Genomic DNA, 72,089 nt, shown 5'->3' on the forward strand with positions numbered 1-72,089 from the left:
CTGGTAAATTTTTATAAAACCACTAAGGAAATTTAGCTTCTACTCCTTTCATTGACTTTCTGTCCCAGCTCAGGGTAAATATATTCTACTTGTAGACCTTCAGTCTTTCTGACTCTATGTTTCCTTTTCTCCCCGCATCTTTTCTTTATTCAGTTCTGTTTGCATGTCAGTCTTCGCTAGTATCTTTTTTTCATATCACAGGTCATTTATTTTATAGATAGATAGATAGATAGATAGAGAGATAGATAGATAGATAGATAGATAGATAGATAGAGAGAGAGAGAGAGAGAGATACTATATCTAAGTATTAAGAGCAATGGGAGTACTTTTCTTATTTTTAAAGCTATCTCAATAATTGTGTAATATTTAATTAGTGCTGGCTGGTTTCAGTAGAACAGAAGGCATAGAGTGGCATAAACAAATGCATGTGCTGAACATCACAGTAGCAGAGACCAGGCTGAGCATCTGCAGAGAGGAATGAGTTATGGGCAATGAGAACTCTGCCGTTTATGAGAGGAGAAGATTTATTCAAACACAGAAGGAGTTTTATTTATGGCTTTTGAGAGACCTCCAGGCTGATTTCCAAAGTGGGGTGGCTGCACTGGTCCACAGGGCCACCGACAGTGTAAGAGGTTCCCCTCCCCCACACCCACACCAGCATTCATCACCATTGGTCCTGAGAAGAGCACCTTGGACTGGAGTGACGCGGACTCTCAAAGTGCCTTTAAACTGTGTTTCCATGATGCCTAAAGGTATTAAGCACCTCCCAAAGTGTTTACTTCCCATTTGTATTTCTCCTCTTGAGAACTATTTGGTTCTGTGATTTGATTTCAGTTGCGTTGTTTCCTAAATATTTCGTCATCTGGGTTCTTTGTGTTTTCTAGGCACCAATACTTTGCCAGGGGTGTAGCAGGCAAAGATTTCCCCATTTTGTAGACTGTCTCCTCACTGGACTGACAGGTTCCTTTGCTGAACAGAGAGTTTTTTGTTTCCTGCTGGAGGTTGTAGAACTTCTCTTTATTTTGGTTTTTGATTTTGGGTTTTTGGAGAATGTTTCCCTATATATCCTTAGCTGTTCTGAACTCACTTTGTAGACCAGGCTGTCCTCGAACTCAGAGATCCACCTGCCTGTGCCTCCCTAAGTGCTGAGATTGTAGGTATGAGATTACAGCCAAGCAGTAAAACATTTCCTTTTTAAAAATTTATTTATGTGTTCACTTGACATCCCAGCATTCATCACCACTGATTTCTCTCCCTCCCTCCGTACCTCCCTTCCTCCTTCCCTCCTCCCAGTCCCACCCTTCCTTCCCTGACTTCCTCTCCCTTCCTCTATTCCTCAGAAAAGTTGAGCCTCTCTACCCACCCACCCCAGCTCATCAGGTAGCATCAGGACTGAGTTCATCCTCTTCCCCTGTGACCTGGTAAGGTAGTCCAGTCAGGGGGAAGTGATAAAAAAGCAGGCAATCCATGTCAGAGACAGCCCTTAGCACAGGTCCCACATGAAGCCTGAGCTGCCCGTGAGCTACATCTTTGTAGAGGCCTTAGGTCCACTTCCTTGGTGCTTCAGATACCACAGGCCTTCTGTGCCATAGTTAGTGGTCTGTGTTGGTCTTCTTATGGACCTTTTGTCACCTCTAGGTTCTTTTATATGCCCCCAACACACACACTTTTCCACTAGACTCCCTGTGCTTTGCCCAAAGTTTAACTGTGAGTCACAGCATCTGTTTTGAAGCGCTGCTAGGTGGAGCCTCTCAGAAGACAACTGTGCTAGGCTCCTGTCTACAAGCATAGCAGAGTATCCTTAATAGTGTCAGGGGTTCCTGAAAGCCAGGAGACATAGTGATTGTGATAGAAAATGTAAGCAGAAATGGAGACAGGCTAGGCAGATAAAGGGGGCAGGGAGAGAGAAGTAGCCAAGATGAAGGTTGGATAAAAAGTCTTTTGAAAACCTAGTTAATATCTCCTAGCCCAATTAAAACTGAACAACGGCAACATCAATAGGCATCTTTACTGGAGAAGGGGTGGGGGAATCTCACCCGTTCCACTCTAATCAAAGAGCTACAAAGAACACATGACTTCTGAGCGATGGGGAGTTGGTCTCTCCCAGGAATGAGATCCCTAATTGCTTCTTCAAAAAAAATTACTCAGCTTAGACACCATATACAAGAAACAACAAAAGCAGACTCATAGGTGTGTGTGTCTGTTTGTGTCTGTGTGTGTGTGTGTGTGTGTGTCCCAACAATAATGAAAGGAAAAAAGGCCAGAGGCCATCCATCAATTTGAGAGAGAGTGAGAGGGCATGGGAGATATAGAAGGAAGGAAAGTGAAAAGATTAAGTATTATATTTCAGCTTAAAAATGTTTATTTTAATTTAAAAGCACAGAAGGCCCTGGTTCAACATAGCGGGTAACAAAACTCACAGACATGAAAGTGAGAAAGAAGCCTGTGAAGATGAGACATTGTATAGGGGTGAAGGGCGAAAGTGTTCATTAGAACGTGTTCTATTCCTGTGTGAAGCTGGCAGAAAACATACTTACTAATAAAGGAACGCAAGAAAGACACACATCATGTCTATTCCGCTGCTTTGATGCACCTGTGCACTCTGTGGTTTTGCATGTCGTCAGTCAAGGATGGCAGTCTGTGTTGCTTAATGTACTCTAAATGACCATAACCTTCAACACGTATTTACATGATGCTAATGATGAAAATGACAGTGTTTAATATGTTATTGTTATTTTTGTGAACTTGGATAGATTTGATTATAAAGGTTAGCATTCATTTGATCTATTTGGATAAGGCAGATGTTAAAATCCCTTTAAAGCTTATGAAAATCTGCAAAAATTTAAAATCCATTATCATTCACTGGAATGTCCATTCACACAAACATACGTCACATACATACATCACACACAAGCATACTCATCATAAAATATATACACACATCAAATAAATACACATATACCACACACACACAATTCACTTGCATTCACAAACACACATTACACAAAAACACATGTCACAAAAACACATCATATCCACATGAATACATAGAAGTTACTATCATATACAACATACACATCACACCAAAACATGTATGCCATACACAAATATGTTGTTGCCAGAGATGTCTCTATGTAAATTTGAACCCTGAAAAGTACTCAGATGCTCAGTATTTTTCGCAGCAAACCAGGCTGATACAGATGTGTGGACACATGGTCTCTGAGGTCATGGCACCCTAAACAGAAGTTCTGTTTCCATGTTGTTCAATAATTATCCAAAAAGTTATAGAAAAATAATAATAATCAAACAAGGAAGCCCTGCTAGTCCCTTGTCAAGCTGTAGATCTCAATGACAGACTCTTGCTAGATGTTACTCTGATGCCTGCGGAATCAGAGTGCAGCAAATGACCACAGCATCAGCAGACTCAAAGCCTCAGCTTAGATTTAAGCCTCGTTCAAGTGCAAATTTCACACCTGTTTCTCTTACAGAATGATGAAAAACACGTGAACACCATAACCTAGTTAGTAAGCGATGCCACAGGTTTTATCAGTAATTAGTAATCAATGTTAGCATTTATACACACGCATGTAACTGAATAATTAATTAAATAGATGGTTGAAGCCAGTTTCTCAATGCTGCACTAGCAATCTTCCTTTAAGTCAAGAGGAGGCTCATATTATTCCTGCTGTGATCGATTAGCGTGAGGTATTTATGTCAATGTAGAATCAGATAATTACAGTGTGTGTGTGTGTGTGTGTGTGTGTGTGTGTGTGTGTGTGTTCTGTCAACTCAGAAGGCCTAAGATAAATGCTAAGTAGTAATGACCACATGTTGCATTCTGAACCAAACTCTCATTTTGAATATTCACAATAGCAGTCATTTACTGAAATTTCATTTGTTTTTGCTAATGTTTACACACTATATATTTTCATCATGTTTTTCCCTTGTTCAACTCTTTCTTGAAACTTTCCACCTACCTACCCTCCCAAATATATATTTTCATTCTCACAAAAAGAAACATATGCAAACAAACAAGCACCAACTAAAAACAAACAAACAAACAAACAAAAAACCCAAGAAACAAAAATGAAAATAAGAACAAAGAGGCAAAAACAAAATGAAACAAAACAAAAAACTAGTAAGATAAAAAATACCCACAAAGCAAAAATGAAACAAAAAGTCCTCTAAAATATTACGGAGGTTTTTGCCAACTACGGCTAAGAATAAGGCCTGCCCTGGAGAGTGGCTGTTGATACACCCAATGACACTCCATTGGAGGAAACTGGGTTTCCCTTGTTAGTAGGAATCAATTACAGATAGCTTCATGGTTAGAGGTGGAGCCCAATGTCCATTTTCCCTCAGTGCCGGGACCCTGTCTGTCCTGAACCTGTGAAGATCTTGTGCTGCCATAATCTCATGAGACGAGTCATGTGATCATCAATCCTGTTGTTTCTAGAAGACAGTTTCTTTGGTGTCATCCACCGACCACCTCTGGCTCCCTCCAATGTCTCTTGTCTCTCTTTTTTTTCTAGTTCTGAGGTATCTGTGTAAGTGATAAGTGGGTGGATTTCCAGCACATGGCACCGACCATATGTTAAGGGCAACATAAGGGACAGTGTAGCATGGATCTAGTCTATACATAAGTTGTGAGAACTTTGCTGCACACACACTGCAATGATCTGGATATTCTCAGAACAACCTCAGCAAGGGCTTCCACACTGTGGACATAGTGGGTTCATTGCAGGAGGTTGTATTTACTGCTGTTACCAAGATACAAGCTGACAACTGTCTTACTTGAGAACACACTGAGGCACGTCTTTCCTAACTGTCTTCAGATGCGAACGAACATCTGCGCCTCAGAAAAGGACTCCAAATCTCACCCTAAAGGGAAAACTTCAAGTGTATAAACAAGCAATTTCTCTGGTAGACTTCTCAAGGCAAAGAGCTACAGAGTGTGCATTCACTGCGACCACTCCGCAGGCATCTTAAACACGAGTCCCTCCCACTCTAATCTGCAGATGACAACCTGTGGAATGTTGACTATGACCTCATTCTGCAGTTATTTCATGCCTTGATTCATTAAAAGAGAGGGCCAGGTTGACCTCTGATTTATCTGGAAAGTGTCCTGGGGCTTGGAGGTTTTGCTCTATTACAGGTCAAAGTTTAGGAACAGTCCTTTTTCCCAGAGTTCTCACCATGTAACTATCTCAGGCCACAAGTCCCTTGCTGTTGCTTGCTATCAACTCTAATTTCTGTTGTTTCATCCCTCATGTGCAGCACTGGCTCCCACTAGCTGATTTCCCTTCCACTTTGACCTTTTTTTTTTTTTTTAATGTTAGCACTTTGTTTGCTTGATACCCACAGGCTGAGCTCCCCGTGTTAACTGATACATTATTAACTCCATGGCTCCAGAGGAGGGATTAAACTCAAGATATTAGGTCTGTGAAGAAATGGGGCCAAGAATCCCTGATGTGTTTTGTTCCTCTGGAAAGGACAATGTGTAGACACGGCTCAAACTGCAGTTCTGCAAAAATATCAAAATAAGAGCATTAGTAGATATAAACTCTGCTTTTGAATCACCGTCATAAATATAAACAGCTTTACAATAAAAGTGGCCATGACCATACCAAACCCTGGAAAAGCTGCAGTACACATCAGAGTTTTAATGAAGCTGCTAGCTGAGGCTGGAGGAAAACTGACATCACCCTCCCCTCTCCATTCTCCTGCTGTCATCACCACAGCTGTTTCTCAAATATAATCTAGATTGCGAGAAGGGAAGTCCTCAGTGGCAGGTCTCTGGATGGTGGGCTCTGTGATGGAGTTTTGATTTAGCTCATCTGTCCTTCATGAGAGCCACATGAGCGTATTGATGGTCAAGAGGACAGTTAAGCAACTGCTGTGTCACACGGCAGGAGGATTATAGAACCTTGGGAATGGTGTAAAGGAAGGCTGGCCGTTAAAAGAAATATATAAGCTGGGGACGAGGCAACTCAAGCCATTGGCTTTAGCGAAGGGGGACACGGGAAGAAACTCTGGAAAGGTTCCGACCCACTCACACTGAAAACTCCTCCTGTAACAGAGCTAACGAGAGTGACCTCTGAGACGGGTGACCTGATGAGGTACCATGACACAATGTAGGAGAGACAACACCAGGCACTGTTTTAAATTGTGTGAAACAATGCAGTCATATCCCAAATCACATAAACATGTGCTATGTGAAAAATAGCTGTCTGTCCACCTCATCAGTATGGCTCCTGCCTAGCTTGACACTCAACAACCATCTTGTGAAGTGCTGTAGTTAGGATGTCTTCAGATGAGTGGCCTGATGACCAGTGCAGCCTATGACCGCCCTCAAGCCGTCACACAAACTGTCTACTGTAAAATCACTCCCTCTTATTGCTTTCTTCCTAATAATACTAACATATGTCCATGATATAAATTTGAAAGTCAAACACAAAATAATGCACTCACCAAGATAAAGATCTACTTTAACCTGTTTCCAGAAGTTTGCTTTAACTGTTCAGCTTCTAAGCCTTGAGTCATCTTTCCAGCCCTGAAATTATTATTTTTTAAAAAAATTAAAAGGAGGATTAGGTATGGCAATGTATTGTTATGAAAATAACTCTTACATTCAAAAGGAGCAGACCTTTTTTGCTGGACCTCACAACCAAGTTAACAATGTACCTTGAGGTCAGTTAACACTTAAGACTGCACCCTACTGTGACCTTGGCCTACTTGTTTAACATGCCTTTAAGAGAAAGATGTAACACCCAACTTTACTTGCCTTGTACTTCCCCTGAAATCAATATTTACAACCTAAGCAAATGCATAGCCATAACTTTAAGTTATGCACTATGCCATTCCCCTGATTCAAGAGTGATGCATATATTCACGTAAGCATGATGCAGGACTCATTTGTTTAAAGCAACAAACAGTTTGAAACGCAGCCTTATAAAACAAATACCCAACATGAATCTCAGAATTGGCAGGGATAGAGATTGATAAATATGTTTGCAGTGCTCTTTGTTACCTGCGTCAGTTTGAAGTCAGTTGGAGAAAATAAGTTTCAATCCCCTGTAAAACACTTCTCAATTTTTCTGTATTCAATTCCTTCCCCTGTGCTGTTCAATAAACACAGAGTAAAGGTATTGTTAGCAACACACACACACAGGGGAAGAGAGAGACAGAGAGAGACAGAGAGAACAAATTGACAAGACAGCATTCAGGCAGGAACAGATTCAGATTCATACAACAGAGAGGAGATAGTGAAAGATACAGGGAGAGAGAAAGAAAATTCAAATCTGGGCTTGCACTTCATAAAACTAATCCAAGGGGAAGCTGTTTGATTTTTTCCTTAATGTGATATGGGTTCATTATGGATGCTTTGAGATTATGCTAATATAATTTAGCTTACACAGTTGCAGAGTTAGCACAGTCATTGGGGGTTGGGGTTTGTTGGCTGGCCAGCCCACGTGAATCAGTGAAAGACCTTGTCTCAAAAGTCAATATAGACAGCTCATGATGAATGACATCTGAGGTTAGCCTCTGTCCTCCCTTTGCACAAATGCGTGCTGTGCCCATATGCATACACACACAAAAAAAACCCCAAATATTATTCATTATAATCTCTCTTTTTTGTTGTTGTTGTTGCAGAATTAGAGGCAGAGGTGTGAAGAGGAGACGGTGATTGATTGACACAGTTTCCAACTTGAGTTTCAGTATCTTCCCTTCACTCTACTCACAACCTACTAGGACAGAATGCCTCCCCCAGCAGCGCTTTAAGCTGGACAGATGTTCTCTGCACCTCCTCTGTGTGGCTGCTGTCATTCTTCTGCCTTAGTTTTGTTAAATTGGTTTAATCAGATCCAAATAATTGTGCAAAGGAAATGTCATGTTTAGCTTTAATGACGGTGCAAGAATGGTGTTTGTGTTACAGAATTCTCAGTGAAAAATGTTCATGTAAGCTGCCTTTGCTTAGGGCAAATATGTCAAAGGAGATCCTGGACAACACAACTGAGGGGGGGTGGAACACTTAGAACAAAGAAATATGAATATATGCAAATGTCTGGGCATGAAGCTTGTTGTAGGTGTTTTCATTTTGGAGGAATGAAAAAGCAGAGATAAAGGTAGTTGATTTAACTTGCAACTATACATTTCAACATTAATCTGCTTTCGTCTTAGACCTAAATTACTTCATGATAAATAATCTATCAGAGGCATCTACGAAAATGGTGCTCACTTATGGGAGGACAAGTATTTGAGTTTTATTAGTAAGAAAATTATCCATGAAGTATAGCTTTAACATGACTGAGTGTTACATGGGAAACACAGGATTGCCTTTCTGGATCCTCCAACCAGCATCGTAATTAAAGCAAGAGGAATGATGAAGCAAACACAGCTGATAGGGATTGCAATTCTCCTCAATAAAATCAACAAAACATTTGAAGCACTGTTTAAAAAAAATACTTGAACAAGATTAAGTTAGGAATTCCAAGTCATGGCTAGAAGTGATTGTCAATTAATGTAAAGTTAATTTCAGTTTAGGTAACATACCCTAGAGTGTGAATCACACATGAAGCACAGGCCTAACTTGAGTCATGGTACTGTGGAGCAGAGTGAAGCATATAGTGAAAGCTGTGTGCGTGAGAGCCTCTGCTGTGTAAGGATATGCAGACTTCTGTGTCTGGTCCGTGGGTTGAAGAATTAGGTGGTACCCATAGTTACAAGGGAAGCAGACGGCCCTTATATCAGTCTCCCGTTACTCTGACAAATACCTAAGATACCCAAAAAGCTCACAAAGGGAAGCAGTTTATTTGGGCTCACAGTTGTAAAGATTCTAGTCTGTGAATATGTGGATCATTGTCTTTAGGCTTCAGTTGGGGTGAGGGATGAAAATTGTGGAGAATGTATGGCAGCCATGTTTCTTATGATCTGTGAGAAAGAGAGAAAGAAGAGTAGCATGGGGTTGTACTTGTACCCCTTAAGGCCACAAACTCAATAGTCAATGACCCTCCCCTGCTAGGCACTCCCTCATAAGGGCTCCCCCACTTATGAACTGTGCCAACCTGGACATCAAGTCTTTCATATAAGAATCTGAGAGGCACTCCAGACTCAAGCGACAACTCCGTCTGCTACATCATCCAGTCTAATTCCGCACCTGTCCAGTCATTTACCCAAGCTGGTAGGATCAACTGGATTCATATTTCACTGACCTGCCTGTCTGCTAGCTTGCTTCAGAAATTAGCCTATGGCGAAAGGTTCAACAAGTATCACATGCCTTGGGAGTCCATAATTTCACTAGGAAGATAAACCTTGTAGTGAGATTCACTTTGGTATAAAGAAGTGACTGGAGACACACTATTAAACTCACTGTCACTCCCCAAATCAAGAGATACTATCATTGTCTTCCGAATGAATTTATATGATTTTTAAAACCTTCTCTTTTATTTTTAATATAATATGATATCATCCCCCCTTCCCCATCTCTAAATCCTCCCATATAACCCTCTGCCTCAATATCAAATTCTCAGATCTGTGGCCTATTGTTTTAGTTAATTGTTGTCTCATATATAACATATATATTCTGAAATTTTATAACTATAGCTTGTTCAGTGTGTATAATGTAACATGTATGTATGTTTTCTGGGCTGACTCTATGGTATTCAATAACCTATTGGTGTGAGCTTCCCTGGGGAAGAGAATTTCTCCTGCATTCCTTAGTTTTCTGTAGTTCTTTGTGTTGGGTTGGGGCCCTGTGGCCTTCCCCCAGTCTACTCTAGTATGTCTACTGCTGTTTTGTTTTGTTTTGTTTTGTTTTGTTTTGTTTTATTTAACTCACATTTGGGCAGTCATGTTGGTGAGACTTTATCTTCTAACATTTCTAGGAGGCACAGTCTCACAGAAAACTCCACTTTCTGGTGCATCATATGATCTTTCTGTGCCCTCTTCCAAAATGACTCCTGAGCCTAAGGTATGAGAGATGTTTTCTAGATGTAGCCGTGAGGGTTGGGCACCACAGAGAATTCCAGAGCAAAAGGAATAGCTAACAGTGTCGTGTGTTCTAAATTATGTTACTTATGCTTCCATGGGGAGCTTTGCTACACAGTGTGTGTTACACATGTATGTGTAGAAATGGTGTTTGTGTTCATGTGTATGTGTGTATGTGTGTATGTGTGTGTGTGTGTAAAGTGTTACTGACTTAGAGTGTTAATCCTTACATAGTGAAAATTATCACCATAGAAGAAATAAGCATCGTTGAGAATAGAGAATAACACTCTAACAGCAAAATCATTTTAAGCTTTCCTAAAATTATCTTAAATTGCAAGTGATTAAATGCAATTTGATTGACTCACAATTTTAATCTCACCTAGCTTTTTCTTAGAATAATTTTGAGACCATTATTGTAAAGTGAATTTATTGTTTCTAAATTAAAGAAATCATGCCTAAATACTGTGTGCTCTCCAAATTACTTTCCTCTTATTATCTCCTAATATGAAACAGTGTTGAAAATAACTGGATAAGAACTAATGAACCAGAGACCATGTTTAAAATGGCAGAGCAGCAGATGATGTAAGGCCTAGGACTTAGGTTCGCAACGAATAGAATGAATGTCTGTTTATAGTTTATGGATGTATGTTTTATTTAACAACACAAAATCTCTCTAAGACTCTGTCTTGAAAACACTTATAATGAGTTACAGAAAAAAACACTTCACAGAAACGCAGAAAACCCTATAAAACCATTGCATGGGTGGAAATTCCCTGGCAGTTTAAGAGCATCATGATATTTGCTGAAAACCTAAACAGTTTGGTGAGTACACAGCACACAGGTGTGCTACTAGAAACCACTCACGAATCTATACTAAGTGCGAACACCTGTCAATCACAGGACAACTTAAAATGGTGTAGTGGTTTCAATGAAACCAGCCCTGGTAGGCTCAGGTGTTTGAGCACTCAGCCTCCAGTTGGTGGCGCTGTTCGGGGAGCTTTAGAGATTCGCGCTTTGCTGGAAGAGGTATGTTACTAAGGGCTGGGTTTAAGATTTCAAAAGGCTCATGTGAACCCTGTTCACTCTCTGCTTTCTGCTTGAGGTTGAAGGTGTGAGCCCTCCGCTTCTGCTCCACCCATCGCGTCTGCGTCTGCTGCTTGCTGACACGATTCTGCACTGTGACAGACTCTCATCCCTCTGGACCTTTAAGACAAATACACAAATACACTCTTTGTTCCGTAGGTCTTTTTTTTTTTTTTTAATCACAACAACAGAGAGGTAACTAATACAGAGGGGAAACTATCAAACACGGAGAATCTAGAGTGCAGTGGTGTCTATCAAACTTGGAGAAGGTAGAGTGTGGTGGCCTCCATTAAAAATAGAGAAGCCAGAGTCAGGCAGCCTGCTGACTTCTACCTACAATGGCTGCAACCACTAACTCATAGCTCAGACTGAAAAGTGCTGCTGAAGACACTGAGAACTGATGTCACCCTCAACTCTTGCAAATGTGGCCTGCACTGGGGAAAGAGAACCCTTGCAAATTACTCCATGCAATTTTGCCTGAAGTTGGAAGAATTATTTTGTACAATGTGTTTTCTTGGCACAGAGAGAAACATAATATGGAAGAAATTTACTAAATATTTCAGAAATGTGTACATATTTCTATTTTGGGCTTGATGTTTTTAATCCTGCTCAAAAGCAAACCTTACTTGAACTGGAATTATTTAATGTACATTTCAAGCCATAAATAATTGAGACCCACTAGGTTTATATTACAATTATGAGAATAAAACTACATTGATTAAATGCTTAACTGAGTTTGGACCAAGTTTGATGAAAGCTTTCCAAACATTTGTGAAAGGCTTTACAATCGTCCTCATATGTGAGATTGGTAGTAAAATCTGATACCAGGGCAGGTTTTCAAATCGATTTCAAAAATAATAAGCCCCGTCACAGTTCCATTTGAACCATTAACTGTATATGGCCCCTTCCCATATTTACTACAGGAGAGAGAGCTGGTGGTTCCCAATCACCTTGTATGACTAAGTGCCTTTCCACTAAAAATATCTGTCTGCCTGTCATAAAATGTGGTAAGCATTCCTGAAAAACAAATTTAAAGGAAACAAAAGCCTGCTTTCTTTTCTTCCATTCTGTTCTTTCTGTCTGCCTTTTTCCACACAGCACCCAACCCTCTCTTTTTTCGTTCAACTTCTTTCTTTGTCTTCTACATTTGCTCACATGATTTTTCCCCCAAAACACTAGAACAGCAGGCACGCTGAGTGCAGAAGAGGAAAGCAGCGGGATTGACTGTAGATATCCCTTTCACTTGGAAAGAGCTGGTTAACGATCAAGTGCTTTCAGTACAGTGTTCTGTAAACAGAAAGACTGACTGGAAACCAAGTACAGTAAATAGGTTCTACCTGGAGGCTCAACTTCAACACAGTAGTACATGTTGATCCAGACCCTGGAGCCGAGTCTCGCGTGCTCATATGGATGAGTCCTGGAAAAATGGCTCATAGTATTTATATACCTGTTTCCCCTCAGTTCACAGTCACCCTCTCTGTTCCAGGATAAAGCGATATGTCGTTTCCAATCCTAAGCACCTGTGACTCACTTGGTCCTCTCTTGGAAATAAATCTATTCTTATTTTCACAGCTGGTGAAGTTACCATCAGAGTAAATTGTTGAAGTTATAAAAGCACTCTTCTTGCTCTTAAATGTGTTTTTAGCAATGATGTTTATACTCAAATACAGGAGTGCACAGGTTATAAAAAATAATAACAGAGATATAAAAGGCTTTTCCAAGCCATATGTTCAGGTACAGCTTCCAATTTCCATAGTAAAAAGTCAATTTCTTCTACACATCGGTTTAAACATGCCCTTGCTAACTAAAAATTCTCTCCGTTGCTAGAACAGGTAGCTTTGCATAAGAAAGGAAAGCCAGGTAAAATTATTCAGAATGGATCATCAGAGAAATAAAATCATTCTGGTTTTTACTGTGTTCTTTCTTATTTAATTAGTTTATTCAGATTACATCTCAATTGTTATCCCCTCACTTGTATCCTCCCATTCCTCCCTCCTTTCCTCTTTCATCCTATTCCCCTTCCCTAGGTCTGTGACAGAAGTGGACTTCCTCCTCCACCATATGGTCACAGCCTATCAAGTCTCCTCCTGGCAGCCTGCTTATCTTTTCTCTGATAGCCACCAGGCCTCCCCACCAAGGGGAAGTGGTCAAATATGGGGCACCAGAGTTTATGTCAGAGTCAACCCCACTACACTCTTTCATTGCTGGTGGGAGTGCAAACTTGTACAACCACTTTGGAAATCTATCTGGCATTTTCTCAGAAAATGGGGAATAGGGCTACCTCAAGACCCAGCTATTCCACTCCTTGGAATATACCCAGAAGATGCTCCACCACACAACAAAGACATATGCTCAACCATGTTCATAGCAGCCTAATTCGTAATAGCTAGAACCTGGAAACAACCTAAATGTCCCTCAGTCGAAGAATGGATAAAGAAACTGTGGTACATTTACACAATGGAATACTACTCAGTTATTAAAAACAAGGAAATCCTGTAGTTTGCGGGCAAATGGATAGAACTAGAAATGATCATAATGAGTGAGTTAACTCAGACTCAGAAAGACTCACATGGTATATACTCACTTAACCCAAAAGGGATGTCCCATGAAAGTCTTCACTTACCAGGAGATTGGGATAGAGGCAGGGACCTCCTATTGGAACTCTAGGTAAGAGAAGTATGGGAGAATGGGGAAATAAAAGGATCCAGAGGGTCCTAGAAACCTACAAGAAGAACATCATGAAGGGCAGATCTGGACCCAGGGTGGTCTACTCAAACTACTGTGCCAAGGACAATACAAGCAGTATTCGGTGCTCTTAAGGTCGGCTAGTTTGCAGACATTCGTGAATGGGCAAATATCTGTGTAGGCTCTTGATACTATACAATCTCAGGCCCTACCTAAGAAAGCATTGACATAAGAGCAAAGGTTACTCGGTGGAAATAAGTTAACCTTAAGAATAACACCAGCAAGATTCCCTGAGTTGGAGGAAGGATAGAGACCTGGCGGGGATGGATAAGAACTACACAAGAAGACCAACAGAGTCAACTAACCTAGGCCCCCGGGGGTCACAGAGACTGAACTACCAGCCAAAGAGCATGTGTGGTCTACACCTAGGCCCCCTACACATATGCAGCTGATGGGGAGCTTGGTTTTCATGTGTTTTCCTAGCTATTGGAGAGGGAGATGTCTCTGACACGGACGCAGTTGCCTGCTTTTGCATTCCTTTCCCCTAGCTGGGATATCTTCTCTGGCCTCAGAGGAAGAGGATGGGCTTAGTGCTGATGAAGTTGGATATGCTTGGTGGTTTGGTATGGCGGGGGTGCTTCCCTTTTCTGAGAAGAAGATGGAGGTGAGGAGTTGAAGAAGAGGGTGGAAGGGTTGGACAGGGAGGAGAGGAGGGAGGGTGCTGCAATCCGAATGTAAAGTGAATGAATTAAAATAGTCTATATCCAAAATGAACAATAAATTGAAAAGAAGAAGAATACTAGCGGCCATTCGCACCATTGTCAATATTAACTTTTCACTTCATGCTGTTCTGTTGGGAGGAGTGTAAGTGTGGGTTCACGTTAGCCTCACAAAAGCCTAGCAACACATTAGCATAATTTGAGTTAAGTGGGAAGTAATTTAATCTGTCAGCAACTTTTCCTGGTAGGTGAGTCCATGTTTCAAGTATTTTTAAGTTAACCATCACCTTACATTCCTGGAGTCCCAGCTCTGGGGAGGCTAAGGCTGGTGATTATGACATGGAACACAATCGGGTACTGAGTAGAGAACTCAAGGTTAGCCTGAGCTATAAAGCAAGTCCCTGGCACACGACAAGGAAGACCTTGGAATGGAACCAGAATGCTTGCCGCTCAGATGTCATATATCCTGGAGGAAGGATGCTCACAACCCACAGAAGCCTCTCCTTCATGACTAAGCAACCTTTCCCAGTTCCTTCTCACAGCACCAGCCTGGAGAGAAGCAACTAGGATTCCATTTACCATGGGAAAATTAAAAAGTCTGAGAGAGACAAAGACAGCAGGCTCATAGCCTGGGACAGCCACTCATGCCTCGTATTGTCCCCAGCAGGAAGTGGACTGAGTTCACAACCTTACATTTTGTCATAAATTTCAATGCAACCCTCTCACTGTGCTACAGGATACAGGTGTCATGGCTAAACACCTCTGGGTGGAGGTTTGCTATAGATACATAGTGAAATACATAGGCTGACTCTGTATACATGCCCACACGCACAGGCAGGCACATGCCCACATATCATTAAAATACAGGTATCAGTTATAAATGGCAGTTACTGAGGAAAAGAATAAGGGGTTTCAACCTTGCAGCTTAAATAGCACAGATTGGAGGTGATTAGCAGCTTTCTCTATAGAAAGTCTTGCTGTCTTAGCTGTAGCCTGTGGCACAAAAGCAACCTCAACAAGTGTTTGCTTTGACAACACTGCATCACTTACAGAAAGCTGAAATGCCCAGGGCATTTTTCAGGGTGATCTACAGACTTCACTAACAAGCACATCCTCACAAGGTAGACCTAGAATATGATGTGATTCAGTTACTCATTACACAAGGCTGTATCTTTCTCTTTGAAACAGATTTGAGCTGTAAAGTTATATGGTAAGCATTGTGAACAGATGGTTTTTGTGAACTACTAATTGGGCCAAAAAAAGAGGAAGGATAGCAGACTACCAAAAAGAGACTTGATACCCTATGAGGAGGTCCCCCTCAGTCACAGTCATAGGGGAGGGGAGTAAGGGGAAAATGGGATGGAGGGAGGAATGGGAGGATAAAAGGGAGGGGATAACAATTGAGATATAATATGAATAAATTAATAAAATTTTTAAAAATCAGTTTTCTTTTCAGCTCTTCATAATCACTTGTGACATGTCACTCGTGGGCACAGTGCTATTTTCCCGTATTAAGTGACCCCCAAACCACCCTTCCCTAAAAAAGTTTGGAAAACTGTATTTTTCTCACTTCTTGAGAATTTGGAGGTCAGCTGAAAGAATGCTTGAGCAGAAGAGAACTAACTCTGGCGGCCTAAGCCCCCGCAGCAATGGCATTACTCAAATAAAAAGAAGTCGAGGGGAACACACAGAACTATGCAGAAAGCATTCAAGCAGCAGCCCTGCACCCCAGGAACCGTGTTAGGAGCCACACTCTCATTACCTGTGGGTCCCAGGTGCATTGCCATCCTGACAGAGGACATAAGAGGCATCCAGACTGCATCGCGGGCACCCCAATAGCTAACTGGGGTACAGTGAGGATCTCTATGTCAGCCTCCAAAACGAGAGCATCCTCCAATCAGAGCTCTGGATCCCCAGCTGACCTAGTAGAAGAACAAGAGTAGAAACCAAGCTCCCGTGTGCTTAATTGCTTTCCTGACTGTCCTTTCCCACAGTGGATAAGCATTTTGCAGTCTAAGAGTCACACTATTTCAGGAACATAGTCCTGAAACACAGCCTTCCGCTCCTGCATTTGATCCTCGGAGTCACCACATGACAACCACTGCTGCTCTGTCTCTCCTGTGTGTGAGCAGCAAGTACTTCCATGTGAATCTGGTTGGGTTCCAGAAACACCAGGAGCTTCCCTATCATGAAGGTCAAAGCCGCAGCGAGCCTGTCACAAAGTTCTTTCTGAACATGCAGCCCCATCTATTCCAGGGTTCTGGCTACCCTAGCAATTATTCTTTCCAGAACCACTTTGCAGATTAAGCAAACACTAGTGCCTTGAATGCAGTCTGTTCACGCACTTCCTTTTTTATTTGTTCGACATGCAAAATTTTAAGACACATTGTAAGTGCGTTAGAGAAAACTGTTACCTTCAACACGTTCACTCTCCTCTGGTGCATCCGTCCATGTGCTGAGGCAAATAATGGTTTTAAGATGCTTTTATCAAGTTCCGTTTTTGGTAAATCTTTACAAATCTTTGTAACTGAGACAAGGAAGATGACTCTGATGATTTGGAGCACTGGGTGCTCTTCCAGAGGACCGAGGTTCATTCCCAGCACTCAAGTGACAACTCACAACTGTACTTCCAATTCCTCGGGATCAAATGACCTCTTCTGATCTCCCTGGGCAATAGGACCACGTATGGTGCACAGACATGCATGTAGAAGGAACACTAATACTATAATAATAATAAATATACATTTTAAGGAAAACATCTTTGTAACTCTAAAAAGTATTATAGAGGGCAGTAAGGTAATAATTTCATGTGACCTGTTACACACACACACACTTCTAGTTAAGTGTGTCCTTTTAGAATCACACACTGGCTGTAAGTGTTTGTGGAAATGGTGAACATAAACCCCTCAGCTGTCTATCAATAATTTCAACAGAACCTCGTGGGTCTCCCTTCCTTGACCTGGGATTGTCTCTAACCTGCCCATTGGACAAATTCAGACTCACTCACATTAACAGTTTCATTATTAAAGGCTAATTAGAATTTTATTTTTAAATGTTACCATAAGATTGTTAGGTCTTGAAATTAACATCTCTGAAGATAATGAGTTGGTCGGTTGGTTTCTTTCCAATTAGTTCTCTGAAATGAAAATAACCAAGAAAACACTTAGCTGGATTAAAATATAATTACCCTGCTGGGGGGTGGGTCATACGATACTGCATAAGTTCATCAGCATTTTCCCTGCATGACCTACTATTCACATGTGTGTATGAAATCTATAGATAGTGTGCATGTATATAGTACATTCATGTATCGATATAATATTAAAGGACACATATTTCTGTTAATTGTTTTGTAGTTTGATAAACATGTTCAAACCACCAGATACATTTGTGGTAAACATCTCAGTACATGTGTTTTATTATTTAATTATTCTTTTAATTGTTTAACACTTTCTTTTAGTTTAAACGTATAGGTACTATGTCTACTTATCTATCTGTGCACCACATACAACATGTGTGTTGGGTGTTGTAAAAGGCTGGAAGGGGCATTGGACCCACTGAAACTGGAGTCAGAGATGGTTATGAGCCTCCATGTGGGTGCTTGGAATCAACCCTGGGTCCTCTGGAAGAACAGCCAGTGCTCTTCCCTGCTGAGCCATCTCTCCAGGCCATGTTACATAACATCATAAGATTGTATTCACTTTGAAACAGCTTTATGATCCAAAGTGACACAAGCAGGGTGAAGGCCCTGCAGGGATGCTTAGTAGTCTCTCCTGACATCTCTGAACTTGCTCACTGCTGCTCTACTTAAAAATGTCTGTGTTGTGCCCATGCATTAAGAATGAGCTTGTCTAAATAGGACCAATAATAACTTTTAACTAACATCCATTGAAAATAACCCTCTATAGCCCAAAAAAAGCAATTTACCCATCCCCCCTTAAAGGAAATGGGGCATCGTTCTCTTAAGGTTTCTTCTGGCTGATTTGGGATGAATAATACCTTTAGAGAGAAAACAAGGTTGGACTCAGGGATGTCTCTCTTTTCCTTTATCTCCCATTCTTAGGTTTAGAGATAGGGGCTAAAAAAAAAGAAGAGGCATACAAAATATATAGGGAAGTTAGAACAAAAAGTAGATTAGTGAATCTACTCCTCAACTTAATGCCTCAATTGTCATTCACAGGGTTATTTTTAATTCACTGGTATAGAATCATGTATATAAGTGCAAAATAAGTTTAATTTTAGAAACAGTGGTATAGAATTCCAATGTAAGATTATTCTTTATACACATTAGATATATTTCTACTCTAATATGAGGTATTGTACTCATATAACTCATTTATAATACAATGTTTACTTCCAATATTTTGAAAGTGCTATAATAGGCTGTTTAGGATAAATAAGTTATACAAGTTAATTGTTAGTTGATTAAATCATAGTCATATCAATTACTAGTCTATTTTTATCACAAGAATATACATCTTGGGAGTAATAGATACATATGATTGTATAGAAAGGTAAGGTAAAATAGACAAAGTCTTCTCAAAAACCTCAGAGACATACAGAATATGGCATTTAAAATGTTTTTATTATTTTAAAGATTCACTGACAATGAGACAGGTTAACTCCTGGCAACACTCAGCCTACTTCAAAGAGGATGATGAGCATCAAAGAACCTCCTTATGGAGATGGCTTCAAATGTGGCAAACAATCCACTGGGCAAAATGTCCTCATTTCTACCACAGACAGAATTCTGCCTAGGGGAAAGGGGAAAGCATGGATGCAGGCAGAGTCGACAGCCAAACTCTGCCTAGACAGAGGAGGCAGGTCATCAATAGTTCCTGCCTCACAAATGTATTTGTCAGATATATTGGTCCAGAAGGCTGAAGATAATGCTCCAAAGTTATAGAGAGTTTTGGGTGACTATTCAGGTAGCAAACTGCCTCTGTCATCTTCTCATTTGGAAAGCTACTAACCTGCATTCCCAGTATACTCGGGTAATCAAGTTTACTCCTTCTCAAGTCTCTGATGGGGTTGAAGACCAGATAGTTTTACAATTAAGCTTCGTTGTTTAGGGGTTAAGATGTTTTTAGGTCTAGATAGGTGTTTTAAGTTGATAATGATGAGATGTGATAAATACTGATTTACCTTCAGAATTTTAGACACACCAAGACAGGAGAGATGTTTTCTTTAAGGCTGTCAAATAGAAAAAGCTAAAATACTAAGAATGTAACATTTATATAATTCCTGACTGTGTCATCATTCTTCTTGCTTTAGGTAATTTATTGTATATATGTGTTACAGTATAAATGTATGTGTAATTAAATGTTTAATTAAAAAAATGCGCTTATCCAAACATTAAAATGCAGGGTTAAATGATGGCTGGGCAGAGCCAGTAAGCTATAATTCATGACATTGCTTAATCACATACAAGATTTATCAAACATCTTTCATAGTTAACTTTTCACTTGTGCCCATGTGAACAGACTAAGTGTTTATGCCCCTCCAGATTCCTGTGCTGACATCTTAACCCCAGCAAGACAGTGTGAGAGGATGAGGCCATTGGCTCTCAGGGATGAGGCTGATCTGTCCTGGATGAGACCATTGGCAGATAACTGGCTCATGAAGATGGGCTCTGTGTGTGTGTGGGGGGGGGAGGCTGTTCTGTCCTTACAATGTTATAATGCTGAAACTGGGAAGATCACCCACACCCTGAGACTCTCCATGTGTCTATCCCCAAGCCAAATCTGATATCTTAATCTTGACTTTTGCCCCCTTAAGAGCCATGGCATATAGATGGTGGCCATTAAGTCTAGGCAGATTAGAATACCAATGTGCATTCTCATTTTCCACTGACACCCTCTACTTTGTTGGTAGTTTCTCAAGCACTGGAGCTTTTTGCAGCAGCACTTCTCCTAGTACTTTAGGAGTCAAAACATCAGCTCAGTCATCTTCTACGCTAAGGACCAGATACACTTACTGATATCAGCAAAGAGAAGGAGATACTGGGTAGTGCAGCCTGCTGATGCGTGGACTCAGTAACCCTCTTTATTGATGCTGGTGGAAAGGACCTCAGCAAAGGCTTACTCCACTTTCTGCTGGATGGAAAGATCAATGTGTCTCGGAAGTTAGAGCACACTGTTGGATGTGAGCCTTTTACTTTTCCAGAGCGCTACACAGCAGCAGGCCAGTGTGGGCAACTTGAAGATTGTTTACCTAGTCCATCTGTGAGTGTGGGGTTTGGGGTATAATGTCAAGGTAAACATTAGTTGTCCTCTTGAACAAGTATCAGCAAGGCACTGGGCAAGCCAATTGGCTTAATCAAATCTTTCTTAAAGCACACACACACACACACACACACACACACACACACTTGTTATAGTTGAGAAAAACCTTTCAGTTGTACATATCTGCATCCCAAATATCAGCTCCTGGTTATTTTCTGTAATATCCCCAGGGCTAGTCCTTGGTCCCATTTTCCCTTGTGGTAAGCAATGCTATTCTGTTCCCATGTGTAGATGTGAGAATCTAACTGATTGATTTCTTTATTGTTATTTCAAGTTTTCTCCCAAGTCAATGGTGTAACTCAAAATGCCCAAGTCAATTGTATTCCCTTTGGTTCACTCTTCCATTCTGTTTTAACATCAAGCTCCATGCTGTTCGTGTGTGGATGAGTGTGTCATTATCCTGAGATTTTCCTGTGGCCATAAGTGAAGAAACGGAATTTGACGGTTTCCTTGGTAAGAGCAGGCTGTTTAGGCAATCCTCATGGACCAGAACAGTCTCTGTATAAAGAGGCTTCAGAGACATATTTTTATTCTTTGGAAAATTCCAGAACCCATCCTTGTGCTAAAATGGCAGCCAGCATTTTTGGTTTGTTTTAATCATCAACAAAATATCATTTCATTTTTCCCATATGCATGGAAAATTATTCAGTGCAGATTTATGGTCACGGCTGAGTACTATATGATGAAAGGGGCTGCTCACCCGGCCTTAGGTCATTCCTTCTGGACTGATGACTAGAGAACTGACTGGGACCAACGCTGGAGCAGAGCTCAGAAAGGTGGGGTCGGGAGGCTTTGGGAGGATGCTCCTAACTCGGTTGTGGACTGGAAACTGTGCGGTTGTACCCACAGTAGTTCTTAATGAGATGCACAGAATAAATGGTTTTTCAGAGTCTTCCCTCCATCCTCCAGTCCTTGAACCAATTTCATGGTTTGCATCCTGTTCAGGGGTCCAGTTCCACGATTCCTATTTTTGATGCAGGTGGTTGCACACAGTGCTAACTGAATCCACAGCACCTCTCATCTTCAGATCTTCAGCTTCCAGGGCTGGATTTACTGTGTGACTTTTATCTCCTCTTTGCTGTCTCTATGGCTGTACACAGCAGCCTTAGCAGGACACAGGGGGCCCTGTACATTATTTTTCTATTTCTACTTTTATTTACTCTATTGTCCCTTTCTCTCTTCTCTCTCTATCTCTATGTATGTGTCTGTGTGTGTGTGTGTGTGTGTGTGTGTGTTTGCACATGCATGAGAGAGAGAGAGAGAGAGAGAGAGAGAGAGACAGAGAGACAGAGAGAGACAGAGACAGAGAGAGAGAGACAGAGAGAGACAGAGACAGAGACAGAGAGACAGAGACAGAGAGACAGAGACAGAGACAGAGACAGAGACAGAGAGGTGTTCCCATGCAGCCCAAATTGATCTCCAATTCACTCTGTAACCAAAGATGACTTTGAACTTCTGTTCCTCTTGCACCTACCACCTGAGTGTGAGAATTATGTGCTGGACCTTCTCTAATTCATTTCGGGCTTTGGTGGTTCAGGAGAAAATCAATATACAATGGATGCTGTGGAGATTTGTGCATTCTCAGGACCCTGATTTTGGCTTTTTGTTGAGTCTGTCTGTGAGGAACCTTACTGGTCTACTGCAGATGCTGACTGTTGCTCAAGAGCCTCTAAGGCTTGGACCAAATGCTCTTATGTGTTGGACAGCCTTTCACTGCAGGAAGCAATAGGGTTATCTAAGATTGGAAGCAAAGTGCAGGAAACCTAGTCAGTAAGCACTTGTAGAGCCACGAAAAATATGTAATTACTCTGTGCTTAATGACATTCTCAATACTATTTTGTACAGCAAGATTGTTTTATTTTTAATTTCTTTGTCTTTTTCCTAATGTATTATGTGCCCCATGTGTATGTAGTTCTCAAGAAATCCAGAATAAGGTATCAGATGCCCCAAAATGGGTTTACAGGCAGTTACAAGCTGCCCTGGGAGCTTGGAATTACACCTGGGTCTTACAAAATAATAGAAAACGTTCTTAACCTCTGAAACATCTTGTCAGCTTTGAAAGGTTCTCTTTAAAAACCCAATAGCCGTAATAAGGCATCTTTAAGAAAACCAAACTTATTCTTGAAATATTTGGAAGCCTATACGGTAGCTTTAAAAAGTAACCGATATAATGTAAGTAAACTTTATAACTCATTTAAACGTTCAACATTATTATCACTTCATTATTTTTTACTTTTTATTTCTGAGAGCCATACACTGTGAAGGGATCACGTAACAACCACTTTGAGGAAGAAAAGTGAAGAAAATTGTTATGTTTTAGTTAGACGTGGGGAGGGTAAATATTAAGCTTTGACATAGTTCAAGTCTCAGCCTTCCACACATTCAATGCTAATAACATGCTTGACTTTGGCAACAGTCTCTGTCATTCAATATGGTCTACGGCCGGCATGCTATTGAGCGTGCACTCCGTGTTGTTTTATGATGTTTGCATTGGACTCATACTTCTTGGGTGACTTGTACTTTTTCTGTTTCTTGTAAAAAGCTGGAAGAACCTCTTTTCAATTCCACAACTATGTATCACTAATCTAAAATGACAGCAGCCTTACCTACAGCCTTACCGGCAGACAGAAAGCTCCTAAAGTGAGATCCATTCAAGCTCACTCAGGAGCCAGGGTAAGTGCTTACACAGAAGAGGTCCAGAGCCTGGTGGGACCAGGGATGAGCAGGTGCTTGGCTATACAACACGGAAGCACACAATTCTCTTTAAGGAAAGAACAGGTCAAATGACAAGGATGCCATCAGCAGTGTTTGTTCACGGAGGATGTGCTGTCTCTTTAAATTGGTAGTACTCTTTTTAGAAGTTGCCCTAGCTGGAGTGTTCACTCATCAACAGACTCCCCACAAGGAAAGTCAAGTCACGGCTTTCCACTTGGGACAGTTCTAATCAGTCATAAAACATCCTTTTTCTTGGAAAACTTTCAGTATAGTTTGAAAATACTGAAATCATGACATCATTAAGGTGTGTGGTGTTTTCGGCTTATGTGACCAAAACCACAGGCACCACCGTGCTGCGGTGCACTCGTGCACAAAACCAGTCTGTGGTAACTTGGGGGATTCCTCTCGGTCAGCAGAAACAGGCATCCTCTCCCTGCTGTTTATAGTCCTTCAGCCATTCACAAAAGATGTGGTCCAAGGTTGTGTAAGAGATGCTATACTTAAGTAATTTTATTTTCTGGATTAATTGAATTATCTTGTGATGAAATTTATTTCAAATATTATCTTGCAAAGCCATTTTACCTTTATAGTCTTAGGATCTGACAGTAAGACACTTTAAAATTTTTATATTTCTAAACATAAATTTAGAAAGTTGGCTCTATAGAATGATCATCACATCAACAAGCTTATTCGGAAAAAGTTAAATTGAATTGTAGAAAATGGCTTCCAAATGTGGCCAAGTATACACTTATTAGAATACCAGGAAATTGGCAAATGTTAATGAAAATAACCAGACAAGAAAAATGTTTATGTCATAAGACAGTTGAAAATCTGTGTGACCCATTCTACTCTTTACGGTGGTAAACCTTTAAATCAACAATTTATAAGCAATGGATTTAGATGCTTTTTTGTGGCTAACTATTAGCCTGACAAAACAGTTCACTTACATAAAAGGATTCTGTGGAATTCTATTTTTCTTAAAGACCACGTGGTCAGCTATTACTTCGTATATTTTCTAAACTTTGGTCACATTAACCTTCTTTCAAAACTTCCTCCTGGCTTCCAAAGTTTCTTTCTGGCTCTTTTGTCTGCATGGAATGTTTTCTGTACTTCGGTTGACCTGACTGCCTTGACCAGTTGCCCTCTGATGACTTTCCAATATTCCTTACTGTTCCATGGTTCCAAAACCTCTGCTAATCCACCAAAGGAGGTCACCTCACTCTGGTTTACCTTTTCATGGACCTTTGAAGCTTATTTTTATTTCTCTTTTAATCGTTGAAATTAAATTTGGGGATCATTTATTCATTTATTTTTAGTTTTGTGATTATAATATAATTAAAATTTCTCTTTCCTGCACCTAAACTTTCCCATATATCCCTCCATTTTCTCTTTCAGATTTATGGCCTCCTTTTTTTTCATTAATTGTTGTTACACACATACACACACACACACATACACACACATACAAACACACACACACACATGCAAAATTATTGCCAAAAGTAATATCTCAAAGGGTTCAGGCTATTGCTCACATTCAATGTCAGGGTCTGGCATTGTAGAAAGGAGATCTTTAAGTTACCTAGTCTTCCACATGGCTGTGTTATATACACACTCCAAAGCACACAAACACACACACACACTTAATATATATATATTCCTGAATATAAGCTATTCAGTCTGTTTATGGTTATGTATGTATGTTTTTCTAGCTGATCATTTGATACTTGATAACCAATTGATGTGCTTTTCCCTAAAGAAGATTAGTTCTCTTTCTCTTAGCATTCCTTAATTGCCTGTAGTTCTTTGTTGAGGCTTCGTAGGATTTCCCCCTCCAGTTTGTCATTATTTAACTGACACTCTTCCACAGAAGAGTAGAGAGATGGAATGACTACTAGTTGATAGACAAATAGAGAGATGATAGATAGGTAGATAGATAGATATAGAAAGATAGATAGATAGATAGATAGATAGATAGATACATAGATAGATAGATAGATAGATAATAGGTAGGTATATAAGTAGATAATAGGTAGATGACAGATATATAGGTAGATGATATGTCAATAGATAGATAGATAGATAGATAGATAGATAGATAGATAAAAATAGCTGATAGATAGATATTCTGTAAAATCATCGAACATCTCTATTATACATTGTGGGAATATGTTATGCACAACATCTAGTCAATAATCATTTTGATTAAATAAAAATCCTTTCTTGTAGTGGTGAAGCATCTCATATAAGACCAAATTTCCTAGAGAAAACAATTAAAAGTATTAGACAGAAAACATTTACACAGACACACACACTCACACACACACACACACACACACACACACACACACACACACACACACACACCGCTCCTATACATTTTCAAGAAAATGAGATGAAGGTGGTTCATAGTGAGCTTGCTGGCACAGGAGCACAGTACTTGTCTGACTCCCATTCCTGTAGCCTCCCTCTTGTGGAATCAGGGAGTCTCCACAGTGAAGGCCATGTCCTTGAGAGAAACCCAAACTCATCCTGCCTGTAGGTACCAGAGAACATATAGCTGTATTTCTCACAGCAGCTGGAAAGGAAAAAAGAAAGTCCCAGGAGGAAACAATAGACGCTGAGCCCACATTCCTCACTGGCTGTGACCCCACCACATACACACACACACACACATACACACACACACACACACACACACACACACACACACACACACTTAGGATTGGCTGAAAGCAGGACCAGCCATAACTGAAGACCGGGACATCATTTAATTTTCACCACTGCAAAGGAGTACAATTTGGAGTTCAAAATCATTCAAGTTAAGTGCCTGCTGAAAGAGAATGCAGCACTGTTTTGCCTTGGGATTTATATTCTCCAAATTAAGAAATTTGCAAGGAAGCCGAAACTGTGCGTGCACACAAGAGACTATAGGCACTGTGAGCAGAGAAAAGAGTCTATTTCTTTTGCCAGAGAGGAGGAAATCACATGTGAATATCCAGTACTTGGACAACTTGGCACATTCTAAGAAACAACGAGGCCCATGATAAGCACCATGTGAAAGGGGGCGGGGTCAGGAGCAGAAAGTGGTGTGCTACCATCCTGGTGATACACAGAGGACAAAGCATGTGTGCCTATATGTCATGTTTCCCTTGAAACTGTGTTCTAAGCTCTCTCGGCGGCATCTGCAAGCAAGCGCTGAAGCTATTAGAGGCATCATCCAGTTTTTACAAAGGCCACTATGACTTCCGTATGAGGAGCACATTTCTAGAGGGCAAAAGTGGGTTACAAAAAATATTCCTTGCTGTTTTCGAACTCTACTTGGAAGTGAAATAAGTGTTGAGTAAGGCAAGGATGGAATGTGGAGGAAGACTTGCAGAGAGATCTGCCGTCAGATCTATAAGTGTGAATTACCAAGAGTCATTCAATTTGAGGTGGATTAAACATGGAAAAATGAAAATTTAAATATATAACACGTGAGTAATATCATGTGAACATATTGCTCCGGAGGCCACTCAATGGCTTTATAACATGAACTTGGAAGCCACCCACTTACACAAACAATATCTGGAGTCCTGAAAATGGAAGAGAGAGAGATGAGAAGGGGGGAGTGAGAGAAACTGGGTGCACTACCTTGGAAGCATTGAAATCTAGCCATGGAGAAGGGAAAAGCCACAATGGCAACAAAAGCTGTGAGTTGTAAGGAGGGAGGAAGGAAGCTGACAGAGACTAATCTCTCAAAGGCAAGAGACACAGCCTGTTTATGAATAAGAAGTGGAGGCTACATAGGATTTTGAGCTGACCCATGTGCGAGCTCAATTTTTTTTTTCATCAAACTTACTTATAACTACTGTGTAAAGACATGCCCTGTATCTATCCTTGGAGCATACAGTGATATTTTGATGTGCATATAGATTGTGTAATCTTCACACCACCTAAGAATATCTTTCTCCTTGAGCCGTATCATTTCCTTATAGTGAAAGCTTTCAGAATTCTGTCTTCCAGATTTATGTAGTATACAGTATACTACTGTCATCTGTGTTCACTGTGTACACCGCAGCTTCTTGCTCACTACCCAGTCAGAACTTGGATCCTGTAAAAGAATATGTTAAGTAATTGGAATGCCATTCACAGGCACAAGTAGGGAGAGCCTGGGCATCACACTCTGTCTCTCTTTCTCTGTCTCTGTGTCTCTCTGTGTCTGTCTCTCTATCTCTCTCTCTGTGTCTGTGTCTGTATCTGTGTCTCTCTCTCTCTCTCTCTCTCTCTCTCTCTCTCTCTCTCTCTCTCTCTCTCTCTCTCTCTCTCTCTCTCTCTCTCTCTCCAGAGGACCAGGATATCTGCTGCAACATTGTGTCTTCTACATATGACAAGGGAGCTGTATCCATGGATTCTCAAAAGTATGGCCACTGCCCCCTAAAAAGACCCACGTAATGACAATATCAGTTGACATGCCAGTGTAGAGAAGGGAAGTCTCAGAAGGCCCCATCCTTAGGTGAAGAGCTGGTGGAAATTAATGACTACAGGCTCTTCTCCAGGGATGAGTTCCCTAATTGGTTATCCAACAACAAGTGGTCAGCCTTAAAGCTTTTACATATGGACAATGCTAAACAGACTCAGCAGGTTGTTATTATATACTTATGTATATGTATATACATAACAATAATAATTATAAAAGAGAAAGATAGGATGATTGACTCAGTCTCTGAAAAACTGAGTTGGATGTAAAGTGAACTAGAAAACAGCTGATGCTCCTTGGAGAGGGTGTGCCAGCCAGTTGGGCTTTCTCATATTGTGACTGCACACCACATTTCCATACTTCTATTTACATAAAACATTTTAAATTGCAAATGTAGCATGTCAGCCCGGAATACTAAAGAAGCTCATAGAAGATAGCTAAGACAACATCAGCAGAACTTCATCTGGCTCGCCTTGATGAGCAATGCAGATGATCAAGATTTCAGAGATCTTTCCCAATTCCTTCAAGATAAATATTTGCGGAACATAATCACAGTGCTTAAAAGCACAGACTGCAGATTTTGGTGCCGGTAGCCAGAGCCCTCAGCAGTGTTACTCGGGCTAATTAAGATGAATACATACTTCAGAGATGATTGATAATGATAGCTTTGAAATCAGGCATAAGAGCTTGGAAGAGTACATTTCAAAACACTCTGGTGCACCCAAAAATCCAGTGAGGGGACTTTTGAAGTACCAATGTAGACACAGACAGCCCGGAAATAAAGAGTTGGTTATGAGAGCTATCTCTCCCAGCCTTCAAACACCAAAATGTTTAGTAAAGTGCAATTAATGAATCAAATAACATTTAATTTGAACTATAATTTGGGGTTTGTGCTTTGGAAGGGATTGGTGAGCTTTAACACTCAGATATATACCCATCATGTGGGCAATATTGACAGGAGACAGTTCATTCCTGAGCTTTTTAGTCTTGAAATAGACATAAGAATAATAACAACACACACATAGGTCCCAGGTATTAATTCACTTATGCAGACATTAGCCATATATTATGGGATATCTATACTACAATGTACAGACCCCAAGAAGCTAAGTAACAAGCAGGGCTCAAGGGAAGATGCTTGAATCTCAGTCAGAAAGGGAAAGTCTCAATTATTTGTGTGGTAACCCAGTTACGAAAGAAGTTGAAAAACAGACACAGTTTTGCAAAACTAACAGTAACATGTGGGCCCAGGTTAGTTTATTCTCTAGGTCTTCTTGTAGTATCCTTGACTGCTCTGGCTCTCTCTATCCTTCCTCACACTCTTCCACAAGACTTTCAGAGCTCTGCTTGTTTGGCTGTGGATCTCTGCATCTTTTTCCATCAGCTGCTAGATGAAGCCTCTCATAAGGCAGTTATGCTTGGTTGCCAGCTACAACCATAGCAGAGTATCATTACTAGAGTCAAGGGTTGGCTTTCTCCTATGGAGTGGGTCTTAATTGAGCCAGACGTTAGTTCATTTACCATTCCCTCAATCTCCAATCCTTCTTTATCCCTGCATATATTGTGACATTCTCTTAATCAACAGTTGACTAGTGTTTGCTAACACAGAGCATACAGAACCCGAGACAATGCACAAGGAGCTTGCCATGACCTTGATGTTCAGATATCTGTGTCTTTGTGTCATTTCCCAAAGCTGAGTCCAAAAGAGTCATCCAGCGTGAGAGTGAGAGTGACCATAATTCTTTAAGTGGAATTTCATGAAATAGAAATCAAGGTTTTTTTTTTTTTTCAAAATAAAGAAACTTAAATAGTGTAACATGCTTGATCCTTGAACCTTAGTATCTGTAACTTATCTGTACAGGTTTGTATTTCATAAATTTTTCATTTTTATGACACTTTGACAGTGCTTCTAGGGGTCATATGAAGCATTTCACTTTCAGAATCGAAAGAACACACAATTCAACACATACGCACAACCTAAGAGGAGTGAAGGCCAGCACACACATGCAAATGCCAATACTTCAGTTTGAATAGTAAAATTGAAATTCCCTCTATTCTATCAGTAAATTATTCTTCTGAATTGGACAGTTTAGAAGAAAGATATATCTTTTGGTTTCTTCAGCTGACATACTGTATGAAACAGTGTTTGAGCTGTGTGGGATCTCATGTCACTAATCTTAGAACTTTGAAGACTGAGGTGGGAGGATCATGAATTTAAGGTTAGTCTGGGCTGCACAATGAGACTCTGACTCAAAAAAACACACCAAACTATATAAAAACCTATATTTGCCATATAAAGAGGGAGTTAGGGTGGGACCTGAAGGAGAAGAGGGAGGGGGCTATGACTGAGACATAAAGTGAATAAAGCAATTGTGTCCCGAAATAATTATTAGTACATGGAGGACATGGCTCTTTTAATGTGCTTTGTTAGCACATATTATCTAACCATGCTGATTGCCTTCATTTAGGCATTTTCATACACTTGTGTGGTGTGTTTTTATCACTTTATCCTGCAGCACTTCTCTCACCTGTCCTTTTCCGCTCCCATTGGTCACCTTCATCTTCCCAAAGCACCTCCCGCTAATCCTATGTCTGTGTGTATATACCTAGGATTGTTTACCATTCTCATTGCTTCTCTATATAATAGTTTCTTTCTTCTTCCCTAAATGTGGTGGAGCACCATGTGCTGTGGAGACCCTGCATGACAGTGTGCGCCACAAGCACCTTGGATACAATGCTGTCTACATTTGAATCCCACTTCCCTCAGGAGCTTTCAGTTGGAATGTTTCTTACACTGTGCTAGCTTTTCTCAAATTTCTATAAGACAAATGCAAAAGTGATGACCACAGACACCAATTGCTATAGTCTGAGTTGCAAATGCATGGGATATGTAAATCAAACTCCTTACACCTTAGAACTTAGGTATTCATTTGTTTGGGGTTTTTTGTTTGTTTGTTTGTTTGTTTTGTTTTGTTTTATCTTTTGTAGGCTTTTGTTTTGTTTGTTTTTTCCAAGATAGTGTTTCTCTGTGTAGCTTTGGCTGTCCTGGACTCTTCTTGTAGACCAGGCTGGCCTTGAACTCACAGAGATCCACTTGCTTCTGCCTCTCTGAGTGCTGGAATTAAAGATGTGCACCATCATGCCCGGCTGCAGGTGTTCATTTGTTGGGTTGGACTTGATTTGTTACTTGCTTAGTAGCAGAGAATTCTTTAACACAAGTCACCAAATAAAATTTGAAGTGACACATGGCAAAAATTACAGGGATAATTACAGGCACACATGGTTATAATTCAAATACCAGCTCTTGATTTGGATTCCGATCCAAGACCGAGTCTCTTAATAAGATATTTTCCTTTTAAATACCTGCCTAAGATTCCAGGACAATCATAAGGACACGGTTATGCAAAGTTAAATTTTCAAAGAACCCATATACATATCTGTATTATTAAATATCCATAAAAGAAAAACAGTCATTACGCAATTAGACTTAAAATATATGAACTAATAAATTGTGAACTTTTTTCTATACTAAAATAAGTGGGAAGATTTAAGGGAAAATATTAAACAGGGTGATAATCGCATAATTTCTTCTTAAATAGTAATTCTTTTTTTTTTTTTGATTCCACATTTGTCTGAGCCAGATTCTCCATAACTCTGGAATGAGGATTCAAAAACTGCTGTGCTCTTGGCATCAATGAAAGAGCTACAAAGAAAGAAGGAAGAATTTGACGTGTTAGTCAAAACTAAACATTAATTTAAATATTAAGTAAAAAGTAAATCCATACCCTGTAAAGGACAGTGCAATAGAATAGAATACTTGGTGAAATGATCCATGCACACAAGGTGGAGCCTCCAATGTGCAGCTCTGAGAGATAGAGAAGCTCTGTCCATTCTGACGTCTGAAATGATGTGGAGTGATGAGGGGCTGAGTGACTAGGACGTGCCAGGCAGAGAGATAACAGGAGGGAATGCAAAGTGGAAGGACCGTCATTCCGTGTGAGGTATAGGTATAAATGCACTCATGTTACTGGACACAGGATCCCAGACAGGATGAACCAGCAGACATGGGGGCAAGGGGAGCTCACATGGAAGTAAGAGAACTGGGTACCACACCGAGGCACCTGTGCTGAGAAGCTGGCACAAGTTAATTGTCTTTCCTAAGTTAAATGATGCTGATGATTCAGAGATATGAGAGTTAGGCCAATGCCACTCTTTCAACTCCTACTTACCTCTCCTTCCCCTCGCAGGTCATGCAGAGTCTCAGGACAGGGTGTGCAGGCTGACTGCTTGCAGGGACTTACAGTCATCATCCAGGATGCCAGGACAGGATGGGGTAGAGTTGCCTTCCTCTGTGCATGGCGGGCATCAGCAATGTCTTCTCATCTCCTGAAACTCAACTTTCATAAAAATTAGCTTAACATTTCTTGAAGAATCATTAAATTATGTCATTGTGGCTTAATACTTTGATGTTAAGAGATAACAATTTGCAAAAAAAATAATAAAAAGAATAAAAATAAAAATTTCAAGTCCAAAGAGTGTCTTCCTGGAGAAGCAACATATTGGGGCTTCTGAGGTCACTCATTGGCTTGATACTCAAGCATGGGCACCTATGTCCAAAAGCACATACCTCAGGTGTAATGATGTCTTTTCCAGCCCGCACTCACTTCTGTCATTTCTCCAGCTGCAACTTCCTACTCTCTCAGCGACTTGTCCATCCACTCCATCTCACACGTTAGAATCTATGGACCTTCTCTGCCTCTCAGAAGAAGTGCAGGTTGGATGTTCCCAAGTCAGTTTGCTGCATAAGAACATGTGTTCAAATCCCTACCAACCACATAGCTTGGGTAATGTCAAAAGCTCACAATGCCTAGAGATTTTCCTTTTAGCCACAGAAGTTTGAAGGTCCAGGTCAACCCCAAAATTATGAGTAGCAAGATTTTTAGTGTGAAACAAGTACCATGCAAAAAAAGGGTGAGTCTTTATTTTGGAGGGAGCTGTAAATGAGTGTGTCAAAGAAAAAACAATAGAATGCATGTAAAAGAAATTACAATGTTTTCCACATGCTTTGAGATAAACTACAAAATCCAATCAGACTCTGCCCAGACAAATAACCACAAATGTAATTGTCCCAGTTACCAAACTTATACCAGTGAGAATAGTCATGAACCTATCATTGCCATTGGCTGGACTACATATCCTGTGATGACTGCCCATCCTTGGCCATGCTCAGTCTCTTTAGGGGAACATTTAGCAAAGTGAAGGTCTTCACCAGGGACAATAACGGAGCAAGTGTCGGTAGATGTCTGTCCTCTGAAAATGTCACTCCAGATTCATGCCTGCCTGCTAACTGCTGAGGTGGTATGGTACATAGTGAAGAAAGGCAGTGCTGCAGAGAGAGAGAGGTGCATCCTGGGACCGAGGCACAAGCTCTAGAAAACACAGAGAAACAAACCCTCAAATCCCAGCTTGGTGGCACACAGCTGTACTTCTAGCAAAGACAGGAAGCCTCGGGAGCTCCCTGAGTTGGTAAGGCCCTGGCCTCTGAGAGAGCCTGTCAAAGTGTCAAAGGGGGAGCAACTGAGCGAGACACCTGACGTTTACTTCAGGCCTCTATAGTGTGCGCGTGCATATACGTACTCACATACACACACTCACACACACACACACGCACACACACACACACGTATAGACCATGCATTCTCACAATCCTGAACACATACACATCATTTGTACACACACTCTCAGACACGCACACACACACACATACACATACATGTTGTTGCCTTTTTTCACTTATTTCCCTTGAGATTGAAGAATTAATCACTATCAATAATTATGCACATACAAAAGAAACTTGTAAATGGTTAGATGACATGTTGTTTTAAAAAGCTTCCCTCTAACAATAAAACTAAATCAATAACTTTCACCCAGTAGAGTTCACATATTTTCATGTCTGTGGTACTTTATACTTTGCCATATCCCTTCTTCTAAACACATCTAGACAATCCCTTGCTAGAACATTCCCGACATGAACATTCATTTACTGCCTTCAGTTTTCCAATCCTCACAGACTTTCTCCTTTAGATCCCCAGTGACCCCCAGGCATCCAGGAACGGCAGTAGTATAGCAGAATGTTCCCATCACTGTTCCTTCATACAGTTCTGACACATTCCCAGCAGACTCCTTGTTTGGGAAGTGGGAGCCGGAAACACCCCAGAGGCTCCCAATCCCTGTGCTGTTATCTTGTGCTTTAGTTTGTTTCAGAAGGCATCCTTCTAACCTCACAGGTAGCATCCTTTCCATATACTATTTATCCTAACTATGGATTTTAAACTGGCAAAGTATTTGAGGTGACTAAATAGTGGGAAAGTACACCATTTTGAAAATGAGCGAAAAGAACTGAGCCCAGCGCTGTGCTGGTGCACAATGCCTCTTATCTCTGACTGTGACATTATCCAGAAGCAGGAAGGACCGTGCATGCTGCCAACTCTGTAGATGCCATGCCCTGGTGCAGAGGAAATGTGTTTTCCATGCGAAGCTACTACTTTCAGACACAGCCAGGCCTGTTCCCACATATCTTTCTGCAGCTCTCTGTTTGGCTTTATGTTGAAACAGAATTTACTTAAAGACCCACAAATAACAGTTCTCCAGTGTCCAGTTACTGCTTATGATTCCAGGAAATGTCTACAATGAAAGGCATGGGGCCAACCCCCAAGTTTAAGCAGTAATGTTTGAAAGCTCAGTTCTACGTCCTGATGGGTTTTCTATCAACCCTGTCTAGAGGTCACCCACTGTATGGCACAAAAGTGAGCAGGATGTAAGCCACACACATAAAAATCCTTATCAATTAGCAATGCATTCATGCACATGTATTTGCACACCACTGTAGCCTGGATGAGAAAAACTCATTAGCTCATGTGCTTGAACACTATGTCCTTAAATGGTCGTGTTGTTTCAGAACTTTGTGTAATCTTTGAGAGAAGGCACCTGGGTGGAGGAAGTGGGTCACTTGGGGTTTACAGTCTGACCCACTTTCTGTCTGCTCTTTTCTTCCTGACTGAGGATTCCATGTGACCACTCACCCCTACTGCCATGGCAGATAGTGTCTATGCACTTGAGCTGTAATGAAATCTTCCTTTCTTAAGCTATTTCTTGCAAAATGTTTGATCTCATCAATGAAAAAGTAATATATATATAATATATATATATATATATATATACACACACAAATGTGTGTATATACATAAGTACCATGAAGAAATAATGGGTCCTTAGGACATGTCTAAAAATGAACTTCTAATCTCACTTTGGCTCCCCAAAATATGGAAGATGAATTTGAGTTAAACTTATCTACCTGAAAACTAATCATAGAGGTCAAGAACTCAAAACCAGGAAGGCAGCATGAACTTGAAGAGATAAAGGAAATTGAGCAAAGCCTTTTGAAAACATGTGTTTATTTTCAGAGCCTTGGCTGCCTAAATGTGTGCGTTACTAACACCCTAAAAATAAAACAAAGGAAGAATAAGCAAGTGTATAAAGATAAGGATATAAAATCACACATTTAGTAAGTCACCCTTATAAAGAGGTAAATCGAACAGCTACCAAGCTGCTAGGCTCATTGTGTATCTGAATAACATAAATTACACACCAGCGCTAGCTGACAGACAGCATAATGCAAAAATGAGTGTGCGTATTTCAAGCACATGTCGAATATGCCGCAATCAAAAATGTGCTGCTGTACTTCAAAGTTCATTAAAAAAATCACATTGAAATTTCATAGGAGATGTTGCCTAACCACTAAGGAATTCATCCAGAACACAAAATAAAAAGATTATCATAAATACCGACATATTTGAAACACAACCCTGGCAGTATGTCAGGAGAAGGATTGTTAATCTCGATCCTGCTTTTGTTTTTTTGTTTGTTTGTTGAGACATTCCTGTTTTTAAGAGCATCCCACATACTTTATATATCACCCTTTTATATCAGTTCATATGTGTACATATATGTGTACATACATGTGATTGCTAGAGGTTGACATTAGGTTTTTTTCCTCAGTAATTGTCACCTTAGTTTTTAAGAGGGAGTCTCTCTTGAACCTGTATCTCACTGACTGGTCCACACTGCACACTGGCTGAAAAGAGGACCTAAGATTCTCCTGTGTCCATGCCCCCAGATTGGAACAACAGGTGTGAGCAGCCACCACAGCCTTTCACATGACTTCTGGGGCTTGGACATTAAACCAAGATGCACCTGACCTCCTCATGTCTCTGCAGGAGGCACTTACTGTCGTGTGAGCTTCCAGCTCCTCCTGCATCTGTTTCATGACTGCCCTTTAATCTCTGAGCATTTGGTATTTTTTTAATCTATTGATCTGTTTCAAATTAATCCAGCCACTATTTGGGAATATATTTTCTATCTTCTGCATTCATGTAAATTGGCTTGTTTCATGGCCTATGACATGCTCCATCCTGGTGAAAGTTGCGTGCATATTTTATAACCACGTTGTATTTTGTTTCTGTCAGGTGTAGTATTCTATTTTAATTGATAGGCTACTTTATTGTGTTATCCAAGCCCTGTGTGTGGCTACCTTTTTCCCATAACCTTGTTTTATAGATCACTTAGGGTAAGGTATGGACTCTCCAACTGTAATTCCAAGTTTTCCCATATTTTTTCCAGTTCTATCTTTTTCCTTCAATGTATTTCGGTTCTTTGTTGCTAAGTATTGTCTGTCTTGCAAAGTTGGCCCATATCCTTATGTAATGACCATAACTGAGCTCTGACAATAGACCTTTTTCCAGTCTTTTTGGTTGCATTTGACATGATATCTTAGTCCGTGCAGGATACGATAACAAAATAATACACAGTAGGCATCCTAAACACAAAATTATATTTGCAAAGACTACAAATACATAAGCATGATTAGACCCTGTTCTCCTGCCTTTAAATGTTCACTCTCTCTTCCTGTTTTGCTTGTGTGGCCTCTGCAGTGATGAGAACACAAAATATAGAAATCCTCTCTCATTTTCCTCTTTAAAGACCACCAATTCTGCAGGATTGGAACAGCACCCTTATCTCCCCAGGGGGGCCCGTCTTCTAAAAGCCCTGTCTCTGAACACACTGGGAACTATGGCTTGAGCATCTGCAATCTTGGGAGACGCCACTCAATTTACAACATGCAAGTAGACCTTTCCCCTTCCTTTCCTTCATGTTGAAAATAAATTCATGTAAATGACATAAACATTTAGCTTGCTCTTATTTGCATCCAATGTATTAACTCTTGTGCATGGATTGGCTATTGAATATCACCTACGGTTAATATTCTTATTATTATCCCCATTATGATAAATTAATATTATTATTCTAACTATACCCTAATGATTATTTTTCTTTCTCTTTTCTTTCATTTCTGCTTTACCTTTAGATTAATTGAGCATTATTTATGAATCTTTTACCTCTATGGATTAACTTTCCTTGTTTTGAAGAAAATGTAGTGAGTGTCTTAAGGTTGCAATTCATATAATTAGAGCCTTTCTTTTAGTATTATGTACACTGTTTCACATGTAATAAATAATGAGATCTGAATAAGGCTAATAATATTTTATGTAGTTGTCACTAGAGGCTAGTGAGACTAGTCATGAGGATCGTCTGTCCGGAAAAGCCATTTTTCCACACATGAAAGGTATTTCCTTTTCATATTCTGGGATGGTGATATAGGTAATTTCTCTTAAATTCTTAGATTTTATACAAATAAATTGCTTTCTTCTAGCTTCTATCATGCAGGAGATGGAAGGGTGGGGACTTTGATAGTAGCCGTGCCCTTTTGCTAACACATGAATGTTCAATTTATGGTGTAAGATATTTTTATCTCATCCTATATAAAATATTACATTCCAAAGGAATCAGAGAGAGAATAATAAACATATTTTAAAGTTGACCAAGATGACTGACTGACATATGCTATAGAACAGCTGAGGTCCCATGTCAAGAGAAGAACATGGTAGACATGGTTAACAAACCAGTTTTTTATTTTTAAAAAATGTTCACAGTGACTAACATTAACAATCTAGTACTAGTAATCCACAAAGAACCCATGGTAGTCTCGATCAGACAAAGGAAAACAGACTAAAACCATCAGTGAACAAAGACATAAACCCTTGACCACAGAGAAGAAGGCCCAGAGAGTGCTCTGCATGACAGAGACAGCTTAGCTACATTGATTAGAGTGGCATGTGTTAAGAAATGCAACAATATGTTTCCTTGGAGATGTGAGAGGACTTCACAATTATATATGTGTGTGTGTGTGTATGTGTGTGTGTGTGTTTGTATGTGTGTGTGTGTGTGTGTGTGTGTGTGTGTTATATGCATACAGCTAAAGCTCTCACTTAAAGACTGCCAACATAAGTCTCTCAGGGGATTTGTTATCAGTACCAGTGCTTTCCAAGAAAGGCCTCAATTTTGTAAACATTGCACAAAAGTAAATAATTAGAATAATTGAACACAGATTATCTCCTACTTTCAATAGCTCCCTGACAAAAAAATCTTCAGTAAATTACTTATAATCAACTTAGATTGTGTGTGTGTGTGTGTGTGTGTGTGTGTGTGTGTGTGTGTGTGTGTGTGTATTTATGAAATGTAAGCACAGGGAATATCGTGCACATTTTTCACTCTGACTACGTGAAATGCAGTACACAAATAATAACCCTTCACTTCCTAAACTTAAACCTGAAGTTGACCAAAGGATATTATACTAGTAAAATGCTTTAACAGTGAAAATCCTAAATAACGTAAATAATACTGCTAGTTGTATTTCTTTTCAATGTGCTCTGCTCCTAGTGCTTCTGTACCAACAAAGGAAAAAGGACTCGGCAATGATCTCACTTGAGGTGCATGTGTACGGCTAAATGAGATTATTCAGTGGTCTGCTTAATCTTGAGTCATCATGAGGCCTCAGAGAGAATGAGGTAATGTATTCTACCATCACTAACTCAGCTTCTTTTATTTTATTTTATTTTTCCAGAAAAAGAAGGTTTATGTTGTGGGAGAGGCGGAAGGTCTTAGCTCATAACCACAAAGCGCCAGGATAACAAGGAGCCCAGCCTGTCCCTAAAGGGGGTGAGAAATCCTGTCTGTCCAGGTCACTGCCAGCACTGAAGATGACAGGGGCCCCAGAGTTGGGACAGCCCTCACTGGAGCCTGGAAGTCATCATTCTGACGAGCTGACACATGACATCCCTGATACCTCGCCACTGTGCACAGGCATTCTCCAGACCCAGATGACAGGCTTTCAATCGTCGTGTAGTTTCTCTTCTAGTCTATTTCCGACCACTGAAGCTGCAGCCAGCAGCCTCCTGCCACCCTCCCACCCATTGCTATGTCTTTCTTGCTAATGAAAGGACTATGGAGACTTTTATCCACCTGGGCACAGTGATTTCAGTGAAACACTGGGCTATACACGTACTTGATCAAAAACATTTGGATGTGTAAGAAGGCAGCTAAATCGTAAGAAGAAAAGGGCAACTACACAGAGGCATCAAAGCAAAGAGAGCTGGTTGCAATGGCCAGGGCCCAGGAAATAAGTCATACAGAACCCAGTTCGGGGACCCTGATCCTAGCCCTTTCTATGTGTGCACATTGACTCGCTGGTCAAGATGGCATCCGTTTTCTACATTCTGATTTCACTTCCCTAAGCACATTTGGAGTGGTCCTTCAACTAAGGGATCCTGGGTGAGGCACGTGGATGAATGCATGGAAAAAATAGTTTGTGCGTCACCACATATGTGCAGGTTGCATTGACTACAGTAGAAAATGAGTGATTTGCTCAAGTGACCTGATGAGTGGAGACAACAGTTGCCTATGTGGCTGGTCACTCATTTGTTGTTTATCTACACAATGAGCCTTGACAGCACAGATGATGCTGCATAAGCCTCTCAGCCCCAGACAAAAGAACTCACAGTGCAATAGCATCTGATTCTCGTATAGTTATACAGTAGCTCCAAGTTTCTAACTGCTAATTAATAAAATCTAAATTGTGTTTGACTAACTAGTGCTACACTTCACAATTACGCAACAAATGGAGATATGAGTATATATAACAAAAACCTGTCATTTGGAACATATTAACTAAATCTATTGTTTCTAATAATAAAAACTCCGGTTTTATTAGAAAATTAATAAGTGGAGATCATGTGAGTTCAAGGAAAGAAATGAACAAGGCGGTGTTTTCTAAACTCTAGCATCCACAGGCAGTGGGGACAGCCCCAGAGACTGTATGGCGTTTTGTTTATCAAATTACAATGGAGATTTTTCATTACATTTGAGTTTCACCTCAACATAGCTCATTGCACTGCAGTTTAGAGAGGGTGGAATTACCTATGACTGCAGCACAGGCTGTTTTCCTCTTGAAAGCATTACCCAAGGGAGCACCTAATTCTAGTAAAATCCCTATTCCTTTTAATTACCACCCAGTGAAGAAGTATAAGCATCAGTATTTTATTTTATATTTTGAAGATGGATGATGATAACTATAATGGCATATATTTAAGAAAATACTAGAATGAAAGCCTTTGTTTTCTTTTCTAACTTAAAAAAAAACTTACAAACAATCCTTCACATGCCACATGCATTTCGTTTTTGTTGCACTGGGTAGAGTCCTGTACACGAGTTTGGTCCACCAGAGGACACACACACTGGCGTGGTAGCAACTGCTGTTGGGGCAGAGTGACTTACATTGCCATATAAGCTGAGCAATGCTGGCTTCCCGAATCTGATCATTCCTGAGGGTGTCGGCATTTTCCGTGCAGGACTTGGAGCAGGTACTTTAAGCTGATGGAGTTTTGATTGCTTATAGGATTAGGTTTAACCTTTCACATGGACTAGAGACAAGCAAGTCTCCAGGGATCTCCAAGCAGTCAGTGTGAGATTGGAACTATCGAGGCATCCCATCCCACTACGTAGACTGAACAGGGTTCTCTGTTTCTTCTCACCATCATGCAGCAGCCATGGCTGAACTAACCAGCTCACACCGTGGGAGATGTTCTAGTGATCCTCTTTGTTAGGACATAGTATGTAGGGGATGAAGATGATCTGAAAATAAAATCTCCGACTCCCACAATCCCTTGCGCACCACATGGATTCAGTGGATCCACGAATATGCTGTTCTCTGGTGCTTCTTTAGGAGTTACTAGGCGCTTTTAGTGTTTCCTTTTCCTTTTTCAGTCACAACTGAATGTCTCCAAACCTTTTGGAGAATAGCAATGGCTGGTGGTCTGCGATGTGCTCTGTGGTTTATTATTGTAAAGGAATTTCTTTTAGCAGTGGCTGCTTTTTCAAACTTACAAACTTTTATAAATATGTTGATATTTTCAGGCCTTTCTAAGTCCTAGAATTCAGAGCCCTCTCTCTCTGTCTCTGTCTCTCTCTCTCATACACACACTCACACTCACACACTCACACACAGTCATGCACACACTCACATTTCACATACACGTAGACACACACTCCACGCAGACACACAACACACACACACACACACACACACACACACACACACACACATCTCTCATGGGTGATTTTTTTCCAGTTTTAATCATACCAAGTCGCCAACACATCACATATGGGCAAACAAATGGAAAAAGCGCTTGCCAAAGCCTGAGGTCTGTGTCAATATAAACAGTTGGCATGATCATTTGAAGAACTCAGGTGGGTGGCAAACTTTTCCTGTGCCTAATCCAATGCTGTCCTAGAATAGACAGTCATATGGCGTATCCGTTGCCACAGAACACAGTTTGCAAAGATCACCTCTTATCACCACTCCCCCTTGGCTTTGTTAAGCAGTTGGTATTTTCTTCACAATGCACATCAAATACCCACTCATTAAGAGGACCAAAGGATTAATAAAGGTGTTTCTGCAAAATATTTGTAGATGCCGAAGAAAGAGCTTTGGGTAAATGGAACATGTCACAGTTGTGTATCAGACTTCTTACCATCATCAACATCCATTTATTATTCTGTGTCTACATGCATAGCATGTATATGTATGTGTTCATGCATATGTATGGCAGTGTGAATATATGTGTGTGCTTGTGTGTGTGGAAGACTTTGACCTGTAGGATTTTGTTTGTTGGTTTTTTATTTTTTTAAGACACAGTCTCTCTTTGGCTTGGGATATGCCATGTACACTAGGTTGTCTGTAGTGAGTCCAGGAAATTCTCCTGTCACCCTGGTGTAGTGGGAGCACAGGATCCTCCCCTCTCTTTGGTGCTGGGATTGTAAATGCACACACTCTCCCTCAGGCCCATTTTATATGAGTTCTCACAGATGAAATTTGGTCCTCATAGTTGCAAAGCAAGCTCTATATTCCCACTACTCATTAAAAAATACAAGTAATTTAAGGTTTGACTTCATCATTCATGTTGTTCTGTATTTATTTGTGTGTGACTCTGTGACTCTTGGATGCCTTTGGTCTTTAAAAACAAGAACGTACTCTAGTCATTGGAGATAGCTCTGGTAAAGATGATGATTGTCAAGCCTGATCTTGATCTCTGGAATCCACATGATAGGAGGAGAGAGAACTAACCTCAGTGATTTGTCTTCAGACCCCATACAAGTACCATGATGTGAGTGCACGTGCACATGCACACATGTACACACACCCACACACACAAATGTAGAAGTTTTTGAGAACAGCAGTCTATGGGAAATATGTGTCAAAGGAAATAAAGTGACTTTCATAGGGCACCAAAACACTGAAACATATGAGAACTTACAAAAGCGAAATTATTATTACCATTATTATTGAGACAAGATCTCACTGATAAGCCCTGGCTGGCCTGGGATACACTTTGTAGACTAGACTTCCCTCAAACTCACAAAGATCTTATGCCACCACTTTCCAAGTGCTAGGAATAAAGGCGTGTGCCACCAAACCTTTAAAAAGTAAAGAAATGACATACTGTGTTTCTGAGCTGCCTTTCTCTTGCAAATGTTAAATGGGATTTTAACTACTCACAAGATGCAAATGATATAAAATATCTACTTTAAATGGGAATTGCTGAGAATTCATGTCCACTACATATTAAATAAGATGTGCCTTAAAATATTTATGCATAAAAGAAAAAGACAAATATTAAAGGCATCCTCGCATATCAGTAAGACTGGGAAGAGTTACACTGGCAAGAAATGATGTAACACATTTTGTGGAGGCAGATCTGTAAGGCTTGCCATGAGGGTGACAGTCACCATGTGCTACGATAGTATTTCATGACTGCCTTTCTCTTTTTACACACCACTGTTATTATCTGCCATCTGCATTTTATAGGTTCATGGGGCCAGATACATTCACACCATACACACGTCACGCCACAACTTACTACCTGCTAGGTAGCATGATAAATAATAAACAATGTCATAGCTCATCACGTCTAACAATTTATTAGTTCTTTGCGTGGTTCCAACGCGGCCCTAACACAGAGTCCAAACTAAAATCAGCCAACACAAATAGCTACGGACTTTCAGAATGCTGAACAATATTTTTCAATATTGTGAAGTCAAGCTTAAGCCTGGTGGTAACAGCCATGCATTTGTAAGAGCAGAGCAGTAAGAGGCTCTTCAGTGAAACGCTCCCAGAACACTCTATGGTCCTGCCACATGTTCCAAGAGTTGCAGGTGGCTAAACTTCACTCGAAATTATTTGAAAGCGTATTAATTGGGTAAGTAGTTTTGGAAGAGAAAAAGGACAGGTTGAAAATTACAAATGTTGAAAAACACTACAGGACAAAATAGTAGGTGGGGGCTGCTTTAAAAATCCAAGTATTATGTTAAAAAATCTATCATTTAAATTGATGACATTGCCAATGGCTTTACAGCTTATTACAAATACTCCTTTCTATATTGTGTCTTCCCTTCCCATGCTGCTTCAGGAAAGAGCCCACGAAAATCCCGAAACAAAGACATAAATCAGCAAATCTAGTTTTTCACTGTATTCAATTTAGGGAATTGAGCTACACAATTTAAATAATAGAGCTACACAAACTGAAAGCAAGGAGTTACTAACTAAATCAAGTGTGGTCAGCAATTATGCTTAGTGAATAGTGCAGGCGCCTTTGGGAGAGGTGTAAAAAGTATCAAAGTCATCCAACCTCTGCATCCAACCTCTGCATCCAATTCCTGGGGTAAGTGACAGCACAGAACTGCCAACAGTCCATCACGAGACCATAGGGCAGTGGTTCTCAACCCTCCTAATCCTGGGACCTCAAATATCTCGTGTTGTGGTGATCTATAACCAGAGTGTTCTTTTTTGTTGTTACCTCATAACTATTTTTGCTACGTTATGAATCATAATGTAAATATATGTGTTTCTGATGTTCTTAGGTGACCCCTGTGAAGGGTCATTCAGTCCTCAAAATGGTCAGGACCCAGGGTGTGAGAACCCAGGTGCTCTAGACGCCCCTGCATGCTTTCCAAGCATTGAGTCTTCAGTCATTGCAGCAGTTCACATACTTGATTCTTGCATTTAAGGGTCTAGACAAAGTTCTAGAGTACATGCAAAGGAACATTAAAAGGTATGCTGTTGATACAAAATCTCTGCAACTTTGTCCACAGTAGCTTTCCCCTGGGAGTGACAAGGGCACCCTAAGCCTTTGGGAATCTGTCCTGCTGACTGTCTCTCTCCCCAAGCCTTGAAGAAGATTCAGGTAATTTTCAACTTCTCTGTGGCTTATCCAGTTAAAAGTAGTGATGACACAGATTTCAATACAAATTGTTTCAAGCTTCAGTTTCCAAGTCAGCTTAAGTTTCAAAAGAGAACTGTACAATGATAACTAAGAGCCTCCATAGAACTTGCCACATACGTGCAGTGATGTTAAGTGACATCTCTTTCAGTTAGGCATCACATTTTTTATTGTGCAGTTCTAGGGCAGCTGATGAACACTCCCCATCTACCCATTCATTTTCCAAAACCTTCAGTCTTTAACAATGCAGAACTTTCTCTCTGAAGTTTGTCCATAATGCTGTGTATTTGCCATCACGAGTAGGTAGTAAAACTGTATTTTGATTCACTTGTGACCTCTTAACAGCTGCTTTGAGGACTCTGGTGGGTTTAGCTCATGTGCATCTGGAAGGCTTTTCTCCCTGTGAGAGGCTGGCCCAAATGGTTTTCCTGCTTGATTTGGATTGACAGCTTCTCCGACACTGGCCCACTGACAATGCAGTGAGAAGATATAGAGACAGTTCTTCTTATCCAGGGAAGAGGAAGATCTCAGTCCTGATGCAACTTGATGAACTGGGGTGGGTGTGTATGGGAGCTCCCCTTCTCTGAGGAATAGGGGAGAAAGTATGGGGGAGGGAGGGTGGAACTGGTAAAGGAGGAGGGGTAAGCTATGACCAGAATGTAAAGTAAATTAATTAATTAGTAAAAAAAAAAAAACCAATAGAGAAATAGTACCATAGTCTCTTCTTTTGAGATTCGGATGGCCACAACCATCAGGAAAGAGTGCTAATGGACTAACCTACACAAAGTCCTGTCCTAAGCTCACAGAAAAGAGATAAACAGAAAAACCTGATAGCTAAGTTTATCCTCATGAGGATAAAGCTGTTGAGACTCCCAGGAGGATAGTGGGAATCCAGTGCTGACTCCCACCTGCCCCAGCAGCTCGTGATCTGGGAGAGCCACAGCATATGAGATGGAGAAGGTTGCCTGGGCTATTGGGGCTTCTTGGTAATAGCTACCTAAGCTCGGGGCCTTGTCAGTGATGATGTTACCTTTGAGTCAGCACTCACTGGTTCAGCAGTGTGGACTTGGATAGGGTCTGACCTTTAGTTTGCCACTGCTGTCTCTATGTGGGGTGACATTCTTCTGTGCACCCAGAGAAAGTCATATGAGAGACAATCAGTTTCATGCTTCAGTGTTTATTGATTTAAGTACATCAAGCAGCTACACTCATGACAAATCTTGAAAGTTACACCCTGACCTCTATTTGGTACCATGGGTTTTGAAAAGTTATACAGCATAGTAATTTCCTTCCATGAAATAGTGGCCAAGTGTGAGTGGATAATAAACACAAGCCAGCAGAGGGAGATGGCATAACTTTCTGTTCTCTGAAGAGTTATCTTTCATACATTCAGAAGCATTATGTTGTAGCTTCCTTCCTTTTGGGTAACAGACTAAGGCCACCGAATGAATGGTGGGGCCTTCTCCCATCTCAGCAGTGATATGGTAATTACAGTAGGTTGGGGAAATAACAGGGGCATCTTCATAAGGGAAACCAAGCAGCTCTCACTTGTCATGTTTGTATTTAAAGTCCTTATCTATTTGTAAATTCAGGAAAAGCAAAAATGATTAGGAGTAGACAGGCTGGTCCTGCCACAAATTAACAGTCATAGGTATTTCAGCTTTTGTCTCAGGGCAAAATTCAAAGTTTTACAATTGAGAATATGCTGAAAACTACTAATCAATTCAATTAACTGTCTACGACTTAATTTTTATTATCACGTTACATTTAAATTTACCATAAACTTTGAAGTTAAAAAAAATTAAATAAACATGCATGTATTTTAACATTATGCATAATTCCAAAAGAAGAAATAAAGGATCAAAGAAATTTAGTAAAATTTTGTTCTATAATTGTTATTTGTCTTAGTCTGGGTTTTATTGCTATAAAGAGACACTATGACCAAGACAACTCTTTTAAAGAAAAACATTTAATTGGAGCTCGCTTACAGTTGCAGAGGTTTAGTCCATTTTCATCATGGTGGGAAGCATGGCAGAGTGCAAGCAGACATGGCGCTGGAGGAAATGAGAGTTCTGCAGCAGCAAAAGGAGATTGTGTTATACTGGGCATAGCTTGAGCATATGTAAGACCTCAAAGCCTGCCTCCACAGTGACACACTTCCTCCAAAAGGCCACACCTACTCCAATAAAGCCACTCCTCCTATTAGTGCTACTCAAACACATCAATGTATGGAGACCATACCTACTCAAACCACCACATTATTACATGCTTGAATTTTGACTTCCTACAAAAAAAGGTCTCAGTATTCTTGGGCCAACAGCTCTTCTGAAAAACAGGATGGTAAATTGAAACCATTATAGAGTGATTTAAATGGCATCAGAGCTGCATCTAGGCAGACTGTTTACAACAAGATCTTGAAGAGAGAGGAAGCACAGAGGACCAAGTACTAAAAGGTTTGTCACTTCATCTCTTTCCAAAAGAGAACCCAGGAGGGTGCAAACAGCTTCCAGAAGATGTGCAGAGCAGGCAGGAGAAATGCTGTGGATCCTCCGGAGAGGCGAGTCCCTGGATGGCACCCTGAGCTTTCAGATAAGGCAGGGCAGGATGATGTGTAACTCATGTACTCAGCACCATGACCCCTCGGGCTGCTTACTTCCTCTCCTGCAGTGGTGGCTGATTCTGTACATGATAGGCAGCACCCCAGATGGAACTCTCTTTACCCATTCCAAACGAGGGAGATGACTTCCACTCTGCTTGTACCCAAGCATTAGGAGAGGCTCATTGCTCTACTAACACCTACCAAAACTTAGGGGACACTGAAGCCAGTAGTAAGTTCTAGTGCCTTCTTCCCTTTGGGTGGGCTTTTGGAAGAGTCTACATAAAGCCCTGGTGGATTTTAGGTCTGTTTCCTCACACAAAAGCAAACTGAGTAATGAAACCTGATGTTATCTTTGCCCACGTCATGCTCTTAATCCTCTGGCTTTCCTGCCTCTGCTGTTTAAGATAACCTTCCAGAATTCTGTGTCACCATTCAAGCTGCCCCTGTGTATGTCTTTTATAAAAGAAATGAACAGAGAAATCAGTTGCTTGGAATGCAATTCTAGAAATAAACTACTCAGTGCCCAGAAAATTATGAGACAGCTGCCAACTCACAGGCACAAGACTGACACTTCGCACCTTGCAAACATCAAGTTAGAAACAGATCAGAAACATACATGTAAGAAACCACTAGAAATTACTAAAAAACTTAAGTGAAACAGCTCAGGTTCCAGGTTCAGGGAGTGATTTCCTCGTTAGGATTGCATAAAAAGACAGAGAATGAGCACAAACCACCAATGGGATCACAGCTAGTTAAGAAGTTTCTGCATAGCAAACAAGGCTACATCATGAACGGGTCTCATGCAACGCAGAAAATATTTTACAGCCTTTCCTATGACTAATATCCAGAAAAGATAAGTCACTCTTAAGAAATATGGGATGATACCAACTTTAAAAATCAAAGGACATAAAAATACATTCCTTAAAAGAAGAAATACAAAACCTAATGAATAAATAAAAAAGATGTTCAAGGCCATTAGCCATCAGGGAACGTTAAGTCAAAAGTATAGGGGAGGCCATTCCATTCTGTGTAGAATGACTGTTCTGAAGTAATAGTAAGCTGTGATGGTGGCTGAAGCTGTGAAGAAATTAGTTTCTGAGGGAACATGCCTTTATTAAGAAAAGCAATGGGGTCCAGGAAGACGGTTCAGCAATGAAGAGCATTTGCTGCTCTTCCACAGGACCTGAGTTTGGTCCCACTGTCAAAAGTGGGTGGCTCACAGTGACCTTTATCTCAATTTCCAGGAGACCCTATGGCCTCCTTTGACCTCTCTGGGCACAAACACAATGCCCTATTCTGACCTCCATGAACACACACACACACACACACACACACACACACACACACACACACACACACACACATACACACACACACACTCACTATCATGAAAAGTAGAGCTACTATATTAACGATCTGCATCACTTGTCAGTATATATTTAAAGGAAATTCAAATGATTGGCACAAAATGATTCCTAAATAGAAAATGGCTTCTTTCTTGCCCCAATGCTCTATCTTTGAGTTTTCCCTGGATGGACGTTCCCATGACCAGCAGTGGGTCTGCTAAATATACAACTTGCAAGGGTCAAACAAGCAAAAACTGAAACCATGTCCCAGGACACAAAGGGACCTCCTGCTTTGCATAACTCTATGGGCTTTGGTTCACTTGCAAAATATTTCTACCATAATCATACAGATGACTTCCACCAGCTTCCACCTTCCACACCCTCTTCTTCCTCCCTTAGTCCCTAATTCCTGATACGAGAGTTCTTACCCACACCTCAGCCCATCCGTCTGTGAAGAATGAATCAATCCCTTGCTCACAGTATACTGATGGAAACCCTCACCTCCCGTCAATTTTCATTAACATTTTGGTAACCTCTGGGGAAATCACTATTCCACCTCACCAGACTTTGATCAATGCAACTGTCAGTCAAGATCTCTACAGAATTCCACTCCAGGGAGAGAGAAGAGTCACTTGGTCTCAGGGCAGCAATTTTCAGTTTCCTCACTTGACAAAGTCCTTGTCTGCAAGGTCTTCTCACCTCATGTTCCTTTCAAGGGCAAGCCCTTTCTGTCTCCTCTTCCCATCTATGGTTCACATTTTCCTCATCTTTTCTCATTGGTAACTTTCCCACACGCATGGCTTGAGGCAGCATTCAACTCCCAGGGACTCCCATTTGGAAGGCCTCCTAAGGAGATCATGGCTCTTTCATTAGAGTGAGATATTCAGCCCTAGTGCTTGGTACTCTATTGCATCATGGCCTGTTCTCGCCTCCTTTTTCTCCAAAAAACAATGGCCAAGAAGCCATCTCCTCTCAATCAGAAGACCCTCCCCCAGCTCAAGCTTACATCACTGTCTTGAAAATGCTGTGGTGTTCCTGACATTCAGGTCACTGACGAGCTTGCCTGCTCTTCCCTCTGACCTTTTTCTTACTACCTGAATCTTCTTTGTCTTTAATCTGTCCCTTACCTTAAGCCCCACCTCTCACTTCTATCCTCATGAACAGGTGAATCCCCACTATGCTCGATTCTCAGGCTCCTCCACATTTTTTTCTCTTGCACATGATGCAAGATGTTCCCTGCCTGCACTTGTTCTGGATGCTCATCCCAGCACCTGAGTGTGCCAACCACGTACCTCATCAAGAAATGGACATTGCCCATGTTCATACTCTTTCTGATGTGTCTGGTGTTTCTAAAACTGAAACCATATTGGGATTGTTCTCCACCAACCACTCACAGTTCACTGGCATTTGGTCCATTGTGTCACTGGGCATCTCCATGTCCCTAGCACAGAACGCTAATAGAGTTAACAGATTCCTTGGGTAAGCTTTTCTAAAGAGATTATATGCTGTCTTATCTCATGGAAGATGCCATGTCCAAATGCATCAATGAATACCAAATACAGAAAGTCACTCAAGGTTCCAATAACTATCCTGCTCTTTTACTAATCTGCCTCCAAGGCTTCAAAAATCCACCAGACTTCACTCCAGCTCTCCTGCCGGTAAATCCACACTGGTCATGCCCTCAATCCGTCAGTCCACTGCAGGTGTTAGATGCAAATTGTGGATATTAGAATGATTCACTCAAACCCCACAGAATAAAGTTTTAGACCTAGCCATTATTAAATTGTTTAATAACCAAGATGTACAGGAACAAAATAACACAAATAAAAAACAAACTAAAAGATAACAATAGCAACAGCAGCAATCTCAACCACTCACCTTTCTGCCATTGCTGGAACACTCCAGGGACAGGGTCACCATGGGTGACAAGGGTTACTAGGCCTTTGCTTGCTCAGTTTTGAATGCCTCTTCCTTCCTGGTTTAGGTCTGATCAGCCCAGCTATTGTAGTTAAAGATGCTCAATAAAAGGTCCCTTCTCCTCATGCCATGTCCCACCTATAAGTAAATGTCATCAAAGACTACCCTTCTCTTAGAAAGAGGAAGCCTGACCTGAGAGGACCCTTAGAAAGAGGAAGGCAATTCTCTCCCCCAGTGGTCCATCTTCCTAACCTCCTGCATGAGCCTTACCAACTAACGTACCTAAGCCCTGGAGCAGGCCCTATCTCATTTAATTGGGTGAATCCGTGGGATTCTCTTTGTGCCTGATAAAGTTCTAATTACAATGCAGATTCTGTTCCTAGTGCAAAAGTTCACTACAACTTGAAGAAAACACCTTGATGCCTCTCTACGGTCTTCTTTTCCCCAGCCCAAGAAGAAACTACAAAGGTTTCTTCATTGTTACAATTTAGTATCAGTCCCTTGTTATTGACTAATTGCAAAACCCCGCTGTGGAGACTCAGGACCACACAGGAGCCTTGATCAGCTCTCCTCCCTGCTTCTCAAACACTTAAGAACACCCTTAACTCTTCTCAACGGAAAGGAGACTTTTCTGTTGTAGACAACAAGAAAGAAATAGGATGATTTAGGATTTTTAAAGGAAACAGATGGCCTAAGTCTAAAGACAGTAAGTTTCCTTTTCCAATAACTCAGTAAAACCTACAGAGGCTATCCCCTTGCCTCAACACAGGAGTGGACAATTAACATACCCACTCCTAAACAGTGGAGGTGGGACCCCACTGAAGAAAAACACTACAATGCTACAATTATACGATTGTTTCTCAAACAGAACTAAGATGATTGGACTCATCTAGGCAGATATCCTAAATAGACAAAGAACACAGTTGTTTGAAACTAATGAACACACACAGACATGCACATGCACTTACATGTACATATATACTCGTTCAGTCCCTCAGTGTCTTATAGCCTGCTGCTCTTAAATTCAAAATGTTGTTTCTGCATTGGCATAATAATTCCTATAGGTTGTTTGCAGTTACATGTGGATTTTGTAAATAAATGACCTAGGAACGCATTTATTCCTTACACTTTTATTTTTCTTTCCAGAAGGTAATTACCACAGTAAAATGTAAAATGTTATGTAGTGAGAATACTTTTTTATGTCCTTATATATTTACTATATGTTCTTCTGTTTGGAAAGAGTGGGAGTTTTATTTCAAAACTTTTCCATGATAAGTTAAAAAAAAAAGGAGAGATCAAATCATTTTTTTTTTGTGGAAAAACAAACACAAAGTCACCGCCTGCCAGATGAAACATCCCCGGGTCTGTACACTGAATGTGGACTGATCTGTTCATCAGACACGCATAGAAGCTGACGTGTCTAGGGACTGTGAAGGACATGAAGTCAGACCAGGGTGGGGATTATGGCTACTTACATTTGTGCAGAAGCAAGGTGTGCCAGAGCCTTTTGGCTGCAAATGTTTCCATGGTTGACTTAAATGATAACTACAAGTAGGTGAAAATATGTTTCCAATGTTACCTCACGCTTCCCCTTCCCCCATTAAAGCTTAATTAGAAGATTTGTAATGTGCCAAAGAAACTGGGATTTTTTTTTTCTTTTCTATTCTATTTCCCTTTTAAAGGCCCACTGAGTGAAGAAAAACGTGTTTCCGATAAATGAAACAGACATTTCTTCACTGTCCAAAAATGATAAATGAGACTGAATATGAGATGGGAAAGTACAATAAACAGTACTTTAACTAAATATAACTAACAACAGAATAAAGTGGTCAGCCTCATGGAGCTATTTCCTTTTACAAAAGGTCTCTTTTTTAAAATGTTACTTTTTTATTTTTACATGTATGGGTGTTTTGATTGCATGTATGTCTGTATACCACATGTATGCCTGGTGCCTACAGTGGCCAGAAGAAGGCAGAGCATCACGTTGGCACTGGAGTTACAGGGGATTGTGACCTACCATGTGGGTGCTGGGAATCTAACCCAGGTCCTCTGCAGGAGCAGTCAATGATATTAACCACTAAGCCATTTCTCTGACCCTCAGGAATAAAACTGAGTTCCCTTTTCACACAATTGAGTCTGGATTTTCAGGGCTTCATTGTGTTATTACCATAGAGATCAACTCAGAGCGAAGAAACCTGGGCATAGTGATGACTTAGAACATTGCTCCAAAGTAAACAACACTTGTATGTTGCTACGTCACATTTCAAAACATCTTTGTCTACCAGAACTCGGGCTGTTTTATGACCTGTATTTTTTATTGGTTTTCTTTTGTTTTCTTTCTGAGAAAAGGTACCCAAAGCTGCCATGGAATTCACGGCCTCCTATCTTTGCCTCCTTCATCTTGGGAATACAGGAGTGTGGCACTTTCTCTAGCTTTGTATTGGTATCTGACCACTACCCATGCATCTGAGATACAAATAAATCCAAGAAAATTCTGGGCCAACAATCTGCTCAATTCCAGTGATTGCAAGATCCATGTCTCATTACTCACGATTTTCATTTGATAATTTCCCCTAAAGAATCTAAATGGCCAGGTGTCATTTTCTGTTCATGACAGGAGTAGGGATTCCCACTCAACATGCTACTTTGTGTGTGTGGTGCTGGTCAGAGAGGCCAGTGACAGTGAGAGGAGCCAGGAGAGCAAGGATTCTTTATTAGAAAACACACTTTTTATTGGAACCTTTGTGTTGTGTATTTTGGCAAAGCAGAATTATCACGTCCTCAAACTAAATTTTATTCTAGTATATTGTGCTTTACAATGCTGTGGACTGAACCTAGGCTCATGAATGTGCTAGGAGAATGCCTTATCACTGAGCTACAAAATGGACTCCCCTGTGGTGATAAGCCACATATTTCAAAATGTCTTTGCATATCAGAATTCTGGAGCTACTTTGTGTCCTATGTTCTTCATTATGTTTTGTTGTTGTTGTTCCTGAGAAAAGATACCCAAAGCTGACCTGGAATTCACGGCCTTCCTGTCTTAGCCTTGTTCATCTTGGGAGTACAGGTGTGTGGCATCTTCTCTGGCTTTGTATTGACCTCTGACAGCTGAAGTTGGTTGTATTGGTTTCCACCTGTAAGACTGTGTTTAATGGCATTATATAGTGTTTGCTTAATATTACTGTGTTGGTTCTACTAAAATACCCCATTTAATACAGAAACCATGCTTGGAAATTAGTACTGTTGTCCTCTTCAGTTTATAGGTCTGGAAATGGATGCAATAGAGAGGCCTGAGCTGGGCACCACGCACCCAGGGCTCACGTGCAGCATGCCTGCTCTGGGCTCTTACTTTCATTGTCTCCATTGTTGTGAGAAACATTTTTATGACAATATAATGCTCTTTAAAGCTTTACTACTAGAATAACCATAAATAAACATGACAGGAGTTTTATGCTTAAGAATAAACGCTGTTCTATTCAGTTTTTATATTGAAGAAATACAAAATAATAAATAAAGTTACCTTAGAATTTTTAGCATAAATTATATATTTTTCTACATTACTTACATGGATTAGAAGCTTTTAAATTTTTAATTAAAATATAATTACACCACTTATCTCTTCCCTTTTCTATCTCAAGTTGATGAATTTTTTCTTTTATTATTATTGTATATATTATATAATGTATGCATATATCATATAGGCTTGTGTATGTAAACACATAACCATATAAATATAATCTGCTAAGTCCATTTTTGTTTGTTGTGTAAACATGGTGTCAGGGCTGACCATTTTATATTGCATAACCAATTAGGGTGCTCATCCTAGAAGCGAATTTCCCCTCTTTGAGCATTCGTTAGTTGCCTGCAGATCTTTGCCTAAGGGTGGGAACCTGTGCTATTTCCTCCTTCCTTAATAACACGTCTGTTGACCTCGTCCCTGGTCAGGTTTTGTTCAGGCAGCCATATTTCCAAGCTATCATGCGTGAAGCCTTCCTGTTGATTCTAAGAGTTATAGTCTCACAGCAGGTGTCCTGTTCCTCTGGCTCTGACAATATTTATGTCCCCTCTTCTACAATGTTCTGTGAGCTTTAGATGCAGTTTTTGAATTGGGCTTAAGACCTGTTCAACAGCAAGGAGTTCTACTTGTTTAAAAAAAAAACCATTACAGAAAACTCTTAACCAGCCATGGTGCAGAGACCACCTGACCATACTGATCCCAGCCTCAACAATACGATCAACATGACTCTTTCATTCTTTCATATGTGTGTTTGTATTCATATATATAATTGTATAATATCCATCACCATCTTTCCCCCAGCATTATTAGAATCCTCCTCCATAATGTAGTCCTCCCAACTTCACATTCCCCCTTCTTGAATTATTTGTTTGTTTTTAATGCGTTGAGCGCAGTGAGCAATGCCCATAGGAAACTTCCTGTGTGTACACCTCTAAAGAAGGGGCTCTCCACCCCTAGCAGCTCTCAGTTACCCTTCAGCTGGGGCGTGGGGACTGGGATTCCTACCCATCATGATGCTGGAATTTGTTTTGTGAGACAGGGTTTCTCTGTGTATCCTTGGCTGTCCTGGAACTCGCTCTGTAGACCAGGTTGACCTAGGGTTCACAGAGGTCCACATGCCTCTTCTTCCCAAGTCCCGGGATAAAAGTCATGTGCCGCCACCACCCAAGTTGATGCTGGAATTTTACTGGCTTGGTCGTGTGCAGGTAACCACAGCTTCTGGGAGTTGATGGGTACGTAAATGAGAGGACACATTTCACTGCTCTCATCCCCATTAGCTGGTGATTACCTTCTTTCTAGCCTCTCCACCATGATGCTCTCTGAGGCTTGGGTCTGGAATGGACACCAACGCTCTGTCTATGGCTGAGCACTCGGGATTTCTTATCCTCAGGACTTTAACCATTCATGGGTCAGCCTTAGCTTTTACTCACTGCCATAAGAAATATCCATAACCAAGGCTGGGGACTGCACTCACCTATGTGTATGAACAAATATATCTAGAAGGCAGATTGGTTACATTGCTATTTGTAAAAACAATGTCAGTGTGTTGTCCCTTAGGACCTTTGTCTTCCCTAGGTATTCAAAGAAATGGAAGGTTAAAAAATACTGTGGTTTATCACTAATTTCTTCTTATTTCTAACAAAAATGTATTTCTGTTAATCATCTCTTTATATGAAATAATCACAGCTGGAAAGCATACATTATGCCTTCCCCACATGCTCTGCAATATGATGAGCAAAATTATTAAACCACATTATATTCAAAATAAGTGAAGTGTATTTATGGACCAACTCTTTCCTTCCTAAAACTTGCTTTGCTCTAGCTTTTGCAAGCTGTCTCAGTCATTGAAAATGTATCTGTGAATATTGCACAATGAACCAGAAGTAATTTTGCAGATGTTCAGTGGATTTGTGAGTTCCTTCAAACACCCACAAATTTACCCCAGAGCCTCAGCTAATTTTCACTTCGCAGATCTGTGAAAGGTTTTAAAATAAAAGAGGCACATCAGGAAATCTCTGCTCGGCTGTTTCCTTCCACCTTAGACACTAGCATTTTATCTCTTACCCTCATTTGACATCTTTCTACGGAATAAATATGTGTGCATTCAAACAGCTCATCACACAGTTCCATATGAAGAAACTTCTAAGACAAGACGAAGGGAAAGGAATTTGAGAGTAGATAGCCTGCTATGCCCCAACTACACTCTGACTTCAGCATTTTAGTGAAAATTGTTCTCTCACATCCAATTTCAATTTTCCATTCATGCGTTAGTCTTATTTTCTGTGCAATTAGATGCAAATTTCAAATACCTAGCTTGGCCCTGTGTACTTCTGCGTGAGCACTATTAACCACATTAGTGGAGCTTGAGGGGTTTCTTTGTAGGTAAAAGTTGCACATAATAAATGCAGAAACTTAATTGCATGTGCACAGTGTTTATAATATTATAAAGCTTTGTAAAGATAGTCATCATTATTGTTCCAATTCAATACTGAGAAATAATTAAAACTTCTAATCCTCCCTGCCTGGCAGCAGGGTTGTAATCAAGATTAACGCTCAAGTACTATATGGTTTTGTTGAATTCTTTCCTAGATTGCGCCCCATAGCATTTAATATAATTTTTTTTCATTTTTAAAATATTTGTATTTAAGTAATTTATTCAGATTACATCACATTTGTTATCCCTCACTTGTATCTTCCTATTCCTCTTCCCTCTGTCTTTTATCCTATTCCCCTCCCCTAGGCCTGTGACAGAAGAGGACCTTGTCCCCCACTATAAGGTCAATTCCTATCAGGTCTCTTCCTGAAAGCCTGCTTACTCTTCCTCTGAGTGTCACCAGGTCTCCCCACCAAGGGGAAGTGATTAAATAGGGGACACCAGAGTTCATGTCCAAGTCAGACCCTGCTCTCCACACAATTCTGGAGAATGTGCTATCCATTGGCTAGATCTGGATAGGGGGTCTAGGTTTACTGCATGCAGTGTCCTTGGTTGGTACAGTAGTTTGAGCTGACCCACCTGGGTTCAGATCTGCCAACCTTAATGGTCTTCTTATCGGTTTCTAGGACCCTCTGGATCCTTCTATTTCCCCATTCTTCCTTACTTCTCTCACCTAGAGTCCCAATAGGAAGTCCCAGTATCTATCCCAATCTCCTGGTGAGTGAAGACATTCATGGGACACCTCTATTGGGCTAATGCCCAATTATAAGTAAGTAGATGCCATGTGTATATTTCTGGGTCTGGGTTAACTCACTCAGAATGATCATTTCTAGTTCCATCCATTTGCCTGCAAATTTCAGGATTTCCTTGTTTTTAGTAGCTAAGTAGTGTTCCATAGTGTAGATGTACCACAGTTTCTTTATCCATTCTTTCACTGAGGGACATCTAGGTTGTTTCCAGGTTCTGGCTATTATGAATAAGGCTGCTATGAACATGGTTGAGCATATGTCCTTCTTGTGTGGTGGAGCATCTTTTGGGTATATTCCAAGGAGTGGAATAGTTGGTTCTTAAGGAAGCCCTATTCCCAGTTTTCTGAGAAAGAGTCACATTGATTTCCAAAGTGGTTGCACAAGTTTGCAATCCCACCAGCAGTGAAGGAGTGTTCCCCTTTCTCCACATCCTCACCAGGATGTGCTGTCACTTGAGTTTTTGATCTTAGCCATTCTGATTGGTGTAAGATGGAATCTCAGAGTCATTTTGATTTGCATTTCTCTGATGACTAAGGACATTAAGCATTTCTTTTTTTTCTTTTTAAAGTGATTTTATTATGTTTCTTTTTAACATATACATTCATATTAGTACACATGAATAAGACAAACTACATACAGCAGGAAGAAACACAAGACAATCATGAGTTATATGAATGTTACATTCATAGTGATTTGGCCATTTGCATTCATCAAGCCTGTTCTTTAAGTGTTTCTCAGCCATTGGATATTCCTCTGTGGGGCATTTGGAGGACAATGCAGAAACCTGGTGCAGTGAAAATTCCATGGAATCTATGAAAGCAACTGTAGTGTAGTTCCCTAGGAACAAGGGGGAAAAAGCCAAAACCAGTCATCTTCTACAACCAGGCAGGACTCCCAGCAGTGTCACTGGGATATCAACTCAGCACAAATGTCCTGCAAGATATGCTGAGTTAATGGGGGTGCAGAACTTTGGGAGTGGCCAACCAATGACCAGTCCAACGTGAGACTTATGCCTGACGCTGTGTGCATGGCCAGGAGCCGGAGGCTGTTCAGCCCAGAGACCGAAGTTAGATCCAAATATGACTGAAAAAAAAAGTCAATGAAATTATTCCTTATGACATTCTGCTATACTATTAGATAGGGTCCTAGCCCAAATGTCATCCAGCAACTCATGGGGGCAGATGCAGAGGCACACAAACAATAGGCTAAGTTAGAGGAACCTCTCAGAAGAGGACAAGGGAGGATTATAGGAGCCAGAGGTCTTGAAGACACAAAGATAGCATGATCCACAGAATCAATTAAGCAGGGCTCATAGGGGCTCACAGAGACTCAATTGACATTCACAGATCCTGTGTGGGTCTGAGCTGGGAATTTTGTATATATGCTATGGTGTGTTACTTGGTGTTCTTGTGGGTCTCCTAAAGGGAGGACTAGGGAAATCTCCAACTATTTTACCTGCACTTTGGATCCTTTCCCTCCTTCTGGATCTTTTCATTTAGCTTTGATATGAGGATTTGTGCCCAGTTTCATTATAATATGTTTTGCCATGTTTAGTGAATTATCCTAGGAGGTCTGTGTTCCCTCTCTCTCTCTCTCTCTCTCTCTCTCTCTCTCTCTCTCTCTCTCCCTCCCTCCCTCCCCCCCCCCTCTCTCTCTCTCTCTCTCTCTCTCTCTCTCCCTCTTCTCTGGTAAAGAGAGGAGGAGTGGGTCTATAAAGAAAAAAAACTTTACACAAAACAAAACTGTGTCAAATTCCGGAATTTCTGGGAAGGTTTCTTATAAAATAATAAAGAATGAGAAAACTGCTACTTGGAGTTTCACCATGTTCCATTGAGTGTATAGGCAATGCAAGTTCAACTTGGTTTTGTCTTTTTGTGAAGAAGGGAGGTTCTGGGTTGGAGAGATGAGCCTGGGAGAGCTGGTAGGTGAGGGTACTTGGGTTTCATGATGTGAACTTACCAGGCTATTGCTAAAAATATTATGACAAGAAAACAATGAGTAAAACTTAGTTGTTAAAGGGGAAATATTAAAATAAATAAATTGCAAGATATTCACATAATAGCAAAGTATTCGACAATAAAAAAGAATGAATGAATGATGGCGCCATTTCTAAAATGAAGCAAAAATACAAAAGAGGGACTAGCAGGTCCAGTCATGGTCCACAGTGAGACATGTCCAGATGTGTCTAGAGCTGTGGGAGAGCAATCAAGCTGTATTGGTGCTGATGGAGATGGTATGGTGTAAATAATCTGTGTCTTAGCATGTTTCTGGATCACATTTATATCCATCTCATCATTAACAGTGAAGCAATAATCAGGTGACACGATAAAACAGAGTGGGACTGACATGGCCACAGACATGTTAGATGACAAAGCACTGCAGACACTCCTCATGGTGGGGTTTTGAGTGTATTTGTGGGATGTTTTTGGTTGAACCTTCATGTTAGTATAGTTTCCTCCCACTCTGATTTCCTACTTTATACTGGCTTTTAAATCATCTCCTAGGCCCAGGTTTTTTTTCCTGATGTTTCACAGTCTTCTTCTAATGTCTCCATCTTCTTCTTCTTCCTCTTTCTCCTACCTCACTAGATCAGGATGTCCCACCCTGTTGTTGCACAGCACTGGCTAGTTGGCTTTTATTGATAACACAAAGAACAAATGGTGACATGTTTACACAAGCTTGAAACAGGAGATACTTAGAATAAACATCACAATGCAATGTCTGGATTGATCCAAAGTGGGATATAGATAATCAACATTAGAATGGGTAATCAACAAGGGTAAACTGCACACAGTCCACAAGAACATTATGCCAACATTTCCATACAATGCAGTCTTTCTTCTAAAAATTTTCATCACAACTAAAGTATCTTCTTTGTAGTGATGCCTTTCTCTGTAATTTGGCTACATCTGCATCAGGGGTGTCAATTAGCAGTGGAGTGGAACTTCCAAGATGGCCTACTGATTCTCCACTCAGTAAGAGTTGCTGACCTGCACCCATACTTTATCTCCTCTCTTTGAGGAAAACTGCTATAGTGAAATGAGCCCTCGAGGAAGCCACACAGCTGTGGTGGGCTCTAAAGGAAACCTGTGGTGCCAGCCAAGACTCACGTGTTGCTTGTCATTTCCCTCCATCCCCACTGCACACTAGGACAGCCTGAGGTAGAAGCCACATACTGAGCTGGGTCCACTTCCAGGGCCACTAAGATGCTGAGATGTTTGCTAACTTGAAACAATTAGATCTCTTAGTTACACGACAGTAGATAAGTAACAACCAAAGGGACTCGTGTTACTAGTCATATGGTTGGGAATCAGCCAGTATCGGTAACTGGTTGTATGATTGCCATGGTGTGCTGGTATCTGGGGCTTCCCAGTATGAGGAAATTTCCAAATTGTCAATTATTTATCATCTGAAAGCACAAATATGCTTATATCCCGGCAAATAGTATTAAATATTTAGGTATAAATCTCATTCCAAAAGTACCATTCTTCTCATAATTTGCCTCATGCAGTTTGTGGTAGATTTGTCTCTAAATGGGAGCAAGCACACAGTCAGTGCACCATGGAAATGGAAGAACAGCGTTTGCTTTCCTCACAGTTCATGCCCACAGATGTTATTGTGTGAGTGAGTACCAAGCAAGTGACCCAACTCTAAGCAAAAAACCATTTTCTGGAATATAATTATGCAATTGTCAAAGTTGATTAAAAAGTCAAAACAAAACCTGACAAATTACAAAGGAAAATATAGAACCTGAAGCCATTTAAACTTAAAATATTTATTTAAGATTTTTTTTGACATTGTATAAAAACAATAGGTTTTGGCATATATACAATTTTATATGCAACGATCCCACCATGCCCTGGACAGGCTGGCTTCTCTGTGTGGCACTGCCATCTAGTGGCCATCTCCAGCTGACTAGCCTGCTTTGTTGTGAGGGATCACGTATTGTTCCACAAGTATTTAATGAGCATCTGCTACGCACAACATACTTCTAACAAACTCGAGAAGCTGTCAAAATTCTGGAAACTTAGATTCTGAATGCAAATTTCATTTATTCTTTTCTCAAAAATAAAAGCAACATGGTATCAAATCACTCTCAACTTCCGTTTGAAATTATGTAAAAATACAAAATTGCATACCCTGATGTTTAAAAAGCTTTTAGCAAAAAGTGTAAGAGTGTAAGGGATGGAGAATGCCAAGAAGCAAGACCATCTAAATCAACTGAGCACGGCTCATATGAACTCACAGAGACTGAAGCATCAAGTACACCATCTGCACTGGTCTGCACCAGGTCCTATGTATGCTATGGCTTCCAGCATAGTGTATTTATGGGATTCTGGGGTATGCAAATGAGTGGGGTCTCTGATTCTTGTACTTTCTCTTGGGTCTTCCTGTTGGTTTGTTTTCTTCAATTCCAGCGTGTTAGCTTTTATTTTATCGTTTTATTTTATTATTATTCATTAGAATACTGTTTGTTTTTTAATGAGACAGGGAGTGGATTCAGGTGGGAGGGGAGGTGTGCTGAAACTTGGAATTGGAAGAGTAGAGGGAGCGAAACTGCAATCAGGAAAAAAAAATAAATAAATAAGCAGCTTCCGGTGCTCTCTGGACATCTTCCCTCCTCACAGCCCATAGCCTGTCAAGAACCAAAATTACATAATGAAGCCAGGTGTGGTGCAGGACACCAGTAGTCCCAGCACTGGGAAGAGGGGACAGGGCGATCGTGAGTTCAAGACCATCCTCTAGTCTGCAAGTTTGGTGTGAGCCTGGGCTATGTGAGACCTTGTTGAAATGAAGGAAGGAACAAATTAATAAAGAGTGGGGGAATTAGTAAGTGAGTAAATAAATAAGTAATCAAAGTTGTGATAGAATCTATGGAGAATCAAGTCACAGCAAAGGAGAGCCTGCACACAGTGTAAACATTCCGAATGCGATCCTTAGGGTGGACGTTATTCAGTGGCTCACAAATTTTTTCAGGAAATTTTAGTTTTTTTTTAAATAATAAAATCAGAGTTTAACACACTTATGAGAATTCATGGTTTATTTTGTCATAATATGATGTTTTTAAAAAATTCTAATAAAATGAAAATTGTATAAATCTTGAAATATAAAAATAACTAGATTAGATGAATGTAGAAAGAATTCCCCATGTGTAGTCACGGTGCTGTAGAGCTGTTCCAGCTGAGGTTACAGAGAAAAACATCAATGAGAGAGCGGTAACAACCAAAGGTGAAGTCGAAAGCTTGTAAAAATTACTTAAAATCACTGACATCCTCATGAAAATCTATAACATGAATTTATTTTAATTATGTATGTCTCCAATTTTGGATTGGCTGTTGCACAAATACACACACACACACACACACACACACACACACACACACACACACACACGGAAGATGACTCAGCAGATGAGGGCACTTGCTGCCTCAAACAGGAGAACCTGGTTCAAATCACCAATGCGCAGCTAGTCAGGGGTGCACAGCCACATCCACAGCCTTTGCACTGCAGGAGGCACAGACAGGAAGCTTGCTGTGAGTTGCTGCTGCTAGCCCTGCTCAGGGTTGCATGGCTGACTCTGTCTGAGGAAGTAAGTCTGCCCTCTGTGTACTCAACTGCTCATATGTGTGCACATCACATCACATCACATCACACACATGCAAAGTCACAGGTACACACATACAAGCACACACATACATGCATACTCACAGGCACACACATACAAGCACTCACACACATGCACACTCACAGGTACACACATAGGAGCACACAACACATGCACACTCGCAGGCACACACATACAAGCACACACACATATGCACACTCACAGGCACACCCACTTGTTGGATAGCAACCACAGAACATTTAGCACAATCAGGATAAGTAACCGAACGTTTATAAAGCTCTTGAAATTATAATGATTTAGTTGACAGATTATTAGAGAAACTCTGTTTGTCATCTCTGTACAGGTCACGGTAAACCAAATAATTAGCGTTTGTATAGTGCTTTTCAGTTCATAAAACAATTTTACAAACCTACTTTTGTCCACACATCTGCAGGACAACACTTCTTGCCAATTGGACATATGAGGTCTTTGCTTTGCACACAGGGCCTACTGGGGCATCTCCTTTAAGTCAATGGCAAGCTATTTTCTAGAAAACAGTGTGCTATTTCACAGTAGATGTAATAAATGTAATTAACCTTGTTTCTCCTTTTTTTTTTTTTTAAAAAAGTCAGTGGATCAAAGGAAATCTAAAATTAAAATTTAGTGTATTTTTCCATGATATAATATACTTGGTTAGAGAACATGCTTGCCAAAACTATACGTATTTATTAGTTTTTGTTCTATTTAAAGTTTTATTCACTCTGTGGATTAACTGTCTTCTGATAGCAAACTCCTTTATATTTCTTCATTCTGCTCACACAAGCTTTACTAGATTTACCTGAGACTCTTCTGTAGGGTCAAGGATCCCCAGCCTTCCTTTGAGACATATTGGGGTCACCGCCCAAGGATGAACACAGCTGAGTCTGTGTTGTCATCCAGCAGCATCGTATAACCTGTACTTGGTCTGGGTTTTATTTGCACGTGCAGGTGGCTTAGATTGCCTCCTGGTCCCAGCTCACTTTTAGGTAGCCATCCTGGCAACTGTGTCTTAGGTTTCGTCATGCAACCTAGTGAGTGCCACGGAAACATTTACAGTCCTGTTGCCATGGAGCTCACCAGGCTGCCCTCGCCACAGAGAGCCCCTTGGAAGATTTTAGTCATTTGGTGAGTTTGATGTGCAGAGTCATCTGCTCTTAGCATCTCTGTAACAGTTAGTCAATACTGTCTCTGCTGAACTGAGACCACCATAAGAACACAGGATAACAAGGAAATGACATAGGACTTATCTGAGACACAACTGGAATTATTTTCATTATTTAGAGAATACATTATTACTTCCTATAATGATATCCAATAGACAAGACCTTACATATTTAATAAATATTGTTTTATTTTTATACAGTAGAAATGTAACATTTAAGCTTTCTAGACAAATATGGTTGTTAACCTCAAATTATTTTAACCACAGAGTAAAATGTGATAAATATTACATTCTGTACTTAACTAAAATCTCTGTACCTCTCAGATAAGTTTATTATTCATAATCATACATATTAATTTAGTCTTACCACTTATGTTTCTGGGAGAAGTCTTTAACAAAATTAACAATAAACAGTACACAGTTTTTTAAAACTAAATTTTATTTACTCTTGGGGGTGCATGCCAGGCTGTTCAGGTAGTAAAGAGAGGATAGCTTTAAGGAGGCTGGTCTTGCCTTCCACTGTGTTAGACCCAGGATTACAACTCACTGTGTTAGCTTTGTCAGGAAGCAACTCTACTCACTGAGCCATCTTGCCATCCCCAGTGTGTGTGTATGCCATACATAACTTTGTAAAATGTATACAATTTATTTGGATTTGGAAAAAACTTCTTCATTCTTGGATTTATTTGTGTTGCTTTATTTATTTATTTTTTTTTAACATTTGAATTGGCCTAAAGTGTAAGTTTTCTTCACAATGGTCAAGCATTTGCTCCTTTTACTTAAACATGAAAGTTCACTTTGAAAGTGGAGATTTGGGGAGCATGTGCTTCCTGAAAGCCTTCTGTAAAGAAATACAATCTCCGTCCACAGGCTGCATCCCCGCATTCAGCCATGTATATGTGCAATGTATCCTGTTTCCCAGCTTTCTTATATTTTTTTTTATAGTCTTTTTTCTCCCGGTCTCCAGAGTCAGGTCAGAAAGGATTAGAGCAGGTTGAAGTAGACAGAAAAGCTGCAGAGATGTACTTCTAACAAAGAGAGCTTAGAGTAGAAATCCTTGTCCAGCCAGCAGGTTGACTAATCACTAGCTAGCAGCTTTTCATTTGAATAAATGGGCATTTAAATCTACCTACACTATACATTTGCATAAATGCAAAACAGCAGTCTCCACATATAACTCAACCCAATATGGTGGGGGAAATGAAAGAACCGTGTAAAGTTTCTGAAGATAAATGCTTTAGTTGGATTTGGATCAGCCAGTATTCTCTCAGTTCACAGGCTGCTTCTCTGGTACCCAACAGTCATTTTCACTTCACAGGAACAAATTTCAGAAGCATCTCTGCATGGTTATAGAACCCAATATTTTATGCATCCTAACAGTTGTCTGCTTTAGGTACTTAAAGACCAAACCACAGGCTCTTAAACATCCCCACCCATACCTGCCCGCCCCCATCTATTGAACAAGTAGGAGAGGGAAGGCAAAATTCCCAACTGCTTTGGCCCATCTTGCTAGTGAAGAAAGGACATTTAGGCAGGATCTGTCACTGCAGAGGGCTCCTCCAGGACTCATAGAGCCGGGCAAGCTCAGGGTGCATGTCTCAGAGGCTGGTGTCCGGAAGCATGGAGATTAAAAATAGAAATAATCAGGATTTATGGGTAGCCATTTTCTGCTGAGTGTAACAGAATATTCATCTGCAGGATTTTAAATAGCAGAGAGGGAGGGTAAGGAGGGTGAGAAGAAAGGGGAGGGAGGGAGGGAGGGAGGGAGGGAGGGAGGGAGGGAAGACTAGAGATGCACTGTATACTTCAGAATTTTGTTATTCCAGTGTGTGATTAGAGTTTTTGCCCATAAAACTCACTTGTATTTCCTTTGAATTCCATCAAAAAACCAACAGAAGTAAACATATGAAAGTGGATTTATTGTTTTGTTCTTGTAACTGTGTGTGTGTGTGTGTGTGTGTGTGTGTGTGAGAGAGAGAGCACGTATATGTTCACATGTGTGTGTGTCTGTGTGTGTGCAAGCATGCAAGCCAGCTGGGTTAACTTAATTTTCTGTATTTATAACCCCAAACTAAAACTGTCATAACCAAATGGTGGAATAGAATGCTCAGGGGCTGAGAAGTAAAATGGATCATTCTAGGCTTTAAAAGACATCGATAAAGGAAGTCACCTGCCACACATAGAATTTCAGGAGAAAAATATTTTCACAGCAAAGCAACACTCATTTGTACATAATACCCTGGTAAGCAATGTCCATTTCATTTCTAGAGCTCCATTCTCTCTTTTTTTTTCTTTTTCCCACTAGAAGCTCCTTCAATGATCTCATTTATGAGCAGTGGGTTTTGGATTGTTATAGATGACCACTATAGTATTAAGCATTGTTATCTGGCTTTGATATAATGAAGTATTCACTTAACTTTCCTGCTACTATCAGCACTGATTGTTCTGGACTTCTGTGTGGCTTTGTAGTAGCAGGTGTCCTACAGGCTCTGGAAAACCCCAGAAGTGTGACCTGTCAAGATTGCATCTGCACTCCTTTGCAAAAGAACATTGAAAAGTAATGGAATTTATTATGCTCATCCCCCACTGGGAGCAAACACCAATGTTCTTTGCTTTGGTATTTACATTCTATTTTAATCTGCATGAACATAATTAATCATGGGCCCTGTGCTGTGTCGAACATAAAGGAAGATGTATGTCATTTGGTAACATGACCTTTGCATTTCTCAGATGGCCAATATTTCTTGTCAAAGCTCACACCTTGAGAAACACAGACGTTTTTTCTCTTGAGAAGCATGGTTAAACACAGTGAGGGCAGTTTCAGTTTTATTCATGAAGAACATTATATACGTTTTTAAATAATCAAAAGTTCTATGAGCATGCTGGATGGTACCTCCCCTGAGCCAGCTCACCCTTCACTATGGAGATTGCTTTCTTTGGGGTTTTGATGTGGAAGGGTTGTTTATTTGGTTTAATCTTCATCATAAATTATTTTAGTTAATTTAATCTTCCTTTTCAAATTGTGCTCTTTTTTACCACTAATACAAAATAAATAGGCACTTGGGAGTTGCGGTTTGAAGTATATGTGTATTGGTGTTGTATGTTAGGTATTAGGATGTGTGTTAGGATGCTGTATAATAGTGCGGTGAGTAACTTGCACATGGTGGAATGCATGCAGTTACAAACATGCTCATTCTTTACTGGGAAGATAAATGCTTCTGTTACATGGAGCTTATTTTCATAAAAAGAGATATTTCTGGATTTTGACTAATTCAGGAGCAAGGAGTCCCATATTTAACAACAAATGCACGTTGCATGGAAAACACCAAGCATTATATTCATTGCATCTCACCTGAAAATGGTCACACACAGTAGCAGGAAGTTCTGTGAGGGACTTTCCTGGTTCTACACCAGCAATTACAATAGCCACAGTCTTGAATGAACTTTCAATTTTATTTACCTTTATTTATTTAAATGTGTGTATGTGTGCCAGAGAGTGTGTGTCCGTCATCTGAGGATGTACGGTGGCCATGGAGACCAGAAGAGGGAATCAGGTGCCCTGGAACTGGAGTTACAGATGGTTCTAAGTCAACATGTGGGTGCTGAGAATCAAACCCAAGTCCTCTGCAAGAGCATCCAGTGCTCTTAGTTGCTGAGCCGTCTGTCTAGACCCTAACTGTATTTAACCTTTAATTTAAGATTAATGTTTTAAGACTTGAAAGAATAAATAATATGCATCATGAATAAGGCACAAGAAGTCCCTTCTGTGAGCTCAAGGCCAGCAGTGCCCACATAAAGGTTCTAGGCTACCCAGGGCTGCATAGTGAGAAACCATCTCAAAAATAAATAAATAAATAAATAAATAAATAAATAAATAAATAAATTCATCCAAGCATTTCCTTTATGTGCACAGAGGAAACAGTGATGCATTACTTTTGCTTTCCCTGCATTACCCTTTTCTGTAAAATGAAGATTCTGTACAACGGGGAAGATAACAGCAAGATGTACAGAGTCACAGAGAGTGGCACTATCTACTGGCAGCTTAGGACTGGACATAGGCAGGAAATAATGATGTTGTCTAAATGTAGAAATTAAAAGTCATGAAATTGAACAAATTGCTGGCGTCAAATTATTTGTATTTTGTCTTCCCGGAAACATTTCCATATAATATGATCATTTTCAATGATGGTGTTTGTTCTTTGACATAGCCAAATACTGCCTTTGTAGAATTTTTTTTCAGTTTTTGCTTAAAGAAAAAATAAATTACAAATCAATGGGATAATTATTTTACTCTCACGCTTGCTGTATACTTAACTTAGAGTTTTGTTTTGGTGTCTGTCTTTCTTCTTGAATGAAAAGGTTACTGTATTATTTCTTGGGCTAGGACTCAAGTTCAGTGGTAGAACCCTGGTCTAGCATGATAAGACTATAGGTCCAATCGTCAGTACCAGTGAAAAAAATTTTTTTAAATATTATATTTAGTGTCACTATTACTAAATACCTCACATGACATCATCGTAATAGAACATGGTCCAGGAGGGAGGCTGAGCGTGGAACAGAGGCTGAGGTACTTACTGAGCTCAGAACTGCAGATCACAGAGATGTAAGACAACGGCAGGCACTGCCATCTGTGTACATTTGTTCACTGGTTGCTGGACAGTAAACGTGTGAGAGGAGCAACAGACAAGCTTCTTCAGCTGCCTTCAAGTTCTAGTTCTCTCTCTCTGGTTCTCCTCTCATCCAGTGTGTCTCTGTCTCAGGAGCATTGTGACTAACTGAAAGAAAATAAAAAGGTCTGCTATTTTTAAGAAAGAAGATTCGCATTTATTGTTGTTAGGCTAAAGCCATTTTGATGCCAACAGATCCCATTAAGCATGAATGAGAAAGAGTGTCATGAACCAAAACCTATAAAAATGACCGTGATCTGCTCTGGGAATACTACTCACTCATTTCTTCATTTTTACAATGATTAAATATTTTATCGTCCTTTAACTACATGCGTGTCAAGCAATACGAAATTATATAGAAGCATGGTTTACAAAATTGAAATCAACAAGGTTAATTGTAGAGGAAGGACACTGTGCCAGGCATATTGTAGACCTGGTAGGAAGCTGTGGTAAAGATGCAGCTTTTAATTCTTAAAATAACTTGTAATCTTAAAGAATTATAAGTCTATATTTGAATTCATTAGTAGTAAAGACTTTGATGGGCTTGTTCTCATGATCTGGGAATTCAAATTAGAATATAGCTTCCTCCAATCTGATTAAAAACCAAACAAATCTGATTAAAAACATGGTTAAATTGTTGCTAAATAAAATAACTATGGCTGCTCAATGCCTTTCCTCTGGACAATTCCCACATCCTTGTGCTGTATTTTTGTTTGTTTGTTTGTTTTGTTTGTTTTGTTTTAACCAGCTTTGGACCACATTAGATCATGGCTATTTCTCGGTCTACTTCCATTGAGTTCTAAATTGAAGGGTGATTCAGTTAACTGTAGTTCTAAAAGGTCCTTTATGTAATACTAATGTACTAATAACGAGAATCTTTAAGAGGTATAATTATAACTTCCGATTTCAGTTTTAAAAATAATGAGCAGCTTATGGATAGAGGGAAGTGTGTGGATGTAGGCAGCCTATGGTTCAAGCTTCTCTTTCATTCACTCTTTAAGGGACATAGTGTGGGTTTGTTGATGCCCTCAGGTCAGACAACACGTTGCCAGTGGCTTAATGGTGTAAAGTATTATCTTTGGCATCCATGTATTTATAACACAGTTTAAAAAGAAAGGGTAAGCTTTTACAAGTTCTACAGACTTGTATGCAAATATCACCCAAATATGATAAAATCTTTAAAAAAAAAAAAAGAGCTAGGAACTGTGGGTGTGCATCCTCAAGGAAAACAAGGGCCAACCTCAGGGACACCATCCAAGAAACTCCTCAGGTTTCCTGCTAGGTCACAAATGGGATCTCCTCACACCTCCTCAGTCCTCATGATACACCTTTGCAAGAAGATGGTGGCAACTGATTTGTCAAAGGAATAAAATGTCTGAGAAATATACAAAAGAGTAAGAAGAAGCTGGTAAGTTGGATAAGAATCACAAGGTGCCTTGAGATGAAAAAAGATTTTACTTTATTTTCCAGAAAACTGTACAAAAAAAAAGAGATCAGAGGCAGAGATCTATACCTGAAACATAACTTAAAATGTGTTCGTTTAGTTTATAGACACTTTATCCTATAGTTAAACAAGTGTCATGAAAATTGTTTCTATTCTTGATGTTTTGCTCAGACCTGCCCCACACTGCTCAAACTCTTTACCACCCTGCAGCAAGAACCCATGATCTTCCGATACAGACCCTTACTGGCTTTCAGCTAGGGTAGTGTGATGGTTCAGTTTTCATTTAGAACTCAATTGGATTTGAAATCACCTAAGAAATACACCTCTGGACATGCCTATGAGAGGATTTCCAGAGATTTAAGCAAGAGGGGAGAACACACCCTGAACGTGCTTGGCACCATTCTATGGCCAGCCTCACAGGCTGAGTACAAACTCCCATCTCTCTCTGCTTCTGACTGTAGCCACCCTATGAGTTGACACTCATGCTGCCCACTGCCCACGCCTTCCTCCTGACCATGGATGACTATTGTCACCCAATGAGAAAGAAAACCTTCCTTCCTGGAGCTACTTTTGTCAGGCATTGGTCACAGCATCGAGAGAAGTAAGTCATTCAAGGAGTGAGTGACTGGAGGCCAACTGTCAGCTGACTGAAGAGGGAACGATGACACTTCAGCTTTGTCAACTCTGCACCCGCTAAGCCTCAGGGAAGGGCCCAGCTGATTGCTGTACCCTCACGGCAGTAGCTGTGCCTCATAAGTGGGATCTTATCACTGCTTCACTGCCCTGCAGGTGCCTGCCAAGACAAGCTGCCCAATAACCGGTCTCACTCCAGCATGACCTCAGGACTAGCTTCTAAGGACATCTCGCCAAGCACAGCCAGTGCTATGGGTAAGCTGCAGGGAGCAGACGACAGCAGGACCTTGAACTATCATCACTGCTAACCATTTTGGTTGTGGCAACTGCTGACATGCCAGGCTGTCACAACTGTTTATTCTTCATCTGTGCTGAAGTTGAAGATGACGGTGAAAAGTGTGCAGAGGGCTCTAATAGTACATGGTTGTCATATTCAGAAGGAGTAGTTACTCACAAGGAAGCCAGAGCTAATAAGAAGTGTTGGGATTATGTTTTTTTTTTCATACCAAATAAACAAACAAGCCTGGTAAACTATCAAGCTAGAGCCTTCTGGGCAAGTTGGAGGCCCTCAGTGGCAATACGGATAATAGTTAAAGCCACCTTAATCTCTGCAGCAACCAAGGCTAGGCTGTGAAGAAAGTAATGCGCAAGGTTTGGTTGAAAGGATGAAGGAATTACCTAGCCTGGCTGGCTTTAAGTGAAGTTGATATCGAAGGTCCTTCTTGACGCTGTCTGGAAAACACAGCCTACTATTTGAAGCACTTAGATCAAGTCATTAGATTTCACGTGATGAATTTTTGTATAACTCAGGTTCATAGAAGTAAGCAAACTCAAATCGATGACTTGGAAAGCAGAAGGTTCACTTCCAGTATCCTATGTGCATGATGTATCAATCTACATCTTGGGAGAAAGAAGATGATTTTCCAGCATCAGAACTATTACTGGATTCTGGGGTGTAGAACAGCATTTATTTAGCAGTCCTTGAAGCTTCCTTTCAGAAATAGCAAACATCATGCGCACTCAGCCAGCGCAGCCCTGGCAGTCTACTGCGTGTGTCCTGGAAGAAAGCAAACTCTTTGTGAGATACAGCAGTGACTGACACCTCACTCCTGCTGTCATCGAGTGCTGTGTCACTAAACCCCAACTCTTACATAGTCAGCCACTCTCAGTTCCTATCTTCGATAACGAAAATCATTTGTGCATCAATCTCAGTCATTCTGCCATTGAAATTTAATCCCTTCCATGTGAATCCTTACAAAATAAGCATGCAGACACATATACATACAACGCATGCATATGGCTACATATACACGTC

The sequence above is a fragment of the Acomys minous genome (genome assembly GCF_964271855.1).
Source record: "Acomys minous genome assembly, chromosome: 19".
NCBI lineage: Eukaryota > Metazoa > Chordata > Mammalia > Rodentia > Muridae > Acomys > Acomys minous.